Source organism: Rhinoderma darwinii, chromosome 3 (genome assembly GCF_050947455.1).
Source record: "Rhinoderma darwinii isolate aRhiDar2 chromosome 3, aRhiDar2.hap1, whole genome shotgun sequence".
NCBI classification, from domain to species: Eukaryota; Metazoa; Chordata; class Amphibia; order Anura; family Rhinodermatidae; genus Rhinoderma; species Rhinoderma darwinii.
This window is the reverse complement of record NC_134689.1, coordinates 242,855,644-242,927,732: the sequence shown is the minus strand read 5'-3', so window position 1 is coordinate 242,927,732 and position 72,089 is coordinate 242,855,644. Positions and strand designations below refer to the sequence as shown.

General features: G+C 42.4%; 3 protein-coding genes across 4 annotated transcripts; 2 read left to right on the top strand and 1 right to left on the bottom strand.

Annotated features, from left to right (window-relative positions):
• Window positions 1-1,502: 1,502 nt before the first annotated feature.
• On the top strand, window positions 1,503-5,563 carry LOC142748004 (acrosin-like). Its single transcript, XM_075855122.1, has 5 exons — window positions 1,503-1,657; window positions 2,156-2,354; window positions 3,019-3,284; window positions 4,088-4,233; window positions 5,141-5,563. The coding sequence occupies exons 1-5, from the start codon at window positions 1,576-1,578 to the stop codon at window positions 5,513-5,515; spliced, it is 1,068 nt and encodes a 355-aa protein (XP_075711237.1). The 5' UTR covers window positions 1,503-1,575; the 3' UTR covers window positions 5,516-5,563.
• A 24,428-nt stretch (window positions 5,564-29,991) lies between these two features.
• On the bottom strand, window positions 29,992-42,506 carry RABL2B (RAB, member of RAS oncogene family like 2B). 2 transcript variants are annotated; one of them, XM_075857606.1, is made up of 9 exons: window positions 42,419-42,506; window positions 41,670-41,881; window positions 39,280-39,309; window positions 38,304-38,383; window positions 37,902-37,981; window positions 37,056-37,167; window positions 34,161-34,258; window positions 32,692-32,775; window positions 29,992-30,551 (listed from the first exon to the last, which is right to left on the bottom strand). In XM_075857606.1, exons 2-9 carry the CDS (start codon window positions 41,774-41,776, stop codon window positions 30,471-30,473), a joined length of 672 nt encoding a protein of 223 aa, XP_075713721.1. In that variant the 5' UTR covers window positions 41,777-41,881; window positions 42,419-42,506; the 3' UTR covers window positions 29,992-30,470. The 2 variants fall into 2 exon arrangements, with proteins under 2 accessions (XP_075713721.1, XP_075713722.1); XM_075857607.1 differs by lacking the exon at window positions 42,419-42,506 and adding an exon at window positions 42,303-42,382.
• A 4-nt stretch (window positions 42,507-42,510) lies between these two features.
• On the top strand, window positions 42,511-71,206 carry NME6 (NME/NM23 nucleoside diphosphate kinase 6). The gene is made up of 6 exons (XM_075857609.1): window positions 42,511-42,796; window positions 47,066-47,171; window positions 53,116-53,218; window positions 63,273-63,312; window positions 69,089-69,249; window positions 70,191-71,206. The coding sequence occupies exons 2-6, from the start codon at window positions 47,079-47,081 to the stop codon at window positions 70,337-70,339; spliced, it is 546 nt and encodes a 181-aa protein (XP_075713724.1). The 5' UTR covers window positions 42,511-42,796; window positions 47,066-47,078; the 3' UTR covers window positions 70,340-71,206.
• Window positions 71,207-72,089: the final 883 nt, after the last annotated feature.

Genomic DNA, 72,089 nt, shown 5'->3' with positions numbered 1-72,089 from the left:
CGTATTTCCCATTGAAATCAATGGGCTGATATTTGTAGGCATTCTGCTTCCGATTTTTCAGCCGTTTTTTTTGACGTTTACAGCCTGAAAAACTGCTAAAAATAGCCCCTTATTTTTATGGTCTGATTTTGATGCAGAAATCACATCTGAATCAGCGCCAAAAGACAGCTGAAATCGCCCCCCATTGTCAGAGGCGTTTTTTTCCCTGGACGTCCTTTAGCCGCTTGTGGAAAAAAAGGGCGGCATGTTCTGTCATGCTGCAGTTTCCGCCTCTGGCTTTCCATTGAAAGCAATGGGTGGCAGAAAAATATGTGGCGCTCGTTTCTCAGCGTTTAACACAGCGTTTTTTTTACCCGCGGTCCTTGCATTAGATTCAATGGTCGCGGACAAAAGACTCCGTAAAAAACGGGAATAAAAAAAGTTTAGGCAGTTCAAAATCTGACTGCAAAACAACTCTGTGTGAACAGGGCCTTGGAGTGTATTTTGTACACCTTTGCTTGCATTCATATGCCCTATTAAGGCAACCTTTTTAAATGATATTCCTTCTAAAAATCATAGTCTTTGCTATATGCATTGAGTGTAGGGATATAAGAAGTTCTATAATAGAACACTGTTATTGACGATTATTGAATGTCCCTAAGCTTTAGTGAACCATTCATTGACTTAGATGGAGTTTTACCTATTATTATTGTTGTGCATAAGTTACTTTTATTCCTGCAGCAACACCTTGATCAGAATGTAGTAATTCAGAAAGGCAATGGGCTCCGTAAACACATTTTTATTTATTTTTTCCATCCCAAGTGTTGTTTATGAGTACAGCATAAAGCATGGTCTGTTTTGCTTCCTACACTTCCAGATGGAAAGTCAGCATGAAGGGACATTTACATTAGAACTATTCTAGTTTAAGTGAGGACAGATACAGGACATATGGATGTTCTGTAGAATATCACATTTTGGGCCAGCATTTGACAGATGGTAATTATGGACGAGTAGATATCAGGGTCAATATTTTGATAGATAGATAGATAGATAGATAGATAGATAGATAGATAGATAGATAGATAGATAGATAGATAGATAGATAGATAGATAGATAGATAGATAGATAGATAGATAGAACTATTTATCTATCTAATGTGGTGATGTATTTGAACACTAACAAATTGACTGGAATAATTTATGAAACAACATTTTCTCTGATGTGCCATTTCATTCTGTTGAAGAATAAGTACACTCGTACATTCATCTGCACTCAATCTCAGCAACCACTATTCTAAATTATATCTTGATCCTATAAAAATAGTACCACAGCTGCTGCCATGATAGAAGTAGAAAGAAATAGGCTAAGCATTGGGGGAGTGTAGAGGTGGACGCCTTTAAATGGGGGAGTCCCAGGGCAGTTTTGCATTTTGCCATTTCTATAATCCAGTCCTGCCAGGCAACAGTTTTCTCTATGATGTCACTAAGGCGTTCTGAACATAAATGGAACTATGTGTGGGAATATCACAGGGGAAGGACAGATTTGTAATATTCAAGCAATGTAAAATTCTCAAAGCCTGGAGAAATTAATCAGCGATGGCCTCATATGTCTTCTCCTCGGTCATCACATGTGTTGTCATAGTCCTTATACCAATCACCAATGAATACAGTTTGGAAAGTGAGTCCAATTTATGCATTTAACTAGAGTACATACCCCAGAGTATTTTCTAATAAAGTAACATTAGATATAATGATGTAACAGGTTGTATGACACAAGGGGTGTTTTATGTGAGGCTAGAAGGGCAAATAAACTCATGGCAAGTGGTCAGATCAATCATCTGACTGTGTACGGTAAGAAAATGCTTAGTTGCCACTGATAGAAATCTATTGGAAACGTTACTGACATGCTTTAAAATTGGGAGCTATAGATTAAAGTTGTGATTATGGCATACCAACACGGACAAAATACACAAACATTTTTTAAGAGAATAAGCGTATTTTGGATATTTAAAATTTGAGATGAAATAAGGACAATATAGAAAATAGATATTTTTTTCTCGCCCGTGAACTTTCTGATTAACTAAAAACATAAAAGGCATCAATTTCCTTGTACATGGAAATAAAATTACTGGTAAACTTTGCTGACTTGACAGTCATTCTTTGATCTCTCTTCAAGAATGTGGCTTCCGTCCCTTGGTGGCAGGGTATGGTGGCATGCGGATTGTTGGTGGAGTAGATGCCCAGCCAGGAGCGTGGCCATGGCTTGTGAGCATTCAGGTCCCAACTCGAATTGGTCATCGTCACTCTTGTGGAGGATCACTTCTTAATAACTTGTGGGTGCTAACAGCAGCACATTGCTTCAAAGCCAACAAAAGGTAAGAAAGATCCAAAATAATAACAGAACTATATAGACATAATGGAGAAATATTAATGTTAGGAGCCTAAAGTGAATTTATATGATACATTCTTACCAGAAAAGGTCAGTAGGCTATCTACACCACTCTTGGCTGTCATTTTATCTCTATTTCGTTTTTCACTCCACGCATTTTTTATTTTTCCGTCAATGGACCGGTGTCAGGGCTTATTATTTGCGGGAGGAATTGAAGTTTCTAATGGCACCATTAAAAGTACCATATAATGTACTGGGAAACGGAAAAAAAATTCTTTGTGGGCTGAAATTGGAAAAAACTGCGATTCCTACATTGTTTTTTTGGTTTTAGTTTTTACGGCTTTCACCGTGCGGTAAAAACGACAACTGAACTTTATTCTGCGGGTCAATACGATCACGGCTTTACCAAATTTATATCGTTTTTTTTTTTTATATATTGCTACTTTTAAAAAGGAAAAACCTTTTTGTTAAAAAAAAATATGTTTTGTATAACCACAATATGAGAGCAAATATTTATGAGGGGCGTCCTTATACTTTTGGCCAAGCAGTGCGTGTGTGTGTGTGTATATATATATATATATATATATATATATATATATATATATATTGATGAATGTTTTTCTTACTAACTCTTTTTTTCAACTTTAAAGGTCTGTGCTCAAGTGGAAAATAATTGCAGGAGGTCACCAACTGTCTGAGCTTTCCCACGAGGTCCAAATACGTTCAATCGAGTCATATATTGAACATGAGAACTACAACCCACGCATTGAGGCCTATGATATTGCCCTTATTAAACTAAACTCATCTGTGGAATATAATGACTATATACAGCCAGCCTGTCTACCTACTACCACCATGAACATCGCGATATTCCATCCTTGCTACATAAGTGGCTGGGGAGTCATGGCTGAGAAATGTAAGTAAGAACGACCACTTATCACTCCTGGGTAAAATAAGCAGTAGTGCCTAGTTTGACTAATGTGGGGCAAATAACAGGACTTGTTGATAATCGGCAGCTTGGTACACTTTCACGTTTATTTGGAATTTATATACCTAACCTTTTCCACAGAAACTCCAAATGCTATTTATTTGACAGTATACTCCTATAGCAGCATGTATGCCCTGCTTAACACATTTCCACCAATATTACATATGAATGTTCCCTTTCTCTGCACAATATTTCACTTGTTAGAAAAGCAGCTTTGTCTATTCCTTCTCTTCCAACCGGAACTGGGGGCAGCAAGTGGCAACTAACTAGTAGACCTACATTTAGTCCTCCAGTCACCCATTTGCATATAATTATGCACAGACACGTGCTGAAATTAGGAGCTGGAATCTGATTGGTTGTTATGGTAAACTGCTCCACTTTGCACTAGTCATGATAAATCTCTCCTATCTTTTTTTTGACATATTAAAAATCCCTTTGAGCGAGTGCACATAACCCTAAAATGTTGTAAGGGAATATTCATACTTCATACTCTGCTATGCCAATGAAAAAAAATGCTAGGTATAATATTCACATGAGTGAACAGAGCCAACACCAAGGAAAACGTTGCCTCTGCTATGTGCTGTATTTGGAAGGGGACGCCGAACATTGTTATCTAGTGTGGTCTGCTTTATATATTACATTAACAGCTCTGCGGTCTAATAGTATGCTACTTATAGAATCCTCCATACACAATAATGCTTGATATAGATTATTGTTATTATTATCTACAGCTTCAGAAACCGCAGATATTCTACAGGAGGCGAAAGTGAACCAGGTTGATCCCAAAAGGTGCAACAGCTCCCAGTGGTATAATGGTGTGATTTGGGACTACAACCTATGTGCTGGATATGAAGAAGGTGGAATTGACAGCTGCCAGGTATGGATCAATAATCAGAGTGGGTAACAATATTCTTAATGTCTCTAAAAACTTTAATATATAAATGTATAAAATATGGACCTTGATATGGTTATTAAAATGTAGCATTCCCTTTTCTTTCTGAAGCTTACTTGACAGTTACCTGCTTTAATCTCATTGGAGATTTCGTCCCTTGTAGTTCCTATGCGTGCTACAGTGCAAGTCGGCCTTCCATGCACTGACTCTCTGATAAGATTTTGTTGCATACATTGCAGTCAATCTGAATAGTTAGAGCTGCAGTGTAAATCATGGCGTTACAGAACAACAGCCTGAGCTTCTCAGGAGTCAGTAGGTGTATTTCACCCCCCCCCCCCCTGTATCGCTGTACAGATATTGTCAACACTCAGATCAGTTACTTTTTACATTACTTTTTGTTTAATGGCTTCGCTCTATTTTTCATCCAGGACAAATTCTGCATAGATTCTATGCTCTCCCTGTATTCACTTTAAATATGACTAACATCATTTTTACTAATACAACCGTTAGGCCTTGTTCACACGGCGTGTATTTGATATGCCAAAAAACGCATGCTTTAAGCCTTCCTTTGACATCAATGGGAAAACAAATTTAGTGCATACGAAGCATTTTTTATGCGCACATGTTTAAAAACCGCTTCATGTAAAAAAAGTAGCGTCAGGTCAGTTCTTGGCGCGTAAACGCGTCAAAAATGTGCCTAATTCCCATAGTCAATGGGAGTCCTAATTACACGCCAAAAACGCATCAATAACCCCTGTATTTTAAAAAGCGCTTTACAAAAACGCTAGCGTTTTTTACACGTCTACACATCGGTTTTTTTTTTGAGCGCCGTGTGAACAAGGCCTTACTACAATTTTCCACATGCTAATAATCTCTTTGCAACTACTTACAGGGTGATAGCGGAGGACCCCTCATGTGTCTGGATGAAGCCAACTCTAAATATTATGTGACTGGCATCACAAGTTGGGGCAGCGGCTGTGCCCTGTCAAAGAAGCCAGGTGTGTACACCAACACCCAGTACTTTTTAGAGTGGATCCAAGTAAAGTTGACAGCCATCTTATCAACTCCAAAACCATCCCCACCAAAACAGGAAAATATTCCTACTATAAAGAAGAATACGGTTTCTCCTAGAAAAAAACCAAAAGCTACCAAAGTCCCTAAAACTCAAGTTCAGTTAATCCATCAAACGTATATTTTCCATCCTCCACGCCGAATGCATATTAAGCAAACTGTAGCCGTATCCAGTAAGGTAAAAAAGAAACCATAAGCCTATGGCGAGCTACGGTCAGATCCAAGTCACTTAGTATATTTTCTGAAAACAAATTTATCAGAGAAATACAGGTTTATTGCATTCTATATCTTTTGTGTTTCTTTGTGTATGGGTCATGATCATATATCTGCTTTTAAAACAGGAGCTTAGTATGTATTTGACACTCTATCCCTGGACAATAACTAGGGATATGGGGAAAGTATGTTTTCTGTTATCTTTAACAGATGATAGGGGGCTATTCAATGATTAATAAAACTTATTAAATGGAGGGTCTTCAGTAGATCATGTCATGCCCCCGGGAAAGCCGTTCCGCCGGTTCTATCATTTGCTCACCAGGCTTCCAAACAGAAGGACCTATTCTGATCAGCTCGTCTGTGATCGAAAAAAGGGTTCGTCCAAACTGTACAATCCCTAATGTATTCAGAGTCTACAGGCTTATGTATAGGTACGGCTCTGTTCACACCATATTTGCAGAGTATGTTCACATATGTATCTTTGTATGTGTCATACTGTACAATACACTCTAAAAATGTATAACGTGCGGTAGTGAATGGGTGTTGTATGCAACCGTATAGAATATAGTTGCTTACATTAAGACTATACAACGACTATAAGCAGAGTAACCAGAGCCTAAGCTAAAGAGTTAATAAAACTTTTTTTTATTTTGCCTCCAATTTATCATATTGTGGTTGGGCTTCCATTTAATTGGTTTCTTCTTACACTATCTAGAACATCAACATTTCGCAAATTTTGAAAAAAGCAATGCATGTCAGATATGTCAGGGTGGAAAGAGTTGTGTGCCGATATACATTTATCCGGCTTATTATGGGCCATGTGCTCCCCACTACTTCCGCACTGGGGGGGGGGGGGGTGCTACCGTACCATGGAAATCCGTGATGTGAACTGTGTGAGTGACTGTACATTGTTGCCGGCCCTTTTCATTTTATGACAATTCATAGCCCATTACTTGGCCACACTTTTGCCTGTTTTCGATCAGCCTTGAGGAATGGGTCAGAAGTTACGGCACTTCAGGTTGGAATCTCTTTGCAACTCGGTTAATTCTATAAATATCAGTTCTATAAGAACATCTGATTCAGCTACGAGCTATGATGGAAGACTTCTATTGTTCTGTGTGAGCGTACGTCTTCAGACAACAGTGCAGCAGTTTACTTTCTAATTTATGATGATCGTCTGCATAGAAGATTTACCCAAAGAGGTGGCGGTTACTGCATTTAAAGTTCATTCAGACATTGCTGCTTTCAAAAGTAGGAAGTTCATGCAGAATTTGTCATTGGAAACCATTTGATTGCTCTCCTGGGAATAATGCACAGGCACTAGAGCCATTCATTTCAATGTCTGATCACCTCATTTATTTAGAAAATGAAAAATGTGTGGACATTAGACTAGCACCTTACAACCAAACAATATTAAAACTTTAGTTGAAGGGGTTATCCGGGTTCTGAAAATGTTTTGCCAATGGCTGCAAATGAGATAAATTAACAATAGAAAGCAGTACTCACCTATTCTTTCCCCAGGCGATCCAGCGCTGACGCTCCAGCGGCACTCCCGGTGATTGTTTACATGTGTGTGAATGACATTAACCCATTACCCGCAGCAACCATTTTTAGTTTTCTCCGACATTGTTTTACAAAAGCCATAACTTTTTTTTTTGTGGTCGTAGCTGTATGAAGACTTTTTTTTGCGGGACAACTTGTAATTTTTTCAAGTTTGTGAACCCTTCAGAATTTTCTATGTTCTGCATAAATTTTACCTAAAATGACATCAGATTTTCTGTCTTGCTGGTTTTTGTATGTTGTTCAAAACTTATTTTTACTAATTTTTTTTCGTTCCCGCTCGGGGACTTAAACATGTGGTTGTTAGATCTCTGGTACCACACACACTGCAAAACGTATGTATTGCAGTGCATGGTACTTTTAACGCAGGAGAAACATGGCCAATTTGGGCGCCTTCATTAGGCCCCTGCGATCGCATCCCCCCTCTTTCTAAAGGCTTAGGGTATGTGCACACGACAACGCCAAATATGTCAAATTACGGAGCTGTTTTCAGGAGAAAACAGCTCCTGAATTTCAGACGTTTTTACAAGTGCACGCGTTTTTCGCGCCGTCTTTTACGGACGTAATTGGAGCTGGTTTTCATTGGAGTCAATGAAAAACGGTACCAATTACGTCCCAAGAAGTGTCCTGCACTTCTTTGATGCGGCCGTAATTTTACGCACCGTCTTTTGACAGCGACGCGTAAAATGACAGCTTGTCTGCACAGAACATCGTAAGACCCGATGCAAGCAATGGGCAGATGCTTGCCGACGTATTGGAGCCATCTTTTCAGGCGTAATTCGAGGCGTAAAACGCCTCCATTATGTCTGAAAAGAGGTCATGTGAACATACCCTTAGATGTCGCGTTTGCTATTGACTGCGGCATCAAAGTGGTAAAACATTGGGATTGGAGTTGTCTCCGATCCCGGCCGTTAGAGCAGGGTGTCAGCAGTGACATGCAGCCGGTGAGCGCGCTTCATTTTTCCCCTCCCCATCATGACCTACTGTTCAGAACGTCATGATGGGTTAAGTGGTTAAAACAATACTGTATAAAATGTGACTATTTTAAGAAAGTGAACATACCACAACATTACCACAAGAGGATACATTTTAAAACGTAATAGGAATACGAAGAGGAATTTTGGTACAGATATGCTTAAACCTTTCCTGACCACAGAACGTAAATTAATGGGCTAATGCACGATTCCTGTGCCAGAAGCCCATTAAACTTACATGCTTGATTGGCAGGATAGGGCTGACACACTGAAATAATCAGTTCACTGTCACCAAAAGGCCTTGAACAAAGTGTTAATATTGAGTTGCATAAGCTGTGTCTTCTCTACATGGCTGTGTATACAGATCAATAGTAAAAGTGATCTAATGAGAAGTTACCATTAAATAACTTTTATCAGTGATCTATATATGGGACAGCAGGAAACACATAAATCATGTGTTCCCTTGCTTAAAGGGGTTGTCCCACATAACACGTGTATCCCCTATCCACAGGACAGGATACATGTGTGTTCACTGGGGGTCCGACCGCTGGGACCCCTAACGATAAGGAGAACGGGGGACTGAAAATTCCCCGAAGTGCTCCATGAGAAGCTTGGGACTTCTGGGGTCTGTGTCCGGCTTGTGTGTCCCGCAGCTTCATAGAAATTAATCGAGCGCCGGTCGGAGATAGGGGATACGTGTGTTTTGTGGGACAACCCCTTTAACTGATGCCCAATAGTAAAAAAAAAATGAAACAATAAATAAGTAAAATGTAAAAAATAAAACAATGAAAAAAAAAATGAAAAAGACCCCACCCTTAAAAAATGCACACCTCTCCGAACCCACATGCACCAATATTAGACATCCTGCGTGACACATATTGCATGGGCGTCAGGTGCTCAGGCATTAATACGTTCTAGTAACAGAGAATGTATGTTATCCCAAACATACAATAATTACCTCGGCCACCAATTTGTTGATCCTCTATCCCGCCGGCCCTTTTCGTATGCGCTTTCACAGAAAAAATTCTGTACTTGGATGATTACCATCTACATACAGAGGCTTCGTCTAAGATTAAGGGAGATATATTTAAAACGAAAATATTATTTTCTTTTTAGTTCTAGTCGCTATAGCGACGTAATATGTTACACAATATACACATATTTGGAATCGATATCCTCAGGAGAATTAGAGGATTAATTAAAGAGGCTCTGTCACCACTTTATAACTTCCCTATATCTGTAGTAGGCGCTTTGATATAGATAACTACTGTTTTATTTATTTAAATTTTTTTTTATTATTGAGCAAGTTATGAACATCTTTAGATTTATGCAAATTTTTTCTAAATGGCCAACTGGGCGTTTTCTATTCACCACATGGGCGTTGTATAGAAAAGTGTATGACGCTGACAAATCAGCGTCATCCACTTCTCTTCATTCCAGCCCAGCTTAATTCACAGCACAGCGTGATCTTGCGAGATCACGCTGTGACGTGACTTCTTCCCACATGTCCTTCACCAGAGCGACGGAGGACTAAAGAGAAATCACCTCCAGCCGTGCCAGGACGTTTATCCAAATCTGCAGTGGCTGGAAGCGATGTCTCTTCAGAAGGTGTCCCTTCAGAAGATGTACAGATATACATAGCAGATGTATCTAAAAAAGTAAAACAAATTTTTAATAAAAACTATTTATTAAGTTGCACCAAAACACACAGACTAACCTGTTTATTAAAATAAAAAAAATAAAAAATGTGTGTATAAATATACATATATATATATATATATATATATATATATATGCCCTTCAAAGTAGGGATGTCACGATACCAGAATTTGGACTTCGATACAGATACTTCGTGTAGTATTGCAATTTCGATACCAAAACGATACTTTGCCAACAGTAATAATAAAAAAAAGTTCTTCCATTTTGTGATGTGAGGCGCGAGGTGTGATGAATTTTGAATGTGCCTCACATTAAGGGCAGATTCACACGAACGTTGCGTTTCTGCGCGCGCAAACAACGCAGCGTTTTGCGCGTGTGTCAGCAGCGTGTGCAATGCGTTTTTTAACGATGTATGCGTGTAATACGCGCGTAAGACATGCGTTTTTCCCGCGCGTGTAAAAAACGCACTCAGCTGTTCTGTTTACGCCAGGCTTCAAAAGGGCCATGAATGCAATACCCCTGCTTCATGTGTGCACCTGTGTTAATTCATTTGTGTGCTTTGGATGCAACCCACTGTTTCTACCAGTATTTTAGGGAAGTTTGTCTGCCAGACTGCATTGATGCCACCTAGCTCTCTGGCCCGTGTGCTATTAGCATGGATGCTATCCCGGAGGTTTGGGCAACGAGGTAGCCTTCTACGGCCACACCGGCGGAGATCAGGTAGGATGTGGGTTCACCCAATAGTGGCCCAACGCACCTCTAAAGGGCATTTTCATACCCTCTTTGCTGACCTCCGTCGTCACCCTGAGAAATTTCGGGCCTTTTGCCGCCTGTCTGTGCATGCCTTTGATATGCTGCTGGAGCTGGTTCGGCCTGGAATAACCTATCAGAACACAAACATGCGACGCTGTATTTCCCCCGAGGAGCGTCTCCTTCTGACGTTACGGTATGTGCAGTTTTGTGATCCAGGTTACACATTATTTTATGTCCTTAATGTCCTAACTAACATGTTTGCTTTGTGGTTTGCTTGTATGATTTCCTGTAGATTTTTGGCGACCGGCAATAGCTACCATGCCCTTCATTTTGAATTCCTAATTGGAGTCTCCACTATTTCCGGCATTGTCCCAGCAACCTGTGTGGTCCTGTGGCAGAGATTGAAGAGCAGCGTGATCCCTCAGCCTACGGCCCAACACTGGCTTCGCATAGCGCAGCAGTTTGAACGCGACACCCAATTTCCTAACTGTATTGGTGCACTCGATGGGAAGCACATCCGTGTGCAGAAACCGCCCCACTCTGGCTCTCGCTACTTCAATTACAAGCAGTATTTTTCAATAGTCTTGCTTGCCTTGTCGGACTGTAATTTCTGCTTTACCATCGTGGACATCGGGTCCTATGGCAGCTCGGCGGATGCACGCATTTTTCGCTCATCTAGAATGGCCCAGCGTCTAATGTCCAACCAACTTGATGTCCCCGAGCCTAGCATCCTCCCTGGCACCAGCGGGCCACCCGTTCCTTATGTTATGGTTGCAGATGAAGGTTTTGCCCTCAGCAGACACGTAATGCGGCCATTTGCGCGGAGGGGCTTGGATAACCGTAGGCGCATTTTCAATCAGCGACTATGCAGAGCACGGAAAGTCGTGGAATGTGCCTTTGGCATCATGACCAGCAAGTGGAGGGTCCTGATGACATCAATGCAATTGTCGCCGTCAAATGTCACATGTGTGATCAAAGCCTGTGTTGTGCTGCACAACTTTACCCGCATCCATGATGCCGCTCATGATGGGGAATATATGGGAACATCTGCACCCACCACCAGCCTGGGCCGGGCTGCTCGGCCTGGCCGGGCACCGACATGTGGGCAGCGAGTGCGCCACCAATTTGCTGAGTATTTTGACAGGCAGGCTTGAGATGTAACCTGCCAGAACGCTGCCATTTGAGGTGTGGTGAAGTTAATATTCTTTGAGAGAACGTCTGTTTATCCCTCAAGACCTTTTTTTTTGGGGGGTGTGGGGGAGGGTTAGGGACTCGCAAAACTTGAGGCCCCTTGACGTGGGTTGCGAGCTTAAAGCTCGGTAGGCGCTTGGAATACCCTTTTTAGACGGCAAGAATGCATGGCCATCACATCCTCTTGTGGAAACTATGTATTTCCTGCCCTATATGTATGTGAGCCTTTCGGGGTGAGTAAAGTTAGTTATGGCCAAACACTAACTATACTAATTACAGCTGAGTTCCTGGTATTCCAAACCCCTTCCGAACAACGAAGACCTCAAAGATGTGGTGGAGAAATATAATACCGTCACAACCTCTAAGGCAACAGCACCTCATAGCGGTAGAGGCAGTAGAAATAGTGCGCAACGTAACAAAAGGATTGTCCACACAGAAGTTCAAAATATCTAACTTTAGCAGTCATGTTTGTGACACATACACGCCATATCAGCAAAATACAGAGGCGGGAAAACATACCCGAACTAAAAAGTGCACCAACATGATGCATATACAACAAATACATGTCGGGATTCCTAGCATGTCATCGCTTTCTAACATGTGCCCGTAGAAAAAAATAGCCCCTAAAGATTATGATAGGCATGGGTCGGCGAGCTGTAACCAGACCGTTCCGCACCACTATGCTGTCCCTGGCCCTGAGGAGCCTGTTCCTGCACAGCATATTGGGGTTGATACTGCGGTGGGTAACACTGAGGCTGCATGTGAGCCTGTAAACTTGGCCCAGGTATGGAGTATGGAGGAAAGTGACGGACTGGGCCAGGCATTGGGGCAGGGGAGAGGTATCTTGGGGCAGGAGGGTATTGCGCCATCTGCGAGAAGACGGGGGCAGGTTGGGAGGGCCTTGGCACATGGGCACGCGCTGAGGGCATATAGACACTACGCCAGTGCTCAATAGAAGTAAAGCACCGGCCTGGACTTAGCGGGGGTGTCGCACAGTCGATTAGCGACAGCATATTTATCTGCAGCCGCACCAACCTATCCTCTGGTACCCGCCGCATCAAAGGTGCCATGCTCCGACAAAAGAAATCATGCTGGTCCTCATCAGCTGCACGGCGCAGGTAGTCAAGAACACGGGCGTCCACCTGTGCAGCTGCGGGTGGGTTAACAGGACGTCTGCGGCGGGGTGCTGCTTGACTAGGTGCCACTTGGTCCGGTTGTCCTGCTTCAGGCGCTGAGGAGACTGGACCAGGATCCTCTCTAGTGGCCTCCGGGGTTAGGGCGACCAGGGGAGCAGCGGATTCTGACGCCTGGCTACACTGGGGCCGTGCCTCCTCTTCTGACGCATCCAGAGTGTCGCTAGTTCTATAATATAGGGGACACGTCAGTTGAGGAACCAAATGTCATGTGCAAACACAAAGGTGTTTTGGCGTATGTAACATGTTTGGAAGGTGACGTGGCCACAAAGGGACAACAACGAGTACTTACGGTCGCATGTCCATTATTTCCCGCAGGAACAACAGCTGGTCGTAGTAAATGTAGCGCCGTTTTTGGGAACCACCATCTCCGCTACGGGCGCCGGATCCATGTTCTCGACGGAATTGGTCCCTCGAGCTGCGCCACCGTCTCTTTACATCGTCCACTGTATGATGAATAAAGAACACATCATTGAATAAACTCAGCAGATGTGAGTGCGCACACAGACAGTGCATATAAACTGGTGTAAAACACACGTCTACACAAGAACAAACCTAAGTTGATGATACTATATCAAGATGGCAGTGAACCGAAACGTTGGCAATGACAGGCAATTATTCAGCAGGGACGCAATATCCAATATGGATGTCATTATACACATCAATGGCGACACACAGATATCCACTCACCAATTTGTTGCCGGTCACGGGTGCGGCTGTCGGCCCACTCCTGCTCAAATAGCGCCTCTGCTATCTGCTCCCATGCTGCCTCCTTCAATGTGCGGTCATGGTACGACTCCGCATGGGTGTTCCAGACCTCCGGCCGCTCCTGAACTAACCTAATGAGCTTCGCCACATCCATCTGGCGAGGCATGCCTGCAAGGTGCTTGTGGTGCTTTTGCAAACGGTGTGGCCTCTTTTGCAAAACCTGCTGTCTAACCAACTTCCTGCTTTTCTGCTGGTTTCAACTAGTTAGTTCAAACTCATTTGCATTGAGACAACGTGTCCTGCGTGAAAAACGCGCGTTCGCAGCTGCTGCCAGCGTATGACATGCGTGATTTTCACGCACCCATTGACTTCAATGGGTGCGTGATGCGTGAAATACGCAGAGTTATTGAACCTGTCGCGTATAGTACGCAGCGAACAAACGCTGCGCAAGAATCACGCACTGTTTGAACTGCCTCATTGACTTCTATAGTGCTGTGCGTGACGCGCAGAAAATACGCGGCCTGCACGCGCGCAAATCGCGCTCGTCTGAATCCCCCCTAATAGTAATTAATCCCATCATGTTTCTCAGTCATAATGTGTTAATGTGTAAGGTACATGATGGGGTTAATTACTATTAATGTGAGGTACATGGATTAAATTCATCACACCTCGTGCCCCACAATAAGTGAAAGAAAGCAGTTTTTATTTAATCTTTTTACAGCATACACCATACACCATAAATGATGCAAAAAAATTGTTGTGCAGGATATTACGACCGCGCCAATACCCAATATGTGTATATTTTATGTATTGAGACTTATTTTAATGTTTATTGTAAAAAAAGGTGTATGTGTATTTTTTTAAAATTTAATATTACTTTATGTTTTTACTTTATTTTGAAACTTTAATGTACTGGTATATATCTATACACTGATAGTACACAGGCAGTTGTTAGGTATGTCCTAAGTATGCCCTAACAAAAGGAAATATGATAAGACAGCCCTGGGGTCCTTCAATGGACCCTGGGCTGTCTGCCCATATATGGTATGGCCCTCAATCACGTCACAGGGATTCCTGTGATGCGATCCAAGAGGCATCCCCCTTCTCATTTCCTCTTGAATGCTGCAGTCCGCTTTGATCGCAGCATTCAGGAGAATAGCGGCGGAGATGAGAGGTTTCTCTGATCTCCGCCGTTATAGAGCGGGGCTGTGGCTTTGTAATACAGCCATTGCCCTGCTCCTGACAACAAGTGCGCGCGCGGTCAGCCTGAGGTGACGCGGCCAGCGCTGCACTGATAAGCGCCTGCGCAGGCACTGAAAACAGAACATGGGGGTGTTTTGCTGTGCGCCTGCCATGTTCTGTCTTCCGCTCATTAGTGCAGCGCCGGCCGCATCGCATCATCCTGACCGCGTGCACACTTGTCCGGACTCCGGAGCAAGGCAATGACTGTATTACACAGCCGCAGCCCCGCTCTCATACATTCATGTGTTACTATACTTAGCTGTGCGGCCACACAGCCAAGTATCGAAATACATGAAATAACGGTATCGAACTGTTTGGGGGTGCACGGTATCGAAGTTTCGATGCATCGTGCAACCCTACTGCAAAGGTGTACATAGCATTTCATGAATTTTAGAATTCTTTCCTAGTAGCCTGTCATTTCACGGCATGATTTCAATGCATGAAAGAATATTCCTGATTAGAAATGGGCAAATGATGTTGCCCGATTCGCCAGTCCATAGAATACAATAAAAGTCCTTGTTATTCCTTTTAATTTTTGACTGATTTGTTCTATACATCCAACAAAGCAATTAGCTCATCGCGATTTCTGATACATCAAGGAATTTAGAACAAAGGTCTGGGTCAAAATTTGTGTGCCCATCATGTGGTGTAATAGACCCTATGCACCGGAGATCACTGATTCATAACAATTTGGTGAGGCCTACTTGGGGAGATAACATTCCGTGTTATTCTCGACCTCTCCAAAACGCACTTGAGAAGAGGTTCCCAACCATTTGAAGCTTGTCAACTGAGATTTAGGCGAAATTCACACGAACATTTGCGTTTTTTGCGCGTTGCAGTTCCGTGTGTCATAAGTGTTTTTATGACACTGTTTTTATGTTGAAAATCAGAAATGAAGGAGGTGCTTTTATTTTTGCCTTCATTTCTTAAACAACTGTTGCGCGAATCACGCGCAGCACACGGAAGTGCGTCCGTGAGCCGCGCGTGATTTTCACTCATCAATTGAGCTCTGTGCAGAGCTATATTTGTGCTGGTGATGTATATTTGTACTAAGGTTGGTTCTGGTGCTGTAATATATGTACTGAGCTTGGTTCTGGTGCTATATTTATGTACTGAGCTTGGTTCTGGTGCTGTATATATGTATTGAGGTTGGTTCTGGTGTTGTATTGATGTACTGAGCTTGGTTCTGGTGCTATATTTATGTACTGAGCGTGGTTCTGGTGCTGTATACATGTATTGATGTTGTATTTATGTACTGAGCTTTGTTCTGGTGCTATATTTATGTACTGAGCTTTGTTCTGGTGCTATATTTATGTACTGAGCTTAGTTCTGGTGTTGTATTTATGTACTGAACTTGGTTCTGGTGGTGTTGTATTTATGTACTGAGCTTGGTTCAGGTGGTGTATTTATGTACTGAGCATGGTTCTGGCGTTGTATTTATGTACAGAGCTTGGTTCTGGTGCTGTAATATATGTACTGAGCTTGGTTCTGGTGCTATATTTATGTACTGTGCTTAGTTCTGGTGCTGTATTTATGTATTGAGCTTTGTTCTGGTGTTGTATTTATGTACTGAGCTTGGTTCTGGTGCTTTATTTATGTACCGGGCTTGGTTCTGGGGCTGTATTTATGTAATGAATGTCATGTCCATGGGCCGTCAGCCTCACTCACCTCCTGACGGCCCCAGCCATGGGTCTGCGAGCGCTGGCCCCAGTCTCCTCCTCACTTCCGCTTACCTCGGCCGGGTTCCATAGGGTGCCAGCGCGCGCACCTAAAGTTAATGTCAAAATTAGCCCATGAGTACCCTGGTCTATAAGAAGGTCTCAGCCCCTTCCTCCCATGCCTGAGCGTTGTTGTCGTACCCAAAGTTTGTCTAAGCAAATGGTCTCCTAGTTTTTCCCAGTGTTCCCCGTTCCTGTACCTGTATCCTGTGCTATCCTGGTTAAGTGCCGTGCTGAGCTATATACCCCGCCTGTTCTGCTACACCACGCCTGACGTCTGCCTGCTGTCTAGTCCCAGCCGAGCCTGTCTCGCTACTGTCCGAGTTGCCACATGTACACTATACGAACCATAGACTGTGACCTGCATCCTGTTGGCCAATTGACATACCGTCAAGGCGGTACGGCCCAGTGGGTCCACGTACCCAACATGACAATGAGCTTTGTTCTGGTGCTGAATTTATGTACTGAGCTTTGTTCTGGTGCTGCATCTATGTACTTATCTTGGTTCTGGTGATGTACATATGTATGAGCTTTGTTCTGGTGCTGTATTTATGTACTGAGTGTAACACCTGCGACCCGCCATCGCTCCCCAGTCGGACAGCTGCAGACTGTCCTCCTGCCAGTGCCTCCCTCCTCGGTGACGCCAGTCCGCGCAGCCATCCTGTCCTAGACTGTGTGCTAGGGTGCGCATGCGTACTTGTCCCAGGCGCATACTAATAGTTCCCTAGCCAATCCCCAGATCACCCTGGACTTTTCAAAAGAGCTCCGCCCTTCCACTCCTTGCCTGAGCGTTGTTGTGGTCTACCCATGTTCGTATTTCAAACGGTCCCTTAGTTGTATCCTGATTCCAGTGTTTCCGTATCCTGTTGTGGTGTTGTCTCCTGTACCTAAGCCTTTAGTTGGAGTCGTGTGTATCATCTGCCACACCTTCCGTCATCTACCACGTTTGGCATCGTCCACCACATCAAGCTCCATCCGTGCCAAAGACTCGGCTACTGCCTGGACAGGTACTCTTGTGCTAAGGACTTTGCATAGACTTTATATAGACTGTTATATTGTCAGCTGTCACTCCGCTACAGCGGTGCGGCCTAGTGGGTCAAGATACCCCTAGATTATGACAGTATGCTCAGGCCATGGAACCCGCTGCCCAACCTAAGACTGAGTTTCAGGTGATGCAAACGGATATGCATGACCTACGTGCTTGCCAAGATCAGATCCTACTGGCAGTAAATTCTATTATCACCCGCCTGGATCATCCTCCTGCTCCTCCTCTGGATGCTGCTGCTGTTCCACTGCCTGTTACCCCTCCTGCTTGTTCCGGATACGCAGTTTCGCTACCTCAACCGCCTCGCTATGACGGGGATCCTAAAGCCTGTAGAGGCTTCATTAACCAATGTACCATCCATTTTAGACTGCATGCTCATCTCTTCCCCTCTGATGAGGCCAAAGTAGAATTCATCATTTCTCTTCTCACTGGCAATGATTATTGGCGCTAACCCTCTGCAATTTAGAAACATTCCTCCCGGAAAGACTTTTGTTCGTCTTGCAGACAGGAAGAGAATTCTCTGCTGGCGACACAGCTCCAAACTGGCGGGGCACTCTGGTGTCTGAAAGACTCAGGACTTGATAGCTTGACATTACTGGTGGCCCATGCTGCCTAGAGATGTTGTGGACTAGGTCTCCTCATGTACGAACTGTGCCTCGAACAAGTCTACCCGCTCCAAACCTGCTGGTCCCCTGCCTGTCCCCTGATGCCCCTTGGCAAAATATCGCTATGGACTTTATTACAGACCTTCCCCCTCAGCTGGATGTACTACAGTCTGGGTAGTAATGGATCGTTTCTCTAAAATGGCACTTTTTATTCCGTTGACTGGCCTTCTATCTGCTCCTCGCCTGGCAAATCCATTTATACTGCATGAACTTCCCCTGCATATTGTCTCGGATCGGGGTGTACAGTTTGTATCCAAATTTTTGAGAGCTCTGTGCAACCTGCTAGATGTAAAGCTGTACTTCTCTTCCGCCTATCACCCACAGTCCAATGGTCAAGTGGAGAGGACCAATTAAGTTTTAGAGCATAACCTTCGTCAATTCGTTTCCGCCCAACATGACAATTGGGTAAAACTTCTGCCTTGGGCGGAATTCTCCTACAACAATCATACAAATGAATTTACTGCCTCTTCTCCTTTCTACATTGTGTACAGCCAACATCCACGAGTTCCTCTTCCTGCTCCAGCCATGACACAAGTACCGGCAGCTAACTCTTTATTTGAGACTTTTATCCACATCTGGCAGCAAACTATGTCTGCGATCCTCCAGGCAGTGGACCGCATGAAAAAGCATGCCGGTAAAAAAAGAAAAGTTCCTCCTCAATGCTCTCCTGGAGTCTCGGTCTGGGTGTAACATCTATGGCCGCGGACCATCGTTCTGACTTACCCTCTGACAGCTGCGGCCATGGACATGTGCGTTCTCGACGGCATCTCCCTCCTGAGAGATGCCGGCACTCACTTCCTGCTTCAGAGACTGTCTCCCGCAGGGCGCGCGTGCCCGGCCTTAAAGGGCCAGTGCGTGCACAGTTGCAGAATATCTTCAATTAGCCCAGAATGCTGGTGGACTATAGAAGGGACTCTGCCCTCTTGATCATTGCCTGAGCATTGTTGTGTTACCTAAAGTTTGTCTTTGCAAATGGTCTCCTAGTGTTTTCCAGTTCCCAGTGTTACCTGTTCCTGCTGCCTGTACCCTGTAACCCGTTCTACCGTGCCGTCAAAAGTTGGAGTCGTATTGTATCCTCTGTTGCATCTAGTGTGTCGCACCCCACCGGGTGTCTGCCTACTATCGGAGCCTCATCTTAGCCGGAATCCATCGCTACTGTCTACATTGCCTCAGGTACCCTGTCTGAAATATAGACATTGCATTGTACCTGTTTGGCCAGCTGCTATCCCGCTGCACGGTACGGCCCAGTGGCTCCACACCCCGCGTCGTGGCACTGGCTATCCATTGAGAAACCTTCGTCTCAATATGCCCACTCACAAATTCGATCCCAAGTTCATTGGTCCTTTCGAAGTTCTGCAACGGATAAACCCTGTATCCTATAAACTTTGGTTGCCTTCTACTTTCAGGATTCCAAACTCATTCCACGTGTCCCTCCTTAAGCCTGTGGTTCTGAACCGCTACAGTAAAGCTCTTAGTTCTGCAGTTGCTCCCAGCGGTTCTTCTGATGTGTTCGAGGTGAAGGAGATCCTGGACTACAAGAGAGTAGGAGGAAGGACTTTCGATTTAGTAAACTGGAAAGGGTTTGGTCCTGCAGAAAGGTCCTGGGAACCAGAAGAGAATCTTAATACTCCTACCCTCATTAAAAAATTCCTCTTACGCTCTGGACCCAAGAAGAGGGAGTAATGTAACCGCTCCCCACTGTCGGACGGCTGCAACCGCAGACTCCTGGCCTTCTGCCATAGTCTCCCTCCTCGGAGCTGCCAGCTCGCGCGGCCATCGTGTACTGGATGGTGTACTAGGGTGCGCGTGCACGCTCATCCCCCAACCTTAAAGGACCAGCGCGCGCATAATAAAAGTTCCCTAGCCAATCCCCAGATCACCCTGGACTATAAAAAGGGCTCCACCCTTCCACGCCTTGCCTGAGTGTTGTTGTTGTTGTTGTTGTCTACCCATGTTCGTATTGCAAACAGTCCCTTAGATGTATCCTGCTCCCAGTGTTCCCATATCCTGCTTCCTGTTGCTGTGTTGTCTCCTTTACCTAAGCCTTTAGTTGGAGTCGTGTGTATCATCTGCCACGCCTGCTGTCATCCGCCATGTCAAGCTCCATTTGTGCCAAAGCCTCTGATACTATCTGGAGTCTTACAGGTACTCTTGTGCTAAGGACTTTGCATAGACTTATTTGGCCAGCTGCCACTCCGCTACGGCAGAGCGGCCTAGTGGGTCCACATAACCCTAGATCGTGATACTGAGCTTTGTTCTGGTGCTGTATATGTGTAGTGAGCTTGGTTCTGGTGCTGTATATATATGTAGTGAGCTTGGTTCTGGGGCTGTATATATACGTAATGAGCTTGGTTCTGGAGCTGTATATTTATGTAATGAGCTTGGTTCTGGGGCTGTATACATTCACCTTATCGTAAGGTTAAAGTAGATGTTAAATCTACTTTCACCTGAAGATAAAGGTAAATATATAGAGTACAAACTAAACCCAAAAAAACATTGAGAAATCACAGTTTTTCCCAATTCACCCATTCTATGGTACTTTAAACGCTGCCAATAAAAATTACAACTCCTCCCGCAAAAATTATCCTTCACACAAAACTCCATTGATGTAAAAAAAAAAAGGAATGGCTCTATCAAGGCGGCGAGTGAAAAACGAAAAACTGGCTTGGACTTTAAGGGGTTAAACAACAGAGACTGGTTCTTTAAAGGGTAACTAAATGTTGTCACTGACATGTCAGAAGTTTTGATTGGTGGGGGTCCGAGCACTGAGACCCCCACCAATCGCTAAAACAAAGCGGCAGAAGTGCTCGTGTGATCGCTCAGCCGCTTCATTACTGTTCGGCTTTTTCCGGAAATCAATGCATCGGAATACGGGCTCAATAGAAAGTTTATGAGCCTGTACTCCGCTACATCGACTTTCCGGAAAAAGCAGAACAGAAACGAAGCGGCTGAGCGTTCACACGAGCACTTCAGCTGCTTCGGTTGAGTGATTGGTGAGGGTCTCAGTGCTCGGACCCCCACCAATCAAAACTTCTGACATGTCACTATGACATGTCAAAAGTTTGTTGAACGTTTAGTTACTCTTTGAGGTTATATTCACGCAGAGCAGATTTTTTTTCCCTGAAACCACTAACAATTTAAAGCTCCTGATCTCTTCAGGGTCTCAAAGTATTCTGCTTTTTCTCCTTTGTATCGCTCATTTTGCTTTTACAGCGAATTCAAAACCGTGCCAGATCTGTGGCTGCCTAAACTGAAATCTGCAAATATACGGTACAGCGTCTTAAGCGTTTGAGGGGGAGGGGGGGGGGCACACCTTGTGAACTGCCCAAGGCCCATGGTACCCTTAATCCGCCCCTGATGGGTGTTATTGCATGAACTATGGGACACGTAAACTTTAGTTCAGTTAGTATGCACTTGAGTGGGTGCTATATGTATTAAACAGGTCTCAGTGAGGTGTCTGGTGTCATTGCCATAAATGATCTCATGGAGGGAACCTTATTGAAAGTCTATTGGCCCTTGGGATTAAAAGAATATGGCAATCAGTGGTTCTATGGCAATAGTGTAGATTAAGGATAAGTGAGATGGCAACCATGGTGTGTTTATGATGGGAAGAACACCAACTTTAACTACTCTACACTATTATAACCAGTTTATAGGGGTTCCCAGAATATATATAGCTTTCATGTCTACTTGCCCTCTGCTGCTGCAATCCTGAATCTGTGCACGCTGAAGCCCCTAGGAGTCCTCTCAATCGTATGCAGGCGCTTTGGAGTCCTCGGTAGGTAAGTGTAAATTTCCAGTTCTGATCCCCACCCATGTTCTTCGTTTGACAGAAACCCAGCGTTCTGAGCGGCATGTAGGGCGGGCCAAGAGGAGAAGGATATGAATATTCATACTGCGAGGCAGTAAAGAAGGGGAGGAGTAGGCATGGATTAGACTCTAATCGTACTTTTCAAGCAAATTTGCGGCGGAATGCAGATGAGTAAAAATATAAAAATTACATATTTGGATTCAATGTCCTTAATCCCTACCCGCACGAGTAAGTAACTATACGTCGTCGCGGGAGGTTACTTCCCGCAAGAGGACATATAGTTACTGTGTTGTTTCCGGTGCACACTGTCGGCGACCGTGTGCACCGGGAACTCCACTCTTGCCGGCCAGCGGTCCTTTGCCGCTGATTTCTGCGAATTAACCCCTTAAATTCGGCGATCGATTGCAATCGCCGAATTTTAGGGGTTTCTAGCATATCGGCAGACCCCGGTCTGAAATTGCAGGGTTTGCCGATAGTTAGCATGGCAAACGGAAGCCAAACAGTGGCTTCCGTGTCTGCCATGGACGGAAGCCCATCAGGACCAACCTTCGGCTGGTCCAGATAGGCTTCCTGTCAGAGTGACAGGAAGTCACTGTGTCGTTCCCAATGCACACTGTCTGCGACAAGGTGTGCATCGGGAACTGGGAGATCAGCTGTCCCCGAGAGCTGACACTAGTGTTGCCGATCAGCGGCTCATCGCCGCTGATTTTGGCAATTAACCCGATAAATGTGGTGCTCGATTGCGATCGCTACATTTGGGGGGTTTGTAGCACATCAGCAGCCCCCATGCAATTGTGGGGGCTGCTGATGCTTGTGATGGCATCCGGAGGCCAGGCAACGGCCTCCGGGTCTGCCATGTATGGAAGCCTATGAGAACCAGCCTCTGGCTGGTCCTCGCAGACTTACTGTCAGAGTGACTGTGACGTCACACTGACAGTTGGAATACGTTACACTACCTAGGTAGTGTAATGTATTCTAGCAGCGATCAGAGCTGCAGGTAAAAAAAAATAAAGTGTAAAAGTAAAAAAAAGTTAATAAAAATGTTTTATAAAAGTGTAAAAATAAAAGTTTTTGTTTTTCTATAAGTCATTTATTATAGGAAAAAAAATGAAACCGTTAAAAAAAGGACACATATTTGGTATCACCGTGTTCGTAACGACCCAAACTATGAAACTGTAATGTTATTTTTTCTGCACGGTGAGTGCCGCAAACAAAATAAACGGAAAACTATGTCAGCATCGCTATTTTTTTTGGTCACCACCCCTCCCAAGATCTAGAATAAAAAGTGATCAAAAAGTCACATTTACCCCAAAATAGTACCAATGAAAACTACAACCCGTCCCGCAAAAAACAAGACCTCCCACGCTTTTTTGACGAAAAAATAAAAAAGTTACGGCTCAGAATATGGTGTCTCAGAAAATAAATGATTTTATAGAAACGTAATTTTATTGTGCAAACGCTGCAAAACTTTAAAAAAAATATACACATATGGTATCGCTGTAATCGTACTGACCCGCAGAATAAAGTAAAACGTAATTTATTGCGCACGGTGAACGCTGTAAGAAATAAAGAATTTTAAGCGCCAAAATCGCTGTTTTTTGGTCACCTTAGCTCTAAAAAAGATCCTGTGGGGTCAAAATGCTCACTATACCCTTAGAAAAATTCCTTGAGGGGTGTAGTTTCCAAAATATGGTCACTTTTGTGGGGTTTCCACTGTTTTGGTCCCTCTGGGGCGTTGCAAACCCGACATGGCACTGAAACCAAATCCAGCAAAATCTGCGCTCCAAAATCCAAAAGGCGCTCCTTCCCTCCTGAGGGTCCAAACATCAGTTTATGACCACATATGGGGTATTGCCGTAATTGGGAGAAATTGCTTTACAAATGTTGGCGTGCTTTTTCTCCTTTATTCCTTGTAAAAATGAAAAATAAATCTGTTTCCACAGAAAAAAAAGGTGATTTTCATCTTCACAGACTAAATTCCACTAAATTCTGCAAAACAACTGTGGGGTCAAAATACTAAACTATACCCTGTGAGGGTTTAGCATCAGGAGAGGTTGGTACAGCGGTTTCTTTGTAGCCAGAGACAGGGACACCGTGCATTAAAAGTCATAACAGGGCTTTGCCTGTGTTTTTATTCTTGTCAAAGAAACAGCCTCTTGTACAACAAGGCAAAATACAAAATAAATCCTGCTCGTCTGAGCACTAACTAAACAAGGTATTATCTAACTATACCAAGTGCCTTCCTACCAGGCACTGGACACAAAGTAACACAGGTCTTTACTCACATAGCATACAGGCTACTCCAGCCTTAGTAGTCTCCAGTCTGAGTCAGGGGTGAGACTCCCACACACTGTGTCTGCACCTTTTTATACACAGGCTACAGGTGCAGCTAATTGAGCAGCAGCCTTGTCCTACAAACAGAGATGGACTAGGGATTGGGGAACCCGCCCTGCTCTTCTCCAATCCAACTCCAGGCCCTTTTTTCCGGCTTTTCCTTAAGCCGAGATTGGACAACTAGAGCTTTCTATTGCAAGAACTACTCATTCCCTGGAGCCTAGGATACATATGACAGGATTCTAGGGGAAATATACCTTCCCTCAATGACTTTACCTGTCACTGTCTCACAACCCCTAGAAAAATGCCTTGAGGGGTGTAGTTTCCAAAATGGGGTCACTTTTGGGGGGCTTCGACTGTTTAGGTACCACAAGACCTCTTCAAACCTGACATGGTGCCTAAAATACATTCCTAAATAAAGGAGGCCCCAAAATCCACTAGGTGCTCCTTTGCTTCTGAGGCAGGTGCTTCAGTCCATTGGGACACTAGGGCCACATGTTGGATTATTCTAAAAACTGCAGAGTCTGGGCAATAAATATTGAGTTGTGTTTCTCTGGTATAACCTTCTGTGTTACAGATTTTTTTTTTTATTACAAATGAATTTTGGCAAAAAAAATGAAATTTGTAAATTTCACCTCTACTTTGCCGTAATTCCTGTGAAACGCCTAAAGGGTTAAAATACTTTCTGAATGTGGTTTTAAATACTTTGAGGGGGTGCAGTTTTCAAAATGGGGTGATTTATGGGGTCTATCTAGAATATAAGGCCCTCAAAGCCACTTCAGATCTGAACTGGTCCCTGAAAAAATAGCCTTTTGAAACTTTCCTGAAAATATGAGAAATTGCTGCTAAAGTTCTAAGCCTTGTAACGTCCTAGAGAAATAAAAGGACGTGAGAAAGAAAACGATGAAAACATAAAGTAGACATATGGGGGATGTTAACTAGTAACTATTTTGTGTGGTATTACTATGTGTTTTACAAGCAAATACATTTAAATTTTGAAAAATGCTAATTTTTGCAAATTTTCACTAACATTAGAAGTTTTTCACAAATAAATATTGAATTTATCTACCAAATTTTTTCACTAACAAAGTACAATGTGTCACAAGAAAACAATCTCAGAATCGCTTGGATAGGTAAAAGCATTCTGGAGTTATTACCATATAAATTGACACGTCAGATTTGAAAAAAATCATCTGTGTCCACAAGGCCAAAACAGGCTGTGTCCTAAAGGGGTTAAAGAGGCTCTATCACCACATTAATCTGATCGGCGCTGTAATGTAGATAACAGTGGTTTTTATTTTAAAAAAAAACTATCATTTTTGAGCAAGTTAAACAATTTTAGATTTATGCGAATTAGTTTCTTAATAGACAACTGGGCGTGTTTTTACTTTACTTTTTACCAACTGGGCGTTGTACAGAGGAGTGTATGACGCTGACCAATAAGTGACCAATCGGTGTCATACACTTCTCATTGTTCCAGCCCATTGTTACAGCGTGATTGTGCAGTGAAAGAAGCTGGGCTGGAACAATGAGAAGTGTATGACGCTGATTGGTCACTGATTGGTCAGCGTCATACACTTCTCATTGTTCCAGCACAGCTTCTTTCACTGCACAATCACACTGGAACAATGAGAAGTGTATGACGCTGATTGGTCACTGATTGGTCAGCGTCATACACTTCTCTTTACAACGCCCAGTTGGTAAAAAGTAAAAACACGCCCAGTTGTCTATTAACCTCTTCCCGACCGCCCACTGTATATTCACGTCGGCATTTGCTGGGCTCTGTGCAGTGCCGACGTGAATTCACGGTGGGTGTTAAAAGCGCGATCCGGGTGTCTCAGAGTAGCGCTGACACCCGGATCGCGCTGTTAACCCCTGCCTCTGGTCCCGGAGACATGACCGGGACCTAATTGGTTCAGGTCCCGGTCATGTGATCGCAGGGAAAGTCTGTTGTAGCAACAAACTGGAAAGTTTGTTGCTACAACAAACATTCACGGGGACCGATTGCGGGTGCTGCAGTCGGTTATAAGGCAGAACCGGAGGCCATACAACGGCCCCCGGGTCTGCCATGCACAGCAGCCTATGAGAACCAGCCGGAGGCCGGTCCTCATAAGCTTCCGGTCAGTGTGACTCTCAGCGTCACACTGACAGTTTATAATACGTTACACTACCTAGGTAGTGTAATGTATTATAGCAGCGATCAGTGCTGCCAAGTCTTCAAGTAAAACAAGTAAAAAATAAAAGTAATAAAAATGTTTTATAAAAGTGTAAAAACAAGTTATAAAAGGTTACAAAAACAAAAAATGCTTTTTTTCCTATAAGTCTTTTATTATAGGAAAAAAATCAAAATGTTAAAAAAAAAAGTACACATATTTGGTATCACCGCGTTCGTAACGACCCAAACTATAAAACTATATTATCTTTCCCGCACGGTCAACAGCGCAAAAAAAATTATTAAAAAACAATGTCAGAATCACTATTTTTTTGGTCATCAACTCTACAAAAATATAGAATAAAAAGTGATCAAAAAGTTGCATGTACCCTAAAATAGTACCAATAAAAACGACAACCCGTCCCGCAAAAAACAAGCCCTTACACAGCTTTTTTGACTGAAAAATAAAAAAGTTATGCCTCTCAGAATATGGTGACACAAAAAATAAATAATTTTATCGAAAAGTGATTTTATTGTGCAAATGCCACAAAACATAAAAAACTATATACATCTGGTATCGCCGTAATCGTATCGACCCGCAGAATAAAGTAAAATGTAATTTATAGCGCACGGTGAAAAGTGTAAAAAAAAAAAAAAAAAAAAAAACACAAAAAACATGGTCAGAATTTGTTTTTCTGTCACTTTGCTTGCCAAAAAAATCTAATAAAAAGTGATAAAAAAAAAAAAACACATGTACCCTAAAATGGTACTGATGAAAACTACAGATTGTCCCGAAACAAATAAGTCCTCGCACGGCTCCGGTGAAGAAAAAAAAAAAAAAAGTTCTGGCTCTCAGAATATAGCGACAGAAATTGTGCAGTGTCCAAAAGCTGATAAGATCAGGCGCCATTTATCAGTGCGACATTGGCCACATATCTGCGGATTATTATTTATTTACCAAATTATTATACCCTCTTATTATGTCCTGATGTACTCTGCCCAATTTACACATACCCCCACATCATAAACTGAAATACCAGCAAAACCCCAAACAGAACAGTTACCAAGCAAACTCTGCGCTCCAAAAGCCAAATGGCGCTCCCTCCCTTGAGCCCCGCAGCGTGCCCAAACACCAGCTTACGTCCACATATATGATATTTTATATCCGGGAGAACCCGCTCAACATTGTACGAGGTATTTGTCTTCAGTGGCACAAACTGGGCACAACATATTGTGCGTTAAAATGGCATATCAGTGGAAAATTTTAATTTTCACTTTGCACCATCCGCTGCGCATTAACGCCTTCGCGCACCACGACTTAATAGCATGTCGTGGTGTGGGGGGGGGGTTATATATGGAGCGGGCTCATGCGCTGCGCCCGCGCCATATTCTGCAGGTGTCAGCTGTGTATTACAGCTGACACCCGGGACTAATGGACAGGAACAGCGATCGCGCTGTTACAGGAGCCTGTAAAAATGATATTATACTGCAATACATTAGTACTGCAGTGTATTGTACCAGCGACCTAATGATCGCTCGTTCCAGTCCCCTAAAGGGACTTTTGGGAAGTTTCCACTGTTTTGGTACCTCAGGGGCTTTGCAAATGCGACATGACACCCGAAAACCATTCCAGCTAAATGTGAGCTCCAAAAGCCAAATATTGTTTCTTCCCTTCTGAGTCTTGCCGTGGGTCCAAACAGCAGTTTATTACCACATATGGTGTATTGCTGTAATCAGGACAAATTGCTTTACAAATTTTGGGGTGATTTTTCTACTTTATTCATTGTAAAAATTAAACATTTCTATGTTTTTTCAGAAAAAAGTAGATTTTCATTTTCACGGCCTAATTCCACTAAATTCAGCAAAAAAACTGTGGGGTCAAAATGCTAACTATACCCCTAGAAACATTCCTTGAGGGGTGCAGTCTACAAAATGGGGTCACTTTTGGGGGGTTTCCACTGTTTTGCTCCCTCCAGGGCGTTGCAAACGTGACATGGCACTGAAAACCAATCCAGCAAAATCTGCGCTTCAAAATCCAAATGGCGCTCCTGCCCTTCTGAGCTCTGCCGTGGGTCCAAACAGCAGTTTAGTACCACATATGGGGTATTGCTGTAATCGGGAGAAGTAGTTTTACAAGTTTTGGGGTGCTTTTTATTCTTTATTCCTTGCAAATATCTTTTTTTTTTATATTTTTTCAGAAAAAAAGTAGATTTTCACTTTCACAGGCAAACTCCAATAAATATAGCAGAAGACCTGTGGGGTCAAGATGCTACCTATACCCCTCGAAAAAATCCTTGAGGGGTGCAGTTTCCAAAACCGTGTCACTTTTGGGGGATTTCCACTGTTTTGGCACCACAAGACCTCTTCAAACCCGACATGGTGCCTAAAATATATTCTAAAAAAAAGGAGGCCACAATATCCACTAGGTGCTCCTTCGCTTCTGAGGCCGGTATTTCAGTCCATTATTACACTAGAGCCACATGTGGGATATTTCTAAAAACTGCAGAATCTGGGCAATAAAATATTGTGTTGCGTTTCTCTGGTAAAACCTTCTGCGGTACAGAAAAAAAATTTATTACAAATGAATTGCAGCAAAAAAAATAAAAATTTGTCAATTTCCCCTCTACATTGCTTTAATTCCTGTGAAACGCCTAAAGGGTTAAGAAACTTTCTGAATGCTGTTTTGAATACTTTGAGGGGTGCAGTTTTTAATATGGGGTGATTTATGGGGTCTATCTAGTACATAAGGCCCTCAAAGCCGTTTTAGAACTGAACTGGTCCCTGTAAAAATCGCCTTTTGAAATTTTGTTGAAAATGTGAGAAATTGCTGGTAAAGTACTAAGCCTTGTAACGTCCTAGAAAAATTAAATAATGTTCAAAAAACTATGCAAATATAAAGTAGACATATGGAATATGTAAAATAGTAACTATTTTGTGTGGTATTACTATCTGTTTTACAAGCAGATACATTTAAAATTAGAAAAATCATAATTTTTGCACATTTTCTCAAAATGTTGGTGTTTTTCACAAATAAGCAATGAATTTATTGACCAAATTTTTCCACTAATATAAAGTACAATATGTCACGAGAAAACAATCTCAGAATCGCTTGGATAGGCAAAAGCATTCCGGAGTTATTACCACATAAAGTAATACATGTCAGATTTGAAAAAATGGGGCTGGTCCTGAAGGCCAAAATGAGCTCGGTCTTGAAAGGGTTAAGAAACGAATTAGCATAAATCTAAAATTGTTCATAACTTGCTCAAAAATGATCATTTTTCAAAATAAAAATCACTCCTGTTATCTACATTACAGTGCCGATCAGATTATGTAGGAGATAGGGCGCTTATAATCTGGTGACAGAGCCTCTTTAAGACTATCTAACCATTATAGCAGTTTGAAGAGGTCAGAGATGGTGAGAGATTCCCTTCAAAGAGATACTCATCAAGAATCATTATCAATTATAATAATTTAATAAGATGTCTAAGAACCTATTAAACTAGTAAACTCGGCAGCAAGTGATACAATAGTGGATACATAAATCCGTAAAAATATCACAGTTGCAAGGTTGAAATGTTATAATCTAATGTGATGACATTAAACAAGCTGAAATGCAAGTCACATGAGTAGTGTTAGAGTCTGGTATCACCAGCAGCTACCGTTGCTCCTAGAAGGGTAAAGTGACCAAGCTTCATAGTATTTGGTTCCAGTTGTATGTTCTGTTTGCCATTATTAATCCACATAATGTTATAACAGTAAACAGCAGGAGGCTCAGTTACTCAAATTCCGTGTCTTATATATAAACAGGTGTTAATATGTTTGGTCTCTTCCAAACTATAGTCTTGAGAAGGCTCCATTAGCAAAAGGACCGTGATGAATGGCAGAGGACGCCACGCCTGCTGATGTTGAAATATATCCTTTGTGAATATCACCTTAAACAGTCTTTGGTGACTCTGTGCCCTCAGATATTTCCTCTTTATCGGATGTGTCCTCAGGCTTCTCCAGCTCAAAGTTCTGTGCAAAAAAAAAAAAGGAAGAGCTGTTCAGTTCACAATCCTATAATACAATACCATATTCCAGTAAATATCTCTAATCTGACCTAAACAGAATGAGGCAGGTGCCAGAAACACGGTGTTGTGGAACCTGAAGAAACTTATTATTGGTAACTTAGAGTTGGTATTTCACCTCCAGTCTTGCAAGATTTTAGTTCATTAGGCAGTTATTTAGCAGAAGCAAGAACCAAACTAACGTAACCTATCAGCAACTTTATGATGTCCAGTAGTGACAGACACACGGATTTCAGCAGTCTGTCACTCATGTCTCATAGTTATGTGACTTTGGAGAACTTACATTTTAAATATTGCAGTGTGATGTGACCTTTGTGAGGAAGGAGTCCGACATATACATGAGCTGCGCTCCCCCTGCCCATGATTGACAGCTTTCTCCCTATTTCTGTGCATAGTAGAAGCAGGGATGGGAACAGCACTCCTTAAATTACATGGTAGAATAGCAGCGCATGCCAAACCAGGGGCATGGTCCCAGCCTCCCCAATAGTTCCTAAAAAATATAAAAAGGTAGGCAGAACTCCGTTAAGGTGTAGATAATTCACCAACTATTACTGTGCATAGGGAGAAAGCAGTTAATCATCTGTGGCTGGGCAGGAGGGGTGGGGGGGATAGAAGCTCATGAATACACCGGACTCCTTCCTCCCAGGGCTTGCATCGAACTGGAACATTTACAATGCAATTTTCCAGAATCGCTAAACTATCAAACATAAGTGACAGACCGGTGAAATCAGCCTCTCTGTCATTACTTTCAGCTGCTCTCAGAGAGCAACATGGGGTTGCTGACTAGTTCCCTTTAAAGGAAAACTACTGTTTATTATTGGATTAACTGCCAAGCCCTTCTAAATAAAGACCAAGATATAGTAGCTAGCCCTATGGTCTCTAATTTGTATTGGCGCTGCAACACAGAGGTCGGCAATATGATACATATATGGTAGGGTTGCCTGTTCTACAATCATGTTGGCAAACCATTTTTGCCATCTACCATCAGGTTACTGGCACAACTCTCACAGCCACTCCTAAATTGGCCTTCCTCTCTCTGATCCCGGGTCCTCTTTCAAAAATAAAGAAGGGTCTACTTCGTCATTTTTTGAAGGCGGCCAGATCTGCCATTCCCAGATATAGCAAATCTCTCATCTGTCCACCGTTGAATGAATGCATTGCCGAGATGAATAACTTCGAACGTACGGAGTGTTTGACCGCAGAGGATAGAGAGAGTTTGGATCACACCCTACCGTAGACCGTATCCTGACTTGCTCTCAAAAGGTACTACTTTACTTAGAACCTACAAATGGGGAGACAGTGAGAGACAGGGACACAGGTCTTTCTCACCTTCCCTGTCCCCTCTTCCCTAAACCCCGGTGGTCGTCCCCCCCTCCTTTTTTGTTTCTTCCTTCTCCCTAACTCGCCTCACTTTTTCTATTTCTTTTACATCTGTCCTCAATGTCACCACTATTACATATTGTGGTGCTTCTTTATTTGGCGCTGATCAATATAGTCAGCTGCGTTTCGTAATATATATTTGTAGCTGATAGCTACCTTTGGTGACTGATCCTATTCGGATACCTTTCGATATGCCCAATGTTTTGTATAATTCGTTCATACTTCTATTTCATATGTATTACCGATTACATGTATGGTCAGTTTTATATCGATACATATGATGAAATATGACCATTTATTTTTAGCTCTAGAATATGGATGCTTGAATTAGGTCTTTGTTATTCTGCTTGTTATACTTCTGTTATGACTTATGAAAACTCCATAAAAATTAGGTTGTTAAAAAAAAAAAAAGATGTAGTAGTTAGTATTTATTAAAGCGTACCTATCTTCACAAAACAAGCAAAAATAATAATTCCAGCTGTAGATGTATATTAGATGTAGTCCATTAAGAAATGGTGGGGGAAAGCATATATATTTCTCTCCATGATGTGAGTGTTGTGCTCAAAAATCTCAACCAACTAGTTGTCTCCCCACTTTTGTGGGGTGATATTGCACCTTACTCTAGCGGGCTTCTGTTTAAGACTGGCATATGAAACGCTAATCTTCGTAAATCCGAGCCAGTATGTTAATATATTGCTGCCACTTACCTCCAACTCCCGCATTACTTCATCCAAAAAGTCCCTCGAGTTCTGCTTGTAAGATACAGCTAGCTTAATGGCATCTGTAAATAGCTAAGCAGTAAAAAGGAAATAGTTTGGTTAACAGAAAGCAAGAAGTGGCAATAAAAAAAACTGCACTGTAAAAATGAGCAAGAAACCGCTTTAGGCCTTGTTCAAAGAATACATTTTTATGCCAAAATTGGAAATGGATTCAAAATGCTGTGGTGTCCTACCATAACTTATCTCTAGACCTGAAATATCCTAAGATGTGTGGCACGAGATGTTAAATAAACCTGTAGAAAAAGGTATACCTAAGACGGATGCCTCCGCCGAATGCCATTCATCAGCCAGTCATCAAATAGTAAAAAAATGGTAAAAACCCCCCAAAAAGTATACGTTTTTTTTTACTGGATGGCGGTAACCGATGCCTCGAACAGATGCCAAATGTTTTTTTAGTGGATGGCGCGAGATAGTATTGAATTGGTTTCATGACAAATTGTATAAAAACGCAGTTGAAGAAAAGTTAAGGGTGAACACATCTGTATAGAATCAAAAGTATTTTCCTTTAAACCTTTCCTCACTTAAGGATACACTCCTGCTACAGGCTACAAAAATGTATTAAAAAACTGAATGAAAACAGCAATCTGTCAATAAAATTGAAAAAAAAAATGAATGCATTACTAATTTTAACATGCAAATTAGGCACAAGAAGAACAAGCACTTTTCCTGAAAAACAATGAGAAACCCCCAAAACACACAAACATATGTCCAGAAACAAAAAACAAATCAGTGCAAGTGTCTGTTGATGCCATAGTTAAAGGCTACGTACACCTTTGACAGTGTTTTTTTGTTTGTAGGTTTTTTAATAAACATGTATCAGTGCGATTGGTGCAACTTCCTAAATACATTTTATTAAAAATTATTTTTACTTTTTGAAATACAGCTGCTTTGTATCTTGAATACAGAGCAACTGCATCTTGCACTGAATCCTTTATCCGTCAGGTCAGTGGGACTGTCGGGTTTAGTGTCAGCGGATACTGCGTGACGCAGAATCGAGCTGTTAATGATCATATCTAAGTTCATAACTTAGATGTGATCGATAACAGGTGGATAACACTGAACCCGTCAGTCCCGCTGACCGGACGGATACAGGATTCAGTGCAAGATACAGTTGCTCTGTATACAAGATACAAAGCAGCTGTATTTCAAAAAGTAAAGATAATTTTTAATAAAATGTATTTAGTAAGTTGCACCAATCGCACTGATACATGTTTATTTAAAAAAAAACAATAAAAAAAAAACAAACACTATGTCAAAAGGTGTACATAGCCTTGAACCATAAGCTTTAGACTTAATTATATTTGGTTAATTGATGGCCTATAAATACATTTATTTGTAAGCTCCAACTACAACTGAATGAGAAAAAAATAAAAGCAAACAAATATTTTGAATTCTACCTTTACTACGTTGGTGCCATCAGCAGCAGAAACAAAGTAAAATGGCAGGTTGTGCTTCTTGGCAAAATTAAAACCTTTCTGTGTCACACGTTGATCAGCTAGAATGAGGATGAAAAAAATGACAATATAGATAATCAGCAGGAACTAGAACCGGTAGTGTGTGTGTACAGTGGAGGAAATAAGTATTTGATCCCTTGCTGATTTTGTAAGTTTGCCCACTGTCAAAGACATGAACAGTCTAGAATTTTTAGGCTAGGTTAATTATATATAAAAAAAAATAAAAAATAAAAATCACATTGTCAAAATTATATATATTTATTTGCATTGTGCACAGAGAAATAAGTATTTCATCCCTTTGGTAAACAAGACTTAATACTTGGTGGCAAAAACCCTTGTTGGCATGCACAACATTCAGACGTTTTTTGTAGTTGATGATGAGGTTTGCACACATGTTAGATGGAATTTTGGCCCACTCCTCTTTGCAGATCATCTGTAAATCATTAAGATTTCGAGGCTGTCGCTTGGCAACTCGGATCTTCAGCTCCCTCCATAAGTTTTCGATGGGATTAAGGTCTGGAGACTGGCTAGGCCACTCCATGACCTTAATGTGCTTCTTTTTGAGCCACTCCTTTATTGCCTTGGCTGTATGTTTTGGGTCATTGTCGTGCTGGAAGACCCAGCCACGAGCCATTTTTAATGTCCTGGTGGAGGGAAGGAGGTTGTCACTCAGGATTTGACGGTACATGGCTCCATCCATTCTCCCATTGATGCGGTGAAGTAATCCTGTGCCCTTAGCAGAGAAACACCCCCAAAACATAATGTTTCCACCTCCATGCTTGACAGTGGGGACGGTGTTGTTTGGGTCATAGGCAGCATTTCTCTTCCTCCAAAAACGGCGAGTTGAGTTAATGCCAAAGAGCTCAATTTTAGTCTCATCCGACCACAGCACCTTCTCCCAATCACTCTCAGAATCATCCAGATGTTCATTTGCAAACTTCAGACGTGCCTGTACATGTGCCTTCTTGAGCAGGGGGACCTTGCGGGCACTGCAGGATTTTAATCCATTTTTAATCCATTACGGCGTAATGTGTTACCAATGGTTTTCTTGGTGACTGTGGTCCCAGCTGCCTTGAGATCATTAACAAGTTCCCCCCGTGTAGTTTTCGGCTGAGCTCTCACCTTCCATTTTCTTACTATTGCACCAACAGTTGTCTCCTTCTCACCCAGCGTCTTACTTATGGTTTTGTAGCCCATTCCAGCCTTGTGCAGGTCTATGATCTTGTCCCTGACATCCTTAGAAAGCTCTTTGGTCTTGCCCATGTTGTAGGGGTTAGAGTCAGACTGATTAATTGAGTCTGTGGACAGGAGTCTTTTATACAGGTGACCATGTAAGACAGCTGTCTTTAATGCAGGCACCAAGTTGATTTGGAGCGTGTAACTGGTCTGGAGGAGGCTGAACTCTTAATGGTTGGTAGGGGATCAAATACTTATTTCTCTGTGCACAATGCATATAAATATATATCATTTTGACAATGTGATTTTCTTTTTTTATATAATCTATCTCTCACTGGTAAAATTAACCTAGCCTAAAAATTCTAGACTGTTCATGTCTTTAGACAGTGGGCAAACTTACAAAATCAGCAAGGGATCAAATACTTATTTCCTCCACTGTATTTAGTATGAGCTTTACTGCTTTGCTCTGTATAGGATTACTTCCAGTGAGGGAGGATGAGAAAATCCATGTATAAGGCCCTTTTACACGGGCCAATTATCGGGCAAACGAGTGTTCATACAAACGCTCATTCCTGATCACTGCCCTGTGTAAACAGGGCAACGATCAGCCGATGAACGAGAAAACACTCGTTCATCGACTGATCGTATCGTTTATGTGGCCAAGAAAATGGTCGCTAGTCGGCAGCATATCTCCCTGTATAAACAGAGAGATGTGCTGCTGACATGATGGAAATGTATGGGGACGAACGATCGTAGTAATGATCGCTCGTCTCAATACATAACGGATCATTGCGCTTTCCACTTGCAGATGGACTGCATCCATCATAAAGCTCAAACAATTAACTTAAAATGAGTAATTCACTTCTGCTATTCACGTGGCACACTTCCCTAACTCAAGTGCGAACACAAACTGTATTTCATTCAATTAAGTCTTCCACTGTACCTCAAAGTCTGTTATCTTCCACTCCAATCTTTAGCAATCCTGAGTTCTTTCCAAGAATTACAAATGTCTTCTGCTTCTAGAAGTTGGAGTGCCCCTACCATTTCAGAACCAATACAAGCCGGTCTACCATTTTTACCGCCTCCAAGGACATACGTGAGCGACAACAACCGATTTGAAGAGATGCATTTAATCATTGGACCCCTTTGTAATGTTGTCTTCGCCCCATACTACCTGAAACGTACTCCGCTGACTTACTGAGCAAATTGGGAGCGGATCTTAGGGTTTCTCCCTCCATTGAAGAATTATAAGGCTATGTTCACATGGCATCATTTACAGGCTAAAAAATATGAGGCTGATTTCAAGAGAAATCAGCCCCTGAAATTCAGGCGTATACTAGCGTATTTTTCAAGCGTATTTGCAACTTATCTCGAGGTCGCATTTTTGGAGCATTTTTTTAAAAGCGTCAATAGGAAAGACTTTAGCATGGGAAGCTGCTTGCAGGCGTGTTTCTCGTGTATTTAGGCGTGTAATATGAGCATTTTATGTGTCAAAATAAGCCTGAAAATATTTGAACATAGACTAACACATTGTCAGCATCGAATATAATAGGAGACTTTTGCTGTTCTTCCTAACTTTATTTACAGTTCTACTATTGTTATGGTTTTTATCAAACTGTTTTAGTTCTTACTTTTATAAAAATCAATTAATAATTTCCTCACCATCAATTTTGTTTGCGACAACAATACAAGGGATTTCTGGCCGGTACTCCCGCAGCTCCTGGTACCAGGTTGACAGGTTTTTATATGTAACTTTGCGCTGTACATCAAAAACCTATAAGGGGAAAAAAACATAACATGTTTATCTGGCATAGGATATATGTATAATTATGGGTGTTTAGTGGGACATAAAAAAAAAGATATAATAATCTAAAAACTGGATCTTTATCAAATGAAAAAAAAACTTAAATACTTAAAATTCAATCTCCCTATAATAATAATAATAATAATAATAATAATAATAAATGAAAAAAAAATCACCAGCAAACATCCGTCTTTGAGTAATCCGCTTCTGTCAAGTTGCTAATAACATTACTGAGTATTTTCTTATTAATAAACTTGTTTCTATAAAATCTGGGTCACAATCCATATGGCCTCCATAATAGCTGTATTACTTAAGGTCACCTTGTCCTGATTTTTTCTGCAGTAAATAGGAGGGGATATGTATTACTGTACCACTTAGCAGATCTGAGATTCAGGAGTCTTGAAAAGATAGGTGACGACTAATGTAAGAGATGCTATAGTGACTATAATGACACAGCTGTCCCAGATCAGGTATAAATGTAAAACAACTGAATAAATGTTATCAGGGAAGGACGATGTTTGAAAGTTGGATACAAAATGGCCGACTTCAAAATGGCCGCCATGGTCAACACCCAGCTTGAAAAGTTTCCCCCCTCCCATATACTAATGTGCCACAAACAGGAAGTTAATATCACCAACCATTCCCATTTTATTTAGGTGTATCCATATAAATGGCCCACCCTGTACAATACAGCAAGAACATACCATGATACAAGCATGCGCTTTGTGGTAATAGGAAGCGTGCATGCTCAGGAATCTCTCCTGTCCAGCCGTATCCCAGAAATCTGAAACATACAAAAACATTTCAGCAAAGTAGATCTGTTGACCGTTCATGACGGATGGTTCTATATCAATAACTATTGGAGGGTTAACTCAATGGGGAAGATTTATTAAGAGTGGCGTCTCAAACCACACCCCCTTTGATAAGCACCGCCAATTTTCTCGCAAAACTTGAAATTTTTTAGGCAAATTGGGACTCTTGCAGCATTTGTGCCTTTTCTATGCCAGAAAACGGACGTAGAACGTATAATAAATTCCTCTCATTGTACCCTAGGTAGCAAGTGTTACCTGAATCTTCCTAAATGCTACAGTATGATTAATACTTACCAACTAGGACAGTCTTGCCATCCACAGTTGTGGTATACTTATAGAGTGTTAAAGCAAAGGTTGAAAGCTGCTGAGGACGACTGGAAAAGGTTAAGGCGTCAAAAACTAATAATAAAACGTCATAAATGCAGATTGCTTTATAATATATATATATGTGTGAACTATCTATGGAGGTACATCCTGTTACAGCGTACATTTCTTTCCAAATTTGACGGACACGAAAAACAGTGCCTAATATACAGAATTTTCATCGCAAATAAAAATTATCTAATAATATAATTACCTGAATGTTAAGTTATGTCTTAATATTTTATTCGGATGTTTTGCAGCAAGCCTTTTAATAGGATAACAACAATTGATGTAAGCCGTTGTAGTGTTCATAGGGGGGTCTTCACCTTGTTTTCTAGGGGCCTTGAATGGCATATGGCAATGTTTGAGAATTCGGCCAACAGTTGCTGTATTTCTAAGTACGTTTTTAATTCTGCTAAGCTGAACTCTAAGGCCCAGTTCACACTGAGTTTTTTTACGCTAATTTTGACGCGGAAACCGCGTCAGAATCAGCAGCAAAAAAATTCCGAAACCGCCTCCCATTGATTTCAATAGAAGGCAGAGGCATATTTTTCTGCTGTGGTTTTTAGCCGCAGCATGCTCTTTCTTGCCGCGATTCCGCCTCTGACCTCCCATTGAAATCAATGGAAGGGAGAGAAAGCATTTTTTGCCTGCAGCACTCAATGCCCGCAGGCGAAAAATGAAGTGAAAATCGCGGCAAAAATTCCTGAAAGAATTTTTAGGCAGATTTTTCAGCCTGCAAGAAAAAACCTCATTGTGAACAGGGCCTAACTCGTTTTTTTCTAGTTCCCACACAACTACTGCATGAAGAGCATCATACAGAACCCAGGTCTAGCATGGTCTGTAGTTAACCTATTACTACATCTCACATTATATCATAAAAGTACAGACTGCTCGGAAAGGATACAATCCATCTATTAGGAAACGCTCCATCAACCTGCAAGAAAACCACGGAAGTCAGAAACAATGAGAAGAATTTGTGAGGTGAGTGATTTTATGGATAGCCATTACTATGAGAGACATCATCTTCATTCACTTCTATTGTGTTCAGTTACCATACATCAGTTTACGTGGCAGTGTTCTTCAACTTCTGTCCTCAAGTACTCCCAACCGGTCATGATTTCAGAATGAATAGAAATTCCTGATGAACTGACAAAATCCTGAATGTATGATCTGTTGGGGGTAAATGAGGACTGCAGTCGAAAAACTCAGCTATATGATGCCCCATGTACACTACCGTTCAAAAGTTTAGGGTCACTTAGAAATTTCCTTATTTTTGAAAGAAAAGCACAGTTTTTTCAATGAAGATAACATTAAATTAATCAGAAATACACTCTATACATTGTTAATGTGCTAAATGACTATTCTAGCTGCAAACGTCTGGTTTTTAATGCAATATCTACATAGGTGTATAGAGGCCCATTTCCAGCAACCATCACTCCAGTGTTCTAATGGTACATTGTGTTTGCTAACTGTGTTAGAAGGCTAATGGATGATTAGAAAACACTTGAAAACCCTTGTGCAATTATGTTAGCACCGCTGTAAACAGTTTTGCTATTTAGAGGAGCTATAAAACTGACCTTCCTTTGAGCTAGTTGAGAATCTGGAGCATTACATTTGTGGGTTCGATTAAACTCTCAAAATGGCTAGAAAAAGAGAGCTTTCATGTGAAACTCGACAGTCTATTCTTGTTCTTAGAAATGAAGGCTATTCCATGCGAGAAATTGCCAAGAAACTGAAGATTTCCTACAACGGTGTGTACTACTCCCTTCAGAGGACAGCACACACAGGCTCTAACCAGAGTAGAAAGAGAAGTGGGAGGCCCCGCTGCACAACTGAGCAACAAGACAAGTACATTAGTCTCTAGTTTGAGAAATAGACGCCTCACAGGTCCTCAACTGGCAGCTTCATTAAATAGTACCCGCAAAACGCCAGTGTCAACGTCTACAGTGAAGAGGCGACTCCGGGATGCTGGCCTTCAGGGCAGAGTGGCAAAGAAAAAGCCATATCTGAGACTGGCTAATAAAAGGAAAAGATTAATATGGGCAAAAGCACACAGACATTGGACAGAGAAAGATTGGAAAAAAGTGTTATGGACAGACGAATCGAAGTTTGAGGTGTTTGGATCACACAGAAGAACATTCGTGAGACGCAGAACAACATCTGTCAAGCATGGTGGAGGTAATGTGATGGTCTGCTGTTGCTTTGGTGCTGGTAAAGTGGGAGATTTGTACAAGGTAAAAGGGATTTTGAATAAGGAAGGCTATCACTCCATTTTGCAATGCCATGCCATACCCTGTGGACAGCGCTTGACTGGAGCCAATTTCATCCTACAACAGGACAATGACCCAAAGCACACTTCCAAATTTTGCAAGAACTATTTAGGGAAGAAGCAGGCAGCTGGTATTCTATCTGTAATGGAGTGGCCAGCGCAGTCACCAGATCTCAACCCCATAGAGCTGTTGTGGGAGCAGCTTGACCGTATGGTACGCAAGAAGTGCCCATCAAGCCAATCCAACTTGTGGGAGGGGCTTCTGGAAGCATGGGGTGAAATTTCTCCCGATTACCTCAGCAAATTAACAGCTCGAATGCCAAAGGTCTGCAATACTGTAATTGCTGCAAATGGAGCATTCTTTGACGAAAGCAAAGTTTGAAGGAGAAAATTATTATTTGAAATAAAAATCATTATTTCTAACCTTGTCAATGTCTTGACTATATTTTCTAGTCATTTTGCAACTCATTTGATAAATATAAGTGTGAGTTTTCATGGAAAACACAAAGTTGTCTGGGTGACCCCAAACTTTTGAACGGTAGTGTACCTGGAAGAAGACTGCACATTAGGAAAAGACTGTCTCTAAATGCTTAGGTTTTCAGTTAGACCAGTGGTCTCCAACCTGTGGCTCTTCAGTTGTATTCAGTTCTATTGGCCGCAGACACCTTTCCATATCGCAACGGATGGGTGTTCGTGCCGTAGAACTATTCCGGGAATTATGGAGCATGGTCGTTTTTTCGTGTTTTACGGGCTGCGCTCCCATACTTTGTATGGGAGCACAGCCCGAAAATGTGGACGGCTGTCCATGCCCGCAATCGCGTGCCATGATTACGGGCACGGCTGTGTGCATGGGGCCTTATGTATATATATATTATGTGGGCTCTATAGCACGATTGTCCCAGATCAGTAGTTACACTGGTGTTCTAAAGCGAGAACCATTTCCCAGCTACATACTGATTGTCAGGATACAGAACACAATTCCACCTGATCTCACAACCTCGTTTTCATTTTAAGATCCTACTCACTTTGACTTTCCTACTGCGCTGTCCCCAAGACAGATAATTTTGACATTTTCATCCGCGTCATATTTATCTTGGTCAACCTCAGTGACTCCTTGTTCATCTCCGGCCATAATGACGACAGATATCCTCAAAGTTTACACACCAAATTAAAAGCCAAGCATGACTATATGCAGACCGCGACAATCTTCTGGGTGGACACTTTGATGGGTTTCTCTCTAAAAAAAAAAAATATATATATAAATAAATAATAATAATTTTAGGTAAGTGATAACATAATATCATCAAGCTTTGCCCTAATATCCCATAGGTGATGTGACAGAGGACGTCAGCTCCATATATTAATTATATACATCTGCTGGAGAGCAGGATCAGAATGAGCGCCGGGTGACGTGTCTTATGGGGAATGGCACCACTGGCAAGTGCCCCAAGGTTGCAGCTAAGCAAGACTTTACGTGGAAAAATGGCTCAAGAACCATAGTGACTAAACCAGGGTATGACTGGCAGAACTTGCATCATGAAACGATGGATTGTCAATGTATAACTGGTGCCTTACACTGCAGTGTATTCCCTGGGCATTTGCTGTAATCGGTCACACTAATATAAAATAGAAAACAGCGCACTAAAAACAAAGGGCACCTAGCTTAGTGATTAACAGGTTCTGTCCCCTTTAAGATAACCCAAAAAGAGCAGCACACAGCCACAATCCGTATTTAATATATCTGGAAATCTGCGCACATCCCGGTGCCACTGACCTGAATCCGCTTCCCTCTGCTTAGCAACCGATGCTCGCGGCGCACAACTATTAGCACACCACGCATGCGCTATGGTCTGCTTCATACGCTACCATTTTTGCATTTTCTAGAGGTAAACTCCTGCGCCTACTGCTATTACTGACAAAGTCTTCGACTCTCTGCGGTAAAGTATATGCCGACAACCATGTTTGCGAAGTGAATAATGGTTACTTCTGTTGAGTTTAGGCACCAATAAAATGGCGTTTAGCATCTGCAGTGCAGACCTCTAAGAGCACTTAAGCAGCAGCCGCGCATTTGTGGCGCTCTAGTCAAAGAGGGACGGAAATTGCGTGAGGAGGCGTCCCGTGTTACCATAGAGAAGCCGGCCACCTGTGACAGGTGAGGAGTTTACTTCAAGGACGTAACTGAATTTGTCCCATATGTGATAATACAGAATGTCCATCCCGGTGCGGTTCACATGGAATAACGAGACACCATTACTGCCTGCTATGTGTCCGTCATGGTTCTGTACTATCACAGCATGTGACCCCACAATAGAGGAATCAGATGATAATGTTTCACTGAGGACCCAGTCTTTCCATCATGTGATCATGTACCTTTCGCCACCAATTAGTTACAAAGTGGCAATCCATAACGTTACTCTAGAGGCAGCATATCTATAGCACTACGACCCTATAAACTATGAATAGGATTAGATACATTGGCTCAGCAGACAGTATCACACATGATAGGATTAGATACACCGCTCCGCAGACCGTATCACACATGATAGGATTAGATACACAGCTCAGCAGACAGTATCACACATGATAGGATTAGATACACTGGCTCAGCAGACAATATTACACATGATAGGATTAGATATAAGGCCCAGCAGACAGTATCACACATGATTGGATTAGATACACCGCTCCGCAGACCGTATCACACATGATCGGATTAGATATAGGGCCCAGCAGACCGTATCACACATGATCGGATTAGATACAGGACCCAGCTCGCAGGCATTGCGGCTCCAGTGCTGGGCTCAGGAAAGGTAAGAATAATAATTGTTTTGCTTCTTTATTTGTTACTAATTATTTTTGTGTGTTTGTGTTATTTTACAGGTTTGGTTGTTGGACTTCGGATTCGAGGACTTCAATGACGGCGTTTTTTTTTTTATTCTCAATAAAATGGTTAATGAGGGTTATGTGGGTTTTTGTTATTTCAATTAAATATTTTTTTTATGTCCTTGTATTTTTTTAAACGTTATTATTACCACCTTAGTAATAGCTGCTGGCTGATTGACAACGTCCATTACTAAGGCGGGGCTTAATGTTATGCTGTTGCAAAGGCTAACACTAACCCCCATTACCCCGGTACCAACCGCCACCAAGGGTTCTGGGAAGAGCCGGTTACGAACCAGTACCGGAACATCTGTAGTGATTGTCAGGCACTGGGGCGGACGCAGGCTGGTATTATGCTGGGGAAGGCCAAAAACAGTGGTCCTTCCCACCCTGGTAATGCTAGGCTGTTGCTGCTGTGTTGTATTGTATCTGGCTGGTTATGAAAATTGGGGGGGACCCCACATTGTTCTTTTTGTTTTTAGTTTTTTTAAATGACGTGGGCTTTTCATAACCAGCCAGATACAATAAAGCAGCTGCAGGCTAGCATTACCAGGGGATTGGGGGGCACTGTTTCTGGCCTTTCCCATCCTAATAATACCAGCCCGCGGCCGCCCCAGTATCCGACCATCACTACAGATGGTCAAGTGCTGGATCGTACCCTGGTGGCTGTGGGTACCAGGGTAATAATGGGGGTTAGTGTTAGCCTCTGCCTTGGCTAATACTAAGCCCCACCTTAGTAATGGAAGCTGTCTCAGTCAGCGGACATTAATAAGGCGGTAGTAATAATGTTTAAAAAAAAAAGACAGAAAAAATATTTTATTGAAATGAAAAAAAAAACACAACCCTCATTAACCATTTTATTGATAATAAAAAAAGCCGTCATCAAAGTAGTCCTCAAATCCAACGTAGTCCAACATCCGAACCTGTAAAAAAACACAAACGTCAAAAAAACTATTAGTAACGTGGTAGGCTGAGATACAGGGCCCATGTGTGATACTGTCAGTTGGACCCTGTATCTAAGCCTACCACAAGGTAGGTTTAGATACAGGGTCCAGCAGACTGTAATCTTACACAGTATAAGATTACTGTCTGCTGGAGCTTTGTATCTAAGCCTACCATGTGGTAGGCTTAGATACAGGGTCCAACTGACAGTATCACATATGGGCCCTGTATCTAACCATCTGGTTATGTAAGATGCTTAGCTACAGGGCCCCAGCAGACCGTAATCTTATAAAGTACAAGATTACGGTCTACTGGGGCCCTGTATATAAGCCAACCGTGTGGTAGGCTTATACACAGGGCCCATCAGACGGGATCACACATGGGCCCTGTATCTAAGCCTACCATGTGATTGGCTTAGATACAGGGCCCAGCAGACAGCATCACACAATCTGTGATCCTGTCTCATAGGCACTCTAAGCCTGCTACATTGTAGGTTTAAAGGGGTTGTCCAGTCCCTAAACATTGATGGCCTATCCTCAGGATAGGCCATCAATAGCTGATGGGTCGGGGTCTGACTCCCGGGACCCCGCCAATCAGCTGTTTTGAAGGGGCTGCAGCGCTCGTACGAGAGCTGCTTCCCCTTCATTTCCTTCACTTGCTCACACTATGAGTCGCCCTGTCAGTAGACAGGGATATTAATCGTACGCTACTCTTCAGACGCAGCTGAGGTCTTGACTCTATCCAGGGTCGGTATGTTGTGCGCGGCGCACAGCGCTGTGACGTCAGGACCTCCGCTGCGCTCCAGAACCAGGCGGGTAGGTACTGTCAGTTACTACAGTAACAGGGGCCCGTGGCCCCAGTTACTATAGTAACTTTTTATTGATGTGGTGCGGGGGGCCGCGGGCCCCCTGGCTTTGGGGCCCGGTCGAAATTGCGACCGCTGCGACCCCTATAGCTACGCCACTGCTTGTTTGACATGGAGTTGGGGGGGACAAGAGCTGCATGAAAGAGGACCATGAGCTGCCTGTGCCCACCTTGGTATAATAAGAAGTTGGGTCTTGACCATGTAAAGTGGACACTAAAGGGGGGAATTTATCAACCTTCCTGTGCCAGCTTTCTGGTGTAGAAAAGTCACAATTTGCATTGAAAATTGCAACTTTTGGGAATTTTATGCCACTCTCACCACATTTGGAAAAAGGGGGTGTGAGTTCACCTCAGTCCGACAAATTTATTATTTACGCCATTAAACTGGCATGAATAGTAGCGGAGATCACTGGTGTAGATTTTACTCTGTGGGGCTTAACAAGGTAGAGGCCTGTTACTACATACTGGCTCCCATGCTGGACACAGGGTCATGTGAGACATAGAGGAACGATCACTCTCAGGGCCAGGTGAGGGGAAGACTGTCACAGTGCTAGACCTAAGAGCCTGGGAGATTGAGCGGGACGCTCTGTGCTTCTCTTCCTTTGCAACCCATTGGCTCCGGTTGGCAATGATTAGCAGGTACAAACTTTTCCATCACATTATTGGGATCTCCGTAAAAACTCCTTATTACTTGCATTAGCAACCGAAAAGTGTCACCTTGTATGCAAAGTGACTGTGCCCAGAGCGAAGCAGTCACATTATGTGGTGGGACGTGGCCGCCCTGGCTTTCATATGCATCCCAATATGCATTGAATGTGTGTGATGAAGGGTTAATCTGAAGCGACGCAAACCCCTGACACCAGGGCAAAGCTTGCGACTTTGACATTGGATCACGTGCTAAACAAGGGAGCATTGTAGATGAAGCAGGACGCTCTGTCTCATACTGAATAGTGACGAGCAGCAAGGAGCCTGGCTGGCCTGCTATGTGCCGAGTTGAAGTACAGCAGAATAGAATTGTTCCTGGTCTAATGCACATGCCCAGGAGTCATTCTATTTAATTGTATAGAGGGGCAGAAAGATGGCTGGAAGTCACTGCACATGCTCAAAGAAAGCGCGCTCCAGAGAACATGGGCGGGATCATACAGAGCGCACACAGGCAACTGCACAATCGCTGCAGGTCTCCTGCGGTGGCCGTAACTATTGGAAAGGTGTCATAAACAACACGTAGTGGACTGCCAGGAATATCAAAAATACATCATTTGCAATCAGGAAATGTATGAAATATGATCAATGAGATGAGATTACTTCTTTAAAGGGTAACTAAACTTTCAAAAAACTTCTGAAGTTTTGATCGGTGGAGGTCCAAGCACTGAGACCCCCACCAATTGCTAAAATGAAGCGGCAGAAGAGCTCGGGTGATTGCTGAGCCGCTTTTCTCCTAAACCCGAGCGATTGGTGTACGGACTCAATAGAAAGTCTATGAGCCCCTGCACTAACTGTTCGGCTTCCCTAGAAAAGCAGATCATAAACCAAGTGGCTCAGCACTCGTGCCACTTAGTTTTAGCAAACGGTGGGCAGCTGTGAATCACGCGATCACCATCGTGTACAAAGGGATTCGGTAACCATACAGATCCTTTTAATTTTTAAGGCAAATAAGCCAGTGTGTGTGAAACAAAACACCTTTGATCCTTTCATTAATTTCCGATGCCTTTTATTGTATATTCTCATTCTACAGCGAGTTCCTGTATATGATCATGTCCACGTTTCGCTGGAATCGCTCTCTTCAGCTGACTTTGGCTGTGATAAAGCCAGATGCAGTGGCACATCCAATCATATCTGATGTAAGTATGTTATTGGATAAGTATTTGACAATCCAGTGTACCCATTATGGATGGCAGCCTGTTACTAAAGAGCATGTGATAGCATTTTCAATTCCCATGTGGCAAATCTCAGTGAAAGAGAGTTTACCCTAGGCTGGGTTTTCATGTAGAGGTTTAGGTGCAGGTTTTTTTTTGCCTTGATTACTGTGAATTTGCAGCAAAACCATGCAATTTTTCAGGGGTTTCGCAGTAATCGCAGCAAAAAACAAACAAAAAAAAACCGCTCTAAAACAGCAGTGTAAAAAGCTTTAGGGTAGGAACACACTAAACCTAAACCCTGCAGATTTTCCACAAAGGATTTCATTGCAGGTTAATACAGTAGCAGTGTGGGTGAGATTTGAACAAATTTCCTTCACACACAGTGGAAAAAAATCTGCCGAAAAAAAACCTTTCATAAATTGAAATGCTCATCAATTTATAAATGTCATCAATTTAGGCTGCACAATCGCTGCTGCTTTTCAGTTGCGGGTTATCTCCTTTGAATTCAATGGGGAGGTAAAACCCGCAACAAAGAGCTATGTGTTGCAACATTTGCAGGCAAAAATCTCAAAAAATGGTAGTTCAAGAGAATGGGGTCCCGAGACCCCTGAAAGGACAGAGCGGCGGTCGCGCATGCGCGCTGCCACTCCATTCATTCTCTACAGGACTGCCGGAGATCGCTTAGTACATAGATTGGCGATCTCCAGCAGTCACATAGAGAATGAATAAAGCAGCAGCGCAACCACCGCTCTGTCCTTTCAGGGGACTCGGGACCCCTGGTAGGACCCCCGGGGTTCAAACACTTATCATGTATCCTACGAATAGGTGATATATTGTTGTGGTGTGAGAACTCCTTTTTAAAAGAGCATTCTAGGTAAAACTGTCACTAAGGGCCTGTTCACATCAGCGTTCGCTTTCCGTTCCGGGGTTCCGTCTGAGGTTTCCGTCGGGTGAACACCGCAACGGAAAGTGAAACCACAGCTTCCGTCTCCATCACCATTGATATCAATGGTGACGGAAACATTGCTAATGGTTTCCGTTCGTCACCATTCCGGCAGGTTTCTGTTATAACGACGGAATCAATAGCGGAGTCGACTGCGCTATTGATTCCATCAGAAAACCGGAAACCTGACGGAATGGTGACGAATGGAAACTATTAGCGATGTTTCCGTCACCATTGATATCAATGGTGACGGAAACGGAAGCTGTGGTTTCACTTTCACTTTCCGTTGCGGGGTTCACCCGACGGAAACCTCAGACGGAACCCCGGAATGGAAAACGACCGGTGATGTGAACAGGCCCTTACACAGACGTTGACCATCAGTTCTACACACAGGCTCATTTAACCACTTAAAGGGGTATTCCCGTCTTGATAAATAATCCTAAAAAGCTAATCAACTAAAAGTTTTTGCACTTTTGCAAATACCTTTTATTTATTAAAAAGCTGTAGTTTTGGAGATATGAAGGCTCCATCTTAATGACCGCCCCCTTTGTATATTTCTCGTTGCCTAGGGATCCGGCCACCACTGATTTCCTTAAGCGGTGGCCGCGCTTGCGCAGTGATTTATTTTCTAGAATGGACGACCATGTCATTGTGAAGATGCCTGAGGGCACATGCGCGTTGTATCCCGGCGACAGCCGTGTCATCGTGAACGTGCCTTACAGCGCACAGACAGATAGACACAGACATAGAGAGAGCGCTTTGCTCCCGATGCTGCTAGTGTAGTACTTGCAGGGTAGCTAGCAGCGTCGGGCGTGCACACTAAGGGCGGATTTACACTAACGCGATATATATGTCCGTGCTACCCGCGTGTTTTTCACGCGTGTCGCATGGACCTATGCAAGTCTATGGGGCAGTGCAGACTGTCCGTGATTTTTGCGCAGCGTGAGTCCGCTGCGTAAAACTCACGACGTGCTATATTTGTGCGTTTTTCGCGCATCACGCACCTATTGAAGTCAATGGGTGCGTGAAAATCACGCGCACCTCACGGAAGCACTTCCGTGGGACGCGCGTTATTCGCATGTGCTTTTCTGTTTACAAACATCCAAACGGAGTGTCATAATGATGGCGGCTGCGCGAAAATCATGCAGCCGCACATCCTAGCTGATGATACACGGAGCTGTTAAGTGCCTTTTGCGTGCGCAAAAACGCACACGCTCGTGTAAATCCGCCCTAACAGAGAGCACAGCAGCTTTATTGACATCGTGTCTTCTGCCCACATTTCGAAAATAGAACAGCAAGTGGCTGCGTTAAAAGGCCTAGAAAAAAAGACACTTAGAAAATGAATACAAATAAAGCATTTCCAATAATAAACTAATAATTGGCAGTATGTTGCATATTCAGGAAAACAAAAATAAGTCTTCACTTGGGAATAACCCTTTAAAGGGTAACTAAACTTTCAGCAAGCTTCTGACATGTCATAGTGCCGCTTCGTTTTAGCGATCGGTGGGGGTCTCAGTGCTCGGACCACCACCAATCAGAACTTCTGACATGTCAGAAGTTTGTTGAAGGTTTAGTTACACTTTAAGGACCGGAACAATTTTCTCCTTGAGGACGGAAATATGTCTTGATTTTATTTAATTTTTTTTCCTTTTTGCATCCCGGCACTGATAGCTTTTTTATTTTTTGTTTCATGTAACTGTATAAGACTTTGTTTTTTGCAGGACGAGATGTACTTTCTGTAGGTGCCGTTTTTTGGTACATTTACATTATCATTTAGTTAATATACATTTTTATTTTGTGAAACATGCATAAAAAAAGTTCAGCTGCAGTTTTTACTTGTACTTTTTTGCAGCATACACCGATCATCCTACATGATGCAATATATTTTTTGTGCAGGTTGTCACAGTCGTGGCGATGCCAAATATGTGAATATTCCCTTATGTTTGTTGTAATAAATGTGCATTTTTTTTTTTTTTACACATTTTTTTTATTTAACATTACTTTTTTAAAATTAATTTAACTTTTTTTTTTTATCACATAGAGTGCTTTGCCTGTGTACTGATAGTACACAGGCAGTTGTTAGGACATACCTAAGTATACCCTAACAGCAGGAAATATGGTAAGGCCACCCTTGGGTCCTTCAATGGACCCCGGACTGTCTGCCCATAGAAGGTATGTTCCCTGATTGTATCACAGGGATTCCCTGTGATGCGATCAATGGGGCGTCCCTCCTCACTCTTTCCCTTTTGAATGCCGTCATCAGCTTTGATCGGGGCATTCAAGAGGTTAACGGCGGAGATCAGAGGTTTCTCTTATCGCTGCCATTAGAGCGGGGCTGTGGCTGTGTATTACAGCCGTTGTCCTGCTCCTGATCACACGGGCACACTCGCTGTATGCTCGTCATGATGCGGCAACATCCTGACCCTCATGATGAGCATATACGTTATGCATCATTCAGCAGTTAACGGGGTATTCCTGGCTCAGACATTTTAACATGGCTTATCCACAAGATATGTGATAAATGTCTGAGAGATTTGGCACTCCAGAGAGGAGAAGACGAGGCGAAGAGGTGACTGTGCATGCATTTGGCTCTCTCCATTGTAGTTTATGGGAGTTGCTCAGCTGTTTCTGTGACTCCCATAAACTACAATGGAGATAGCTGCATGCATGTCTGGCCACCTCGTTTCCTCTTCTCTGGAGTGCAGGGGACCCCCATTCTCCCGATAGGTATGGGGGTACACTTCTAGGACTCCCATACATTTGACATTTACTGTCGATATGACTTAAATGCCTCATATCGGAATACCCCCTTTAAGTTTTATCGCAGGCCGTGTGAGTGACATAATCTGACAATGTGGCCCTCGGACTAGAAAACGTTACGCACCTTGGGTCTATATACTGTATAGTGTGTTTTAATTCTGTGGCTGGTCTCCACTGAATGTCTGTCTCACATGTGATCTCTCTTGACCGCAACTTCCATGACCTCTGGATCTGTACATGTGTTATTTGACTGGGCTTATATATCCCAGTTCTACTCCTTTATAACAAATGATGTACAGAAATTCATGTATCTGGAAGATTTTAATTAAAGGGGTTGACCACGCACAGACAGCTGATGACCTATCCACAGGACAGGTCATTAGTATATGATCGGTTGGGGTCCAACACCCGGACCCTGCACCGATCAGCTGCTCCGGCTGCCTCCGGGCATCAGATGTTATGAAGGGTATACAGCATTCGGAGCCGGAAGAAGATGGCTCCGTGTACTGCATAACGGACATGCTGCAGATCAGCAACTCTGCTCCTATTCACTTGAATAGAAGCAGTACTGCAGTTTGGCTGCTATTCCGTGACTGGAGCCATCTGCTTCTGACTCCGAATATATATAACATCTGGCGCCCGGAGGCAGCTGATGGGTGTCGGACCCCCACTGATCATATACTGATGACCTAGCCTGTGGATAGGTCATCAGTTGTCCGTGCGTGGACAACCCCTTTAAAGGACATCTGTCCTCAAAATGCCAGTTTTCTATGTTTTTGCAGAAGTTGTAGAATGATATAATAAAAATATTCTGCATTATGTTATGGTTATTTTCTTCGTATAACTTACGTTGTGATCTATCGAAAAAATGAAAGTATTACAAAAAGTTCGCTCACCACATTTCCACTGCGTTTCCAATGCGTTAAATGTTGCAAGTTGGTGTAAATATATCCAATCGCTGCAGGTGCTTGTAGATATTCCCAACAAGGTCCTGTGTCGACAGCAGGTAATCCAGGTAATAGAGGTGTATGTTGAAGGTATATCCAGCACTCGGTATAAAAGCAGAAGCTATGATTAAGGACCTCATTGGTCTGAAACGCGTAAGCATGGTCCCGGGATTTTTTCTTTTAATCTTTTTGTTTTAACATGACCTAATAAACCCTATAACTTTTATACTGAGTGCTGGATATACCTTCAACATACACCTCTATTATTGTGATCTATCACCTGTGTATCTTAATAAACAGCTGCTCATCAATATTCATTATGGGTTATTTCCACAAAAATAACATTTTCTGTGAGAGGCTGAGAAAATATTTTGTGATAACACTGATTAGGGCGTGTTCACATGCGGCAGATTTGCTTCAGAAATTTCTGCCACTGTCCAATTTATGTGAATGGTGTTTGCGGAAATCCATTCACATGCTGCAGAAATAACCCCTTCACATGTCTGGAAAGGATTTTTCAGTCGCAGATATTTTTTTTGCAACGTATTTGCCACATATGAATTACCTTTTAGAGCTGAAATAAATATGTAACAGATCTTGTTTATCATATTAGTAAACATGCCATATAGCAATGTTGTAGGACTTGTATTCTGCCTTGACTTTTGAGTTCAGTGTGCTTAGTGTTTTAGTTTTACGCAAATGGGTCCAAAATTCTGTGCTGAATAATGTAATAATCTATCTTTACAGGGGTCAGATCTTTTTTCTTCTGATACAGAGCTACAAATCCTCTGCTTCCCTTCACACAGCCATAGAATCAAATAAATTCTACTATCATCAGCTACTAGGAAGAGCTTAGGGGTTTACGGAGGACAGATCTAGCATTTAGTTCAATGCAAGCTCTATACATCCATCTTTGGTAATCTCCCCCTAGTGGTGGAGGCAGGAAGCCAGAATGTTATTATTTTACTTTATGGCTATCTGAAGGAAACAGTGGATTTGGAGCTGTAACTGAAAACATGTAGCTTCATATTATGAAATGAATCAGCACAGAATTTGGGACATTTTAGATTAAACAAAAGGATAGGTATAGTATCTGTAGTTCTCTGATCTGTAAATAGTTTGACCCAGGAGAGGCCATGGGAGTACATGACATGCCCTTTGAAGCTTACCAGTTATCCAAGATGTTTTTTTTGTTTTCCCAGGCCTAATACACATTGGCATGTATTGTTTTTAGTCATTGGTATGTCCTGTAAAATAACGTTTTTATATTCCGTAGGCTGTACATCAAAGGATACTAGACAACAAATTTCTTATAGTAAGAAATAAGGAACTTCAGTGGAGAGCAAAAGATTCTCAAAATTTTTACCATGAACATGCGGGTGAGAATTGTTCTTAACAGTGTTGACTTGGGGTATATTGGGCCCACCAGAAAAAAAACAGAACACAAAGTTCACGGTAAATTCTATTTGTTATATCTATTAGATATATCTGGTAAATGAAAGCTAAAAAAACTACTTACTATCTGACCGTAAACCCGGAGTTATGTCAGGGCTGGCCTTAGGGGTATACGACCTGTGCCTTCGCACAGGGCGCATCACTCCAACAGGTGGAAGGAGGCGCTGCGCTGGCTCCCTTCCCCTGCTTATTTCAGAAGCGCCTGGGCCCGGCGACTCGGCAGTCGCCTTTCCGCCTGGGCGCTTCTTCACTCAGTGCCTCCATGGTGGCTGCTAGCGGCGACACCGGGCATGAGGGCGGTGGTGCCGCTAGCAGCCGCTGCTACTGCGGTAGTGTCACGGTCACAGAGTATGTGGACCCACTAGACCGCTCCGCCGTAGCGGAGAGGCAGCTGACCAGTCTATACAAAAGTCTATAGCAGTTCGTAACACTCGGGTACCTGACCTAGTCCAGACAGTGGCTGTGGCTTCAGCACAGATAGGGGCTGGTGCAGCAGGTTGCGCCAGACTTGGCGGACAGTACAAGATGTGGCAGAAGACACTGGATGTGGCAAAAGACACTGGACGTGGCAAATGACAGCAGGTGCAGTAGGACACGACTCCAACACTAGTAGGCACAGGAACAAGAACACAGCACGGGATACAGGTACAGGGCACGGGTAACAACTGGAACGGGAAACACTAAGGGACCATTTGCAAGACAGACTTGGGATATACTAACAACGCTCAGGCAAGGATCAGAAGGGCTGGGGCCTTCTTATAGTCCAGGAAATCATGTGAGTTGATGATGATGATTGTTTACATGTGCTTGCGCTGGCCCTTTAAGAGCGGGCACGAGCGTGCGCGCGCGCACCCTACGGGACACAGCGGACCAGAAGTGAGCGCTGGCGTCTCCTAGGAAGGAGATGGAGACCAGCGCTCACAGATCAATGGCTGCGGGCATCGGTAGTTGAGTAAACCCGACGGCCCGCGGCCATGGACGCTACAGGTAGCGACGGCACTACTGCGGAGCAGGGAGGTATCTCCCTGCTCTGCTATCTTCTAGTGCCACTGTAGCTCCCCGAAGGAGCGGAATCCCCGTGTGACCGGGGATTCCGCTCCTGGAGCGCTCCGCTTGATTTCTCTATCCATATATGGACAGTGACATCAGGGGAAACTCCTGAAGCGGAATCCCTGTCCACAGCGTTTCAGACTCTGACCGGGGATTCCACTCCAGGAGAAGCCAACGACGTCGCTGTCCATAAATGGACACAGATGACAGAAGCTTCTCCTGGAGTGGAATCCCCGGTCACAGCGTCGGCAATGCTGTCGACGGGGATTGCGCTTCAGGAGTTTCTCCTGATGTCACTGTCCATATATAGACAGGGAAATCAAGCGGAGCGCTCCAGTTGCGGAATCCCCGGCCACACGGGGATTCCACTCCTTCAGGGAGCTACAGTGGCGCTATCTACAGGAAGGGGGGGGGGTTGCTATCTACAAGAGGGCTGTGGGCTGTTTGGCGCTCCCTACCAGGGGGCTGTGTGGCGCTCCCTACCAGGGGGCTGTGTGGCGCTCCCTGCCAGGGGGCTGTGTGGCGCTCCCTGCCAGGGGGCTGTGTGGCGCTCCCTGCCAGGGGGCTGTGTGGCGCTCCCTGCCAGGGGGCTGTGTGGCGCTCCCTGCCAGGGGGCTGTGTGGCGCTCCCTGCCTGGGGGCTGTGTGGCGCTCCCTGCCTGGGGGCTGTGTGGCGCTCCCTACAAGGGGGCTGTGTGACGCTCCCTACAAGGGGGCTGTGTGGCGCTACCTACAAGGGGCTGTGTGGCGCTACCTACAGGGGGAATCTGTGAGTGGTGGGCTGATGGTCATTTTACTGTGAGGGGGGGGCTGATGGTCTTCAAGTGGCTTCCGCCTCTGACCTCCAATTGACATTAACAGGAGGCAGAAAATACCTGCAGCGCTTGTTTGGAGCTTTTTTGCCTGTGTCTTTTTTGCATCAACGGCTTAAGAAAAACACAAAAAAAAAGGTCAAACAACGCTGTCAATACAAAATCTGCTTCAAAAATCCTGTAGGGATTTTGAGGCAGATTTTTTTTTTGCCTTACAAAAAACGTGTGAACATACCCTACGAGTGCATGCTATGAGTAAGAACACTCTGTTCGAAACGCGTTAGCAGTAACACGTCCCACCTGTGTCCGATGGACTTTTATTCTATGCCGAAATAAAGCTCTTTTTATATTTTTCTAAATGTGGATGTGCTGAGGATTTTCTTTAAAAAACTCTTCTATTTATTGGATCCTTGCCTGCCTGCAAGCCCCCCTCTTCCAACTGCACTCCAACTGAAGAACTACAGATCCCAGGACAACCTATTGGGTGAGAACACCTGCAGCTTCCATTGCTGCCATTTGTTTTTGTTCATACCCTACGAGTGTAGTGCTTGTTTTCAGCCGTTTTCTGTCTTTCTCGAAACAATTTTTGTTAGGGGTGCCCTGAGGAAATTTTATTTTTCCAGTGCTGCCTCGAGTCCGAAAATGTTGGGAAACTCTGTACTAGGCTACAGGATCAGGCCGGCCCACGCAAGGATCCCGTCGTGGAGCAGCTCAGTTCGTCGTGGGAACGGGGCCTAGGTGAGTACAATTTTTGTTTTTGTTTGGGGGCACTGTCTACAAGGTGGAGGGGGGGGGACTGTATGTCACTGTCTACAAGGGGGAGGTGGGGGGGGCTGTATGGCACGATCTACAAGGAGGAGGTGCAGGATTATGGCACTGTCTACAGGGAGGCTGTATGGCAAAATCTACAGGGGGCACTATACTGTGTGGGGGCCACTAAGCGGACATTATACTGTGTAGGGGAAATACAGGGGGCATAATACTGTGGGCACAATTAGAAGACAAAATACTGTGTCCTTGAAGGGGTTGTAATATATTATATTATTGTAGTAGGAAAACAAAGGGAGAAGTCCTCCAGCTCACCTGACACAAGAGTTGAGTGTCGCTGTCAGCGCCCGGACCTTTTTCGTGTCGGCACACGATGCAGGAGTAGAAGTAACAAGGAGGTTAAGTCCAGCGCAAAAGTAGAGGTAAAATAGAAATATTTTCCAAGTTTAATTAGATTCCCATTAAAAAGTCCATTCGGGTATGGTCCTGGTGTGTGGAAGAGGAAAGAATGATCCTGTAAGCCTACGCGTTTCGGACGATAGCAACGTCCTTAGACTTGGCTGTAGTGAGTTTTGAAATTGGCGCTCTGGTCGATTTATACAATTTCCGGGGTAACAGCTGAGTCCTGATTGCGTTTCACGTCTCTGCGTGTCATGTGGAACGCAACCCGGAAATGGGAAGGTGTTGACGTTGAAAGCGCCCGCTTTGTTATCTCGTAAGTTTTCGTAACTTATTATGCACCCTACTCTACAAAGCAATTGGTAATTCTTTGTTGGTTCATGTTGTGAGTTTTGCCTGGTAGGATGTGATACTAAATTGTTAGGAACGCTCATAGAATAAATCGTGATGAGTAGTCACATGTGCGTTCCAGATCAGCTGACCATGTGGAACGCAAACATGCAGGACGAATCAGCGACGTGCAGTCTAGACGAATAGAAGTCATCCTATAGCGACTGTACATGATGGGTAAGCATTTGATTCCTTTGTAGTTAACAAGACTTGAACGTAGATGATGCCTTCTAGGAAATGTTAATATTGGTATAACTGTGACTGTAGATATAGCTGATTACCTTTCGGATCAAAATTTGTTATGATATTGATATGACGGGGAGTGGCCAGATTGGAAACTCTTGCGCATCTAATATTCAAATTTCACTCGTAGAATAATTGGATCATGGGTGCACAAGTAAGGAAAGTGAAAGTGAAATGACGGTTAAAATATATAATGTGAAAATGTAATGCATGTCAATCAGCATATGTTATGCATGCACCACAGGGGGTGATTGTTAAAATAATGAAAATATGGAGAAGTTCTTCTAAGGACAAGATATCAATATATATCATGTTGAATCATATAATGGGTTGTTGGGACTGTATATGCAGAGGTGGTATGACGTTAGTGACCTCACTCATGGATTTAGTATTGGAACATAAGTTCCTTTCTTAGATTTAAGCCATCTGGAAATCTTGTTTTTAATCTATAGATCCAGAAGGCTTCTCTTAGGTGGGTTTTGTTTTTAATGTCGCCTCCTCTTTTCGGCAAGTGAATTTTTTCGATAGCGTAGCAACGAAAGGTTTTGGTTGTCCTGTTATGTTTGTGTATGAAGTGTTTTGATGCGTTAGAGATGTTCACAATATTTGGATTTCTGACATAACTCAGATGTTCCAGTATTCTAGTTTTTAATTTCCGGTTAGTACAACCCACGTATTTCAGAATACACTCTGTGCATTCAATTATATAGACAACAGATTCCGTATTACAATTTATATAATTTTGAATGATGAATGTGTCTGTTTGAGTAGAGTTGCTGAAATTTTTGGTGGGGTACGCGTAGGAGCAAACTTTACAGGGGTGTTGGCCACACCTATAAAAGCCTTTTGTTTCTAACCATGTGGTTTTTGTTTTGTCGTGTGAACTGAAATAGGACGGGGATAGGACGCTGCCTAGGGACGGTGCTTTGCGGGCTACTATCCTTATTCCTCCTGCCAGGATGGTACGCAGACTGTCATCCTCCATAAGAATTGGTAAGTATTGATTTACTAGAGTTTTGATTTGAGAGAATTGATTACTCTGTTGAAGAATTAATGTGGGCTGACTATTAGTGTTTTGCTTTGTGATGGTCTTGTTATGGTACTCAAGTAGTTGTGTTCTAGATTTTTTGGACATGATATCACTTGCTCTATTAAGTGTCCACTGTGGATATCCTCTTTTGGAGAGTCGAGATTTTATTTGCTCTTCCTCTAATATGAAACGATTGTGTGAACTACAGTTCCGTTTCGCCCGGTGCATCTCCCCTACTGGTATGGCCTGAATGGTTTGTTTGGAGTGGTTACTTTTGGCATGAAGTATGTTGTTAGATGCTGTTGGTTTGCGATGTGTTTCGGTAGATATGGTCTGACCTACTTTGCCATTTAGTTTTAAATCTAGGAAAACAATCTCAGTGGTGTTATAGTTGTAGGTAAATTTGAGGTTGCATTGATTGTGGTTTAGACTCTCAACAAACACTGGGATGATCTTATTGTCTCCTTTCCATATGAGTAAAATGTCATCAATGTATCTACCGTACCATTCAATGCAATTGCCATATATGTTGTTACTGGAAAAAATGTGGGACTGTTCCCACCACGACATGACCAGATTCGCCACTGAGGGGGAGAATTTTGCCCCCATTGATACCCCTTTTAATTGAAGATAATATTTTCCATCGAAATGGAAGTAATTATTCGTCATTAGAAACATCAGAACTTCCAGTATATAAATTTGGAATTCTTTATCATAACTGCTGTGTGTAGATAAGTGCTCTTCCAAGGCAGTGTATGCTATCTGATGGGGAATTGAGGTATACAGTGAGACTACGTCACAAGTGAGCCATGTGTAGTTTTCTTGCCATCGTAGGTTATATAGTGAATTTAGGACATTCTTGGTATCACTTAAAAAGCCAGGTGTTCTTTGTACTAAAGGTTGCAGCAATGTGTCGAGCCATTCAGATAATCTCTCTAGTATTGATCCTATGCCCGAGACTATAGGTCTCATCGGTGGAGGGAAAATCTCTTTGTGTGTTTTTGGAAGTGCGTGAATTATTGGAGTGATAGGTTGCTCAATATATATAAAATCCAGCTGTTTTTGGGTAACGAAACCTTGTTGTAGGCCATCGATAAGTAACTTTTTCATATTGGTTTTGATGTTGTCGACTGGATTTTTGTCTAAAATCTTGTAAGTAGTTTCGTCTGATAGCATGGTCAGAATGGATGATTTGTAGTCGTGTTTGTCCATGACCGTGACATTGCCGCCTTTATCTGACATCTTAATGATCAGTTCTTTATTGTCATGTAGTGATTTGGCTGCTTTTCTCAGACCAGCTGTCATGTTGGTTGATTGTTGTTGAGATTTTATGGTATCTGCTAGGTTTTGTAATTCTTTTTCTAACACCGTCTGAAATTGGTCCATGGAGTCCGTGCGTGAACCAATTGGATAGAACTTAGGGTTTGATGTTTCAAAGTTAGTAGCAGTCATGACTGTTTGATTCGGTTTTTCAGTGCACAGGTGGTCCAGACACACAATGGTTGTAAGTTCCTGAAACGAGAAATTGGGCTGGACATGCGAAATGCCCACTGCTGATCCTTCAATAGCATTAATTGTATTTGATAAAGGTGTCATAATATTGGTGACCTCAGTAGTTGTTTCTGATACTAAGAAGTGTTTTTTGACCGTCAAATTACGGATGAATTTGTTGATATCAAGTATTGTGTTGAATAGATTGAAGTTGTTTTTAGGGGCAAAATTGAGGCCCAATGATAATACTTGATTTTGTTCCTTGGTTAACGGTATAGACGATAAATTAGTGACATTCGATTCTAATAATGTTGAAATTTTCGGGGACGGAGGCGGCGATTTTGATCTTGGTTTGGTCTGTTTGTGCTTCCTACCGCCCCTCCTTCCTCGTTTTTTGACTGGTGACCTGTAGTGTCTTGTCTGTGGTTGGAGTAGGACCGTGTCCTCATATTGTCATCTTCTGAGAAACCTTCAGCTGAGTCTGGCTCAGTAGAGCTGAAGCTAACTCTATTGGGTAAATCTTTATATTGTTTGTGTTGATAATTTCGTCTTTTGAGAATGGGTCTTGGTCTATTATAGTTTCTTTCTTTCTTGTTCCAGGTGTAAATTTCATTTAATGCATAGTCCTTAGTATCTCGTTTAAACTTGCTTTTTTTCGTTTCTGCCCAAAAACAGCTGGATTTTATATATATTGAGCAACCTATCACTCCAATAATTCACGCACTTCCAAAAACACACAAAGAGATTTTCCCTCCACCAATGAGACCTATAGTCTCGGGCATAGGATCAATACTAGAGAGATTATCTGAATGGCTCGACACATTGCTGCAACCTTTAGTACAAAGAACACCTGGCTTTTTAAGTGATACCAAGAATGTCCTAAATTCACTATATAACCTACGATGGCAAGAAAACTACACATGGCTCACTTGTGACGTAGTCTCACTGTATACCTCAATTCCCCATCAGATAGCATACACTGCCTTGGAAGAGCACTTATCTACACACAGCAGTTATGATAAAGAATTCCAAATTTATATACTGGAAGTTCTGATGTTTCTAATGACGAATAATTACTTCCATTTCGATGGAAAATATTATCTTCAATTAAAAGGGGTATCAATGGGGGCAAAATTCTCCCCCTCAGTGGCGAATCTGGTCATGTCGTGGTGGGAACAGTCCCACATTTTTTCCAGTAACAACATATATGGCAATTGCATTGAATGGTACGGTAGATACATTGATGACATTTTACTCATATGGAAAGGAGACAATAAGATCATCCCAGTGTTTGTTGAGAGTCTAAACCACAATCAATGCAACCTCAAATTTACCTACAACTATAACACCACTGAGATTGTTTTCCTAGATTTAAAACTAAATGGCAAAGTAGGTCAGACCATATCTACCGAAACACATCGCAAACCAACAGCATCTAACAACATACTTCATGCCAAAAGTAACCACTCCAAACAAACCATTCAGGCCATACCAGTAGGGGAGATGCACCGGGCGAAACGGAACTGTAGTTCACACAATCGTTTCATATTAGAGGAAGAGCAAATAAAATCTCGACTCTCCAAAAGAGGATATCCACAGTGGACACTTAATAGAGCAAGTGATATCATGTCCAAAAAATCTAGAACACAACTACTTGAGTACCATAACAAGACCATCACAAAGCAAAACACTAATAGTCAGCCCACATTAATTCTTCAACAGAGTAATCAATTCTCTCAAATCAAAACTCTAGTAAATCAATACTTACCAATTCTTATGGAGGATGACAGTCTGCGTACCATCCTGGCAGGAGGAATAAGGATAGTAGCCCGCAAAGCACCGTCCCTAGGCAGCGTCCTATCCCCGTCCTATTTCAGTTCACACGACAAAACAAAAACCACATGGTTAGAAACAAAAGGCTTTTATAGGTGTGGCCAACACCCCTGTAAAGTTTGCTCCTACGCGTACCCCACCAAAAATTTCAGCAACTCTACTCAAACAGACACATTCATCATTCAAAATTATATAAATTGTAATACGGAATCTGTTGTCTATATAATTGAATGCACAGAGTGTATTCTGAAATACGTGGGTTGTACTAACCGGAAATTAAAAACTAGAATACTGGAACATCTGAGTTATGTCAGAAATCCAAATATTGTGAACATCTCTAACGCATCAAAACACTTCATACACAAACATAACAGGACAACCAAAACCTTTCGTTGCTACGCTATCGAAAAAATTCACTTGCCGAAAAGAGGAGGCGACATTAAAAACAAAACCCACCTAAGAGAAGCCTTCTGGATCTATAGATTAAAAACAAGATTTCCAGATGGCTTAAATCTAAGAAAGGAACTTATGTTCCAATACTAAATCCATGAGTGAGGTCACTAACGTCATACCACCTCTGCATATACAGTCCCAACAACCCATTATATGATTCAACATGATATATATTGATATCTTGTCCTTAGAAGAACTTCTCCATATTTTCATTATTTTAACAATCACCCCCTGTGGTGCATGCATAACATATGCTGATTGACATGCATTACATTTTCACATTATATATTTTAACCGTCATTTCACTTTCACTTTCCTTACTTGTGCACCCATGATCCAATTATTCTACGAGTGAAATTTGAATATTAGATGCGCAAGAGTTTCCAATCTGGCCACTCCCCGTCATATCAATATCATAACAAATTTTGATCCGAAAGGTAATCAGCTATATCTACAGTCACAGTTATACCAATATTAACATTTCCTAGAAGGCATCATCTACGTTCAAGTCTTGTTAACTACAAAGGAATCAAATGCTTACCCATCATGTACAGTCGCTATAGGATGACTTCTATTCGTCTAGACTGCACGTCGCTGATTCGTCCTGCATGTTTGCGTTCCACATGGTCAGCTGATCTGGAACGCACATGTGACTACTCATCACGATTTATTCTATGAGCGTTCCTAACAATTTAGTATCACATCCTACCAGGCAAAACTCACAACATGAACCAACAAAGAATTACCAATTGCTTTGTAGAGTAGGGTGCATAATAAGTTACGAAAACTTACGAGATAACAAAGCGGGCGCTTTCAACGTCAACACCTTCCTATTTGCGGGTTGCGTTCCACATGACACGCAGAGACGTGAAACGCAATCAGGACTCAGCTGTTACCCCGGAAATTGTATAAATCGACCAGAGCGCCAATTTCAAAACTCACTACAGCCAAGTCTAAGGACGTTGCTATCGTCCGAAACGCGTAGGCTTACAGGATCATTCTTTCCTCTTCCACACACCAGGACCATACCCTAATGGACTTTTTAATGGGAATCTAATTAAACTTGGAAAATATTTCTATTTTACCTCTACTTTTGCGCTGGACTTAACCTCCTTGTTACTTTATATTATATTATTATTATACTGTATGGGGCACTAAACGGACATTATAATTTTTTTATGGGGCATTTTTTTTTTAATGATGGGTTGCCGAAAGATTATTTCGCACAGGGCGCCATCTATCCTAAGGCCAGCCCTGAGTTATGTCAACAGTATAAATCCCATAAAATCAATAGGATTTGTGAATGGATCGCTTCTTCTGCAAACAAAACTAAATGTTTATATGCAGTATATAAACCCGCATCCTAGATCATATTATTTCTCATGAAGTTTTTCTAGTTTCCTTGGTTGCAGTAACTTTTATGACACATGAGGTTTATTGCATAGCCATTACTCATGATTGTCATTTTATTTCCTTTTTTCATACTGAATTAAATTATCTTTCTCTGTAGGACGCTTCTTCTATCAACGGTTGGTTGAATTCATGTCAAGGTAAAAACTCCATATTCTATCTCCGTAATTGTGTAATGTTTCACTGTATAATATACACCGATCAGCCCCCACATTAAAACCACCTGACTAATATTGTGTAGGTGCCACCTAAACAGCTCTGACCTGTCGGCATAAACTTCACAACACCTCTGAAAGTGTCCTGTATTATCTGTCACCAAGACGTTAGAAGTCCTGTAAGTTGCGAGTAGGGTCCTTCATGGATCGCACTTGTTTTTCCAGCACATCTCGATCAGAGTGAGATGTGGGAATCTGGAGGCAAAGTCAACACCTTTTAACTCTTTGTCATATTCCTTAAACCAGTTCTGAACAATTATTCTGCTGAAATAAGCCACTGACAATATCGTTGCCATGAAGAGGTGTGCTTGGTCTGCAACAATGTTTAGATAGGTGGTACATGTCAACGTAAAATTCACATGAATAGCAGGACCCAAGGTTTCTCAGCAGAACTTTGCCCAGAACATCACACTGCCTCCACTGGTTTGCCATCTTCCTATAGTGCATCCTGATGCCATCCCTTCGCCAGGTAAGCAGTGAAGAACATGCATCCAGCTGTCCACATGATGTAAAAATATATATATATGATTCATCAGATCAAGCCACTTTTTTTCCATTAATCCATGGTCCAGTTTTGATGCTTACGTGTTAATTGTAGATGCTTTCAGGAGTGGATAGGGGTCAGCAAGGGCACTCTGACCCCAAACACAGTAAGCTTTGATGCCCTGTGTGTTCTGACACATCATATACGGTAGGCACTTTTTCAGCAATTACAGTAGCTCTTCTGTGGGATCGGACCAGACAGGCTAGCCTACACTCCCTACACGCATCAACGACTGTTGGGCACCCATGACCCTGTCACCGGTTGTCCTTCATTGGACCACTTTTGGTAGGTCTTAACCACTGCATATCGGAAATACCCCACAAGACCTGCCGTTTTTGAGATACACTGACACAGTCATCTAGCCATCACAATTTGACCCTTGTCAAAGTCGCTCAGATCATTACACTTGCCCATTTTTCCTGCTTTCAACGCAACAACTTTAAGAACTGACTGGTCACTTGCTGCCTAATATATCCCACCTCTTCTCCAGTGCCGTTGCAGCTAAATAATCAATGTTATTCACTTCACCTGTCAGTGGTTTTAATGTTTTGGCTGATCGGTGTATATTTTTGCTTTTATCTGTATCCTGAGTTTTCTAGTTATAAATGACAAGTGAATCAGCTTGTAACAAGGACTAGCAGTCATATGTGAATAACTCCATGTAGACATATAATTTGTTCCTAGTTATTAGCCAACAACTGCTTTAACCCCTTCCCGACATTTGATGTAGGCTTACGTCATAGCCGGGAAGGGGAAGTATAGGGCAGGCTCATTGGGCTAATAAAAAAAGGTAAAACGTTAAAGAAATTTTATATATATATATATATATATATATATATATATATAATATACACTAGTCCTTCTCAATGAATTAGAATATCATCAAAAACATAATTTATTTCAGCAATTCAATTCAAAAAGTGAAACTCATATTATATAGATTCATTACACACAGTGTGATCTATTTCCAGGAATTTTTCTTTTAACCCTTTCATGACCAAGGGTCATCGATACCCCTGTGTCCTGGTCAAATTTTCCATTTCTGATGTGCACGTCTATTTTTACTTTGTTTTTTGCAAGACGTATGAGGTTTTAATTTTCTAGATTAGTTTAGTTAATTTATTCCATGTTTTATTATGAGCAGACAAATCAAAAGGTTTGTAATTTTTGAATATGTGCCCAGATAACAAGCACATTGGCTCTGTTATCTCTGGACAGAGGCCGTGGACGGAAGGAGGGGGGAGGTGCCGACACACTGGGAGAGAGAGAAAAGTGCAGGCTGCTTTATTGTGAGCTTTGTTTCATAAAAAAAAACACATGTTTGTTTTATGAAACTAAGCCAAAGAGGTATCAGCGCTTGTAGAGCGTGCTGACACATAGATTAGTGCAGTCGTGATGGGGTTATTGTTGATCATTATGGCTAAGGCTGGGTTCACACGACCACATTAACGTCCGTAATGGACGGACGTATTTCGGCCGGAAGTCCCGGACCGAACTCAGTGCAGGGAGCCGGGCTCCTAGCATCATACTTATGTACGATGCTAGGAGTCCCTGCCTCGCTGCAGGACAACTGTCACGTACTGAAAACATGATTACAGTACGGGACAGTTGTTCCGCAGTGAGGCAGGGACTCCTAGCATCGTACATAACTATGATGCTAGGAGCCCAGCTCCCTGCACTGAGTTCGGTCCGGGACTTCCGGCCGAAATACGTCTGTCCAAAACATGATTACAGTACGGGACAGTTGTCCTGCAGAGAGGCAGGGACTCCTAGCATCGTACATAACTATGATGCTAGGAGCCCGGCTCCCTGCACTGAGTTCGGTCCGGGACTTCCGGCCGAAATACGTCTGTCCATTACGGACGTTAATGTGGTCGTGTGAACCCAGCCTTACCGTTAATTAAAACCGAAAATTGAGTGTCTCAGAAAATTAGAATATTTGGTAAAAGTTGAAGATTGCAGAGTCATGGTGTGACACTCTAATCCGCTAATCAACACAAAACACCTGCAAAGGTTTCCTAAGCCTTTAGGGTGCGGCCACAGGGTGCGGCCAAGTTGCGTTTATGTTACGTTTTTAAACCACAGCAAGTCATTTTTCAATAGAAGTCAATGGTGAAATTGATGTTATGGACAGACTGCTGCTATTATATTACAATGTGTTTTTTGTGCGGGTGACTGCATCTTCATAATGTCCGACCGCATGCGGTTAATGACCACGCTGCCAATGTTGTTGCTGAACTGCTTGCATTTTTGCTAAAAGTTCTGCAATGCATTGTAATGAACTCTAAACAGGAAGCACCTAACAAACGTCAACACCGGTGAAAACTATGCCCATAAATTACACACCGTGTGGCTTTACCCTTAATAGGACTGGTCTGTTGCTCAGTGGTCCAAAGTCCTGTTTTCAGATGAAAGTAAATTTTGAATTTAAATTTGGAAATCTCGGTCCCAGTGTCTGGAGGAAGAGTGGAGAGGCATCAATCCAAGTTGCTTGCGGTCCAGTGTGATGTTTCCACAGTCAGTGATGGTTTGGGGAGCCATGTCATCTGCTGGTGTTGGTCCTCTGTGTTATATCAAGTCCAGAGTCAGTGCAGCCGTCTAACAGGACATTTTCCAGCACTTCATGCTTCCCTCTGCTGACAAGCTTTATGGAGATGCTGAATTCATTTTCCAGCAGGACTTGGCACCTGCCAACTCTGTCAAAAGTGCCAATACCTGGTCTAATAACCGCAGTATCACTGTGCTTGATGGCCAGCAAACTCGCCTGACCTAAACATCATAGAGAATCTATAGGGTATTGTCAAGAGGAAGATGAGAGACCAGACCCAACAATGCAGACGAGCTGAAGGCCACTATCAAAGCAACCTGGGCTTCCATAACACCTCAGCAGTGCCACAGGCTGATCGCCTCCATGCCACGCCGCATTGATGCAGTAATTCATGCAAAAGGAGCCACGACCAAGTATTGAGGGCAGATACTGGACATACTTTTCATTAGACAGCATTTTATTATTAAAAATCATTTTTGAAGTTGGGCTTATATATTTCTGAAAGACTAAATTTTGGGGTTTTCATTAACTGTTACCATATTCATCAACATTAAAAGAAAAAAATGCTGGAAATAGATCACTCTGTGTGTAATGAATCTATGTAATAGGAGTTTCACTTTTTGAATTGAATTACTGAAATAAATTAACTTTTTGATGATATTCTAATTCATTGAGAAGGACTAGTATGTGTGTGTGTATATATATATATATATATATATATACACAAAAAAATAGTACGTTAAAAAGAAAACCCTTTTGCATTTTCCCGCAAATGTAAGGTAAAAAAAAATTGGTACTGCAGTATTGCCGTAATCTTATTGACCTGCAGAATAAAGTAAACCTGTAGTTTTTACTGCACGGTGAACAACGTAAAAACTAAACTCGAAAAACAATGACGGTATCAGTTTTTATTCCCATTTCACACACAATTTTTTTTCCCAGTACATTATATGGTAAAATAAATGGTGCCGTGAAAAACTACAACTTGTCCTGCAAAAAACAAGCCCTATACGGCTATATAGATGGAAAAATAATAAAGTTAGTGCTTTTGGTAGGTGGCGAGGAAAAAACAAAAATGAAAAATGGCTTCGGTGGCAAGGGGTTAAAGATCCACCTAGTGTAGTTCTTGGGTCACTTGTCCGCGGATGACTCTGGCTTTCTATCCTTTTCTGAACTTAGAGACAGATTTGAGCTTTCGCAGGTTTTTTTCCACGATCTCCAGTTACGTCATGCTTGGTTTGCGCAATTTGGTTCTATGTCGCCTCAGTTGGGGTTCTCTAGACTGGAGGATTTTCTGGGGGCCCCGGCCCTCTCAAAGGTCCTTGCTAAAATATACGCCTTATTGCTGTCCTTTGGCCAACGACCTTTTGATAAAGCCTTTACTCGGTGGAAGGGGGATATCTCTGATCTAGAAGAGGAGGAGTGGAGGGAGGTAGAACTGTCATTTTTTGATTCGGTTAGAAGTGCAAGAGGTTTTCTGATACAATCTCGGTTTCTGCATCGGATTTACTATACACCAGTCAGACACCAGAGGATTGGGTCGTTGTCTTCGGATAGCTGTTTTAGATGCCAGTCGGATGTAGGTACATATATGCACTGTGTATGGATATGTCCCAGGATTGCCCCCTTTTGGTCGGAGGTAGTGGAATTTATTGACACCCGCTTTGAATTTCCGAGGCTCCTTGCCCCTCAGATGTGTCTCTTGGGTGTCATGAATGATGTTCAGAATTACTATGAACATTTTTTTTTTCGTTTTCTATTCGGCGCTAGAAAGATTGTGATTATGGCTTGGAAGGACACAGCGGGCCCTAGTTTGGCTCACTGGAAGCAAATGGTGAATAAATATGTACCTATGTATCGTAAATTTATATTTAAACAGAAATTGTCCTGATAAATTTGATCAAATCTGGTCCAGATGGTTGGAGATATCCGAATCTGTGGTTTAAAGGTGGAGAAACTTCTGATTGGGTTGGAAGGGGTTGGGGAGAATTGGGCATGGGATAAATGTGGTATAACTGTTTTCTTGTGAGGCATTGACAGGGCACAGTTCACTATTCCTAATTCAGTGCGGATGTATGCTATATATGTACTACATCTCTTCTGATAATATTGCAGTATAGTGCCTAGCAGATACCTTGTAATTGGTCTTGTTTATATTGTTTTATTTACTGTACTTGTTTTGTACTGTAACAAATTGCAAACGTTTTGGAAAAATAAAACCTTTAAAAAAGATCAAAAACACCTAGACTTTCCTATTCTGTATTGTACAAACCACCATGATGGCATTTCAAGAAGAAGTCCAAGAATTCTGGAAAGGTCATGCAGAGGTGTTTTCTTGCACAGGCGGTTAGGTCAAGTTTTGTTTCCCGGGCAGAACTCTCTGTAGAATGGTGTACAGGTTAGATTTACCAGGAGGAACATCTTAACAGTTTCCATTGTGTATAACCCAGATGTAGCCACTGAACTTCTAGTACATACTGTTCATTGTTTATCCTTACAGTGCAGAGTATATAATGTCGCATGTGTAGAGTCGGGCACATAACTTATACATTTGTAAAGTCGATCTTTATCTTCCAGCTTTGTTTGAATTCTTTTTTTTTTTGCTGCAGTGGTCCAATGCGAGCGTACATATTAGCTCATGAGGATGCGATCCAACTGTGGAGGAAAATTATGGGTCCAACAAAAGTGTATAGAGCCCGTATTACAGCACCGGAAACTATCCGTGGTGATTTGGGATTGACTGACACTCGTAACACAACACATGGCTCAGGTAAAGCTCCGCTTGTATTCCAAAGGACCCATAAAAAGAATGTAAGGCACTATTCAGATGACAAGGAAGCTCGGCTGCATTGAAATTAATGCATGTCTATGGGGCTATTCACACGGCCGTTTTTTTAACGGACCGTGTCAACGGCCTGGGGGAAAAAAAAGGATATGTTAAATTTTTGCTCATTTTCCCCGATCCCTCAATAGACTCGAGGGATCTGTGAAAACGGGTCCCGCACAGGTGCAAATCGGATGTGAAAAACGGCCGATTTGACACCCGGTCGTCTGAATAAAGCCTATGCATGTGCAAGATTTGCTTCCAGCCAAGAATGAGTGGCTTGTTTCAATGATCTTGTATGGGCATTGTTGGTATTTTCTTGTTAAAAGTATAAATTTCCCTGCACTGTAAGATTCTTATTCACACATTGTTACAATTAATTGTTAAATTGTCTCATGACCACCTATTTTTTGACTTTTTATGACTTGTCGACGAGACCGGTCCTTAAAGTAAGTTAGGTTTGGGTTCTGACCTCCGTTACCATAACTATTTCCAATATTGAAGGTGACAAATCCCTGTTCTGACGTGGAGAGATAGGAGCTGAATCAGCCAAGTACTCATCTTTTTCTGATGCTCCCATCCTTTAACAGTATGTAGAGAAAGGACATTTTAACAAAAAATTGTTTTTCGCTCCTAAGTTCCCCCTAGTGGCAGCTGCAGGCAGTCAGAATTCTATCATTTTATATCTATTATTTGTAGCGCTTTATAAAAAAAAACAGAGCTCTGACTCCTTTTAAAGATATAGTACAAGAATTTTGGACCAAAAAATGACATAATGATAAAAGGTTGGCAAGAAGTTTGTTTATGATTTTCCACTGTATTTTTTTATTTTTTTTAAAGCCTCGTTTTGATTCTAACTTTACATATGATTTTTGTTCCTGATATAGACTCTGTAGAAACTGCCTGCAGAGAAATCTCGTTCTTCTTCCCTGATTTTGATGTAAGTCACTGGTATGAGAAACAGGAACCTCTATATCGGGCTGGACCAGTATACTATGATGAAGAGACACTTGAGCACCGACTTGTAGAAAAGTGAGCAGGGCACTTGGACTTGCATTGGTTGAGAAGCGTGCAGCCTGCGGTCTAAAGCCAAAGTGCGTCTGTGAATTGTTTGTCACACTGCAGCAACAAGCCTCCATGATAGCTCTCTTCAATCTTGGCTGCGTGAAGGCGATATGAAAATACCTGTTCAGAAATGACCAATTCACCGGTTCATTTTTTTTTTTTTTGGTAAATGTTTTATGTATATAAATGAAATGCATATTTCTAAAGCATAAATACACCAAGCTTTGGATGCCATTCATTATGTTTACATGATGACTTGCATTGTGTTTACAAACCAATATATATTAACTTTTTAATGTTATTGACGGCAGGGGGCTATTTGACAGGTCCAATTCAGGGTTAAAAAAATCCAGATTTAATGTTGGCACATGGATTACATGAAAAATACACATGTAGTGGAAGACTTCGGATGATAACCAAAGTGAAAAAAATGCTTTTGCCACTCTGTAAGGATGTAAAAGGATATGTCAGAATGTAACAGTACATGGATTATTACATGGCCCCCTTGTAGAGTACACGTCGGCTGTTGCGCTATTGTGGTCTTGTCTGGCAGTACCGTCCATCATTTTAGTTACATCGGAAACATTTACAGTACCATTGAATGATGTGTAAAATTCTTACAAATTGTACAGTAAAATCTCTAATCCAGCATTATCAGACATTGATAGAACAGTATAGAAAATTTACTGGTAGGTGTCGACAACTTGTATTGGATGCTGGATTTTCATGACATTGATCAATAGAACTGTTGCACGGGGCAAATTTGATGGTTGGAAATGTGCCCTATATAATATCAGCTTTTAGGAGAGTGGCAATAAAAAGTTGCCCGTTAACTTTACTCTATGATGTGATTATCTTTCTCTCATGATAGTCGTTGTTCGCCTAATGCAGTTTTTGCATGGGTTTTTTTTTTCACCTAAAGTCCGAAGTTGATTCTAAGCGGAGAAGTATTAGGGTATGTTCACACGTAGTCAACAAAAACGTCTGAAAATCCAGAGCTGTTTTCAAGGGAAAACAGACCCTGCTTTTCAGACGTTTTTTTACCAACTCGCATTTTTCGCAGCGTTTTCGCGGCGTTTTTTACGTCCGTTTTTGGAGCTGTTTTCATTGGAGTCTATGAGAAAACAGCTCCAAAAACGTCCAAAGAAGTGTCCTGCACTTCTTTTGACGAGGCTGTATTTTTACGCGTCGTCGTTTGACAGCTGTCAAACGACGACGCGTAAATAACAGGTCGTCTGCACAGTACGTCGGCAAACCCATTCAAATGAATGGGCAGATGTTTGCCGACGTATTGTAGCCGTATTTTCAGACGTAAATCGAGGCAAAATACGCCTCGTATACGTCTGAAATTTGGCCGTGTGAACATACCCATAGGGTCTATTGTATCTGCTATTACAATAAAGCTGAGCTGCAATACCACACATAACCCCTGGACAGGTATGGCACTATTTTTGGAAGAAAGCAGCCATGTTTTTAAAAAAATCTTTTACAACCTCTTTTAAAGATTGAGTTTTAGCTAAAAAAAAAATGATTTATTTGTTCTTAACTTGTGAGGCTGCGCTATACAGGAAATTATATAAATGGATTAGGATAAGTTGATCTGACAGATTCAGCGTCCGATTCTGACTGTTTCAGATTTAACTCACCATTCATATAAGATAGCGGTTCAGTCAACAGCTCTCTTCTGATACACATGCACGTTCAATTTGACCAAGCATGCA

Coding starts and splice junctions, on each gene's coding strand:
- LOC142748004 (XM_075855122.1), top strand. CDS start 1,576: ATGGCCTCATATGTCTTCTCCTCGGTCATCACATGTGTTGTCATAGTC. Junction 2,355..3,018: donor TGCTTCAAAGCCAACAAAAG/GTAAGAAAGATC, acceptor TCAACTTTAAAG/GTCTGTGCTCAAGTGGAAAA. Junction 3,285..4,087: donor GGGAGTCATGGCTGAGAAAT/GTAAGTAAGAAC, acceptor TATTATCTACAG/CTTCAGAAACCGCAGATATT.
- RABL2B (XM_075857606.1), bottom strand. CDS start 41,776: ATGGCCGGAGATGAACAAGGAGTCACTGAGGTTGACCAAGATAAATAT. Junction 39,310..41,669: donor AGCGCAGTAGGAAAGTCAAA/GTGAGTAGGATC, acceptor GTTTTCTTGCAG/GTTGATGGAGCGTTTCCTAA. Junction 30,552..32,691: donor AAGTAATGCGGGAGTTGGAG/GTAAGTGGCAGC, acceptor TTTTTTGCACAG/AACTTTGAGCTGGAGAAGCC.
- NME6 (XM_075857609.1), top strand. CDS start 47,079: ATGATCATGTCCACGTTTCGCTGGAATCGCTCTCTTCAGCTGACTTTG. Junction 53,219..63,272: donor TTTTTACCATGAACATGCGG/GTGAGAATTGTT, acceptor CTTTCTCTGTAG/GACGCTTCTTCTATCAACGG. Junction 63,313..69,088: donor TTGGTTGAATTCATGTCAAG/GTAAAAACTCCA, acceptor TTTTTGCTGCAG/TGGTCCAATGCGAGCGTACA.